We start from the raw sequence: 72,089 nt of genomic DNA, 5'->3' as shown, positions 1-72,089 counted from the left end.
TGTCTCGAACTGGGACGGGAATGGGATGAGGGGATCCCGTGGCTATTGTTTGCATCACGAGAGGTTGTGCAAGAATCTCTTGGATTTAGCCCAGCTCACCAAATCTGAGGCCCATTGGCACTGCTAAAAGACCAGTGGCTTAAGGAATCTGGGTCTCGCTCGATATTGGAGCACATCAGTAGTTTTCGATCTCGATTGCATCGAGTTAGAGAATTGGCAACATGTTGGCTAATAACATTGCCGAACATAGTTCAAGTACATGGAGTTCTCCTTGGACTTTAGTGAACAAACCTGACGGCAGCTACCGTTTTTGTACTGACTACCGCAAAATTAAACACAGTCACGAAGCCAGATAATTTCCCCTTGCCTTGCGTTGATGACTGCGTAGACAGAGTTGGATCTGCCAACTTTGTCAGCAAATTTGATTTGCTGAAAGGGTATTGGCAGGTTCCTCTGACCAGTCGTGCTAAGGAAATCTCAGCATTTGTAACACCAGACGCGTTCCTAAACTACAAGGTCATGGCGTTCGGAATGCGTAATGCCCCAGCTACATTCCAGCGGCTTGTCAATATAGTGTTGTCAGGACTAGTTGGATGCAAAGCTTACCTCGATGACGTCGTGATTTGTAGTCCTTCCTGGTCTGAGCATTTAATTCAAATTCGAAATCTCTTCCAGCGTTTGTCGAATGCCATTCTAACGATCAATTTGGCAAAGTGTGAGTTCGGCAAAGCTACCGTAACATATCTGGGTAAAGTAGTCGGAAGAGGGCAAGTGCGCCCCATAGAGGCAAAGATTAGTGTAATTACAAAGTTCCCGGTTCCGAAAGACTGTCGATTTTTAGGAATGGCCGGTTATTACCGGAACTTCTGCAGGAACTTTTCGTCCGTCGTTGCCCCGCTGACTGACCTGCTTAGTCCCAAACATGATTTTCAATGGTCTGAGTCATGTCAGCGGGCCTTCGAAAATGTGAAGGGCCTCCTGGTTAGTGCTCCCATACTGTCAGCTCCCGACTTTTCGAAATCATTCCGCCTTGCAGTTGACGCAAGTGATTCCGGAGCTGGAGCTGTCCTCCTCCAGGGCATTGATGGTGTAGAGCACCCAGTTTGTTATTTTTCTCGAAAATTTAACCCGCAGCAACGGCGATATTCCACTATTGAGAAAGAGGCGCTGGCCTTGATTCTGGCCATTCAGCATTTTGAAGTTTATTTAAGTCCTTTGTCTTTCCCCATAGTTGTTTACAGTGACCATGATCCTTTACGGTTTTTAAACCATATGCGCAACTCCATGAGTTTAATACTACAACCCTTTGAACTCGAGATTATTCGCGGCAAAGACAATTTGGTTGCTGATGCGCTCCCTCATGTTGCTGTCGAATTTGGCCCATCTTAAACTTAATTATAGGCTTCATCACCTATATTCTTTATATGGAACATAATTAATCTATATTTATGTATTTATCCTTACCTAGAATTTTTATATATTGAAATTTGCTGCTGTGTTCCCATCTCGGAGTGGTGAGATGGCTGCACAAAAGTAGCATATTTGAGTTAGCTATCGTCTGCTTTTTGGTTCAGTTCTAGTTAGAGCAAGCCCTTTGGCATAAACTGATTGCTCTTTATTTTTTTCAAATGTTTATTGCTTCCTATGGAGACTGGAGTCACCATTTTGGGGTGAGGGTGTTATGTTCCTCTGCCCCTTAAGTTGGCACAGTGACATTGATTGTGTTTTCCCCTGCTGGTGACTTGCCTTATTTATTTCTCTTTTCTATTCTTCCAGGCAGGTAGGTGTCACCTTTAAGCTACCTGTCTGGTTCACCTGAGCATGGTTTGCTCCTGCCTATAAATACACCCCAAGCCTGGCATGAAGAGGGCGAGCGGTTTAACTTTGGAGCAGGCTGCGTTGATTTATGTTGTGTTCTTCGTGCTTTTCAGTTCAATAAAACACCCCTAGACTTTGAGCAGAACTGTCTGTGTCCCCTTTATGTTGCGGTTGGTGTGCCCGGCCGTAACACACCTGCTATATGTTTTATGTCATAATATTATATGTTATATGTCAGTATGATTGGAATGATTGGAAACTGTCACACAAATTAGAGAAGATCTTGAAGAAAATATTTATTCAAAACACCCCAATCACACTTTCACACACGCATGTACTATACTAAATACTAGGCTACTACTACTGCTACAAACTACTTCTATATAAGTACTATACTATAACTACTAAGCCCTGCTACAAACTACAACTATATAACTACTATAAATAATACGCTAAAAGACTACAATTACACAACAGTACTACTTCCACTATTACTACACTACCACCTCCAACTACTACTTAAACTCTACAACTAAACAACAACAACTACTCCTACTACTATTAACTGCAACTGGTACTACTACTAAGTCCTTCTGTCATGACTGTGGGGTGTAACTCCTTTTTTGGCCATAAGGGTCCTCAGTGTTTTTGTTTTGTCCTTGTCACATGTTCAGTTTCCCTGTTGTTCATTATTGATATATGTGTATCACCTATGTCTTGTCTTGGCTGTCTATTTAAACCATGGTCTTTTGTTCACCCGTTGCTTAGTCTTTGAGTCGTTTTCCTAGTGATTGTGCGTTCTAGAGTCCTGTTTCACATAAGACATCTGAGTTCTTGTTTTTTTGTTGGACTGTGTAATGTTTTTTCTGTTTGAAGAAATGTTTTTGTTTGCCTTTTTGGATTGAACCTGTTTTCACTTTTTGGACTAGTTTTGCTTGTTTTTTGAAAAAGCACTTGGCCTAAGTTTTTTCCCCTATTTGATCTCATTTCCCTTTTCCCTTTTTGGATTGAGCTGCCTCCTCTTGTATTTCATTAAAATCTTTTTGAGATCTAACCTACTCCCCAGTGTCTGACTCTGCAACTGGATTCACCCTAGTCCTGGGTGGAGCATTCGCTGGTTGTTTGTCTTCTGCCCTGGCAACCCGGGTTCAAAGCCCACCTGGTCCAGCCTTGTGACACCTACTGACAATAACATTTATTGATGAATATAATTTAGATTATTCTTTCTAATGATATGCTGTTTTTTTGTGTGTTGCAGGTCAGAGATGGGTTATCTAAAAGTGCCTAAGTGTATGATATTCCTCAAAGCAGGGAAACACACAATGGTGTGTTGCAGGCAAAAACACATGTATTTCGTGGACGTCTGGTGGTATTCTGACACGCTTTGCACCTCATTCTACTGCCTTGTCATTCAGTGGTCATCACTGGTGTGGGGAAGTGACGGGCAGTGAGGCGGAGGGGATTGTCCAATGCAGGCCGTCCACCAGATGATGACCGCCGAGGAGTGTGGAATTCCTCTAACAGTTGGTGGATCATATTCACATGAAATTAGTGACAGGTGAGCACCTGTCCTGTGAGCCTGCGATGGCCTACATAACTGTTCAAAAATGGCCACATCCAAAGCTGTTTTGTTTGTCGAAGTTGTCTTTTGATTATATTCCATTATGCATACGGGATTTGACACTTTGTTTCCTGTGGCATGGTCTACTTTGCCTGTGATTTGCATTTCTGCTTTGTGCACTGTGGACAACACATGGACATCTTTCTTCATGCCACTTTGTTGCCAGCATAGTGCCGTTGTTATAAAAGGCCACCTCACCCATGCCCATTTGTTTTTTCAAATTGTGGCGTCACCTTTCTTTGTGGGCCTTACGGTGCCACAGGCCCCATTTTGGTTGTCCAGTAGGCACTGGAGGAGGGAAGGACTTGAATACCAGTTGTCCATGAAGACGGTATGACCTGTTTGTGTACATGGAGGGCCAACACATGGTCTCCCTAGCTCTGTGTTTAGTGGCTTCAGTTCCAGAGAGAGGGCTGCAAAAGGGTGAGGACAACTGCTCCAGACATCCCAACAACATCAAAAGGCAATATATGAGTGGAACTCCCTGTGTACACTAAGTCCTGGACATAGCCGGACATGACATCGCAAAGGACAAACAGTTTCACCCCAAATCTGTGCCACTTTGAGGGGATATACTGTTTAAAAGACAGTCGTCCTTTCCATTTTAAGATGGATTCATCAATGCAGAGGTGCTTGTGTAGGTAGAATATGTGGGAGAATGACTTTAAAATTGAATTCAGAATATTTCTAATTTTGTGAAGGGGGTCTGAGGAGGGGCTGGAGTCACTGAAGTGGAGTGTGTGGAGGAAGAGGAAGAAACAGTCCTGGGAAAAGACTATTGGGGAAAAAAGGGGTGGACAGCATGAGGTCTGCAGTCCAGTAGTCCCTCATATTATTTTTCTTCACAAGACCCATAATCATTACTGTGGTGAGGAAGGTGTAGATCTCAGCCACTGAGGTGTCCACCCATCTCCCAATCTTTCCCACACCCCCTGACTTCTCTCTCAGGATCTCTGCATATTTATTTGTTTCTTTAGCAATGACACCCACCGTGGATGTATTTAGAAACATTTTAAAACATTCTTCCCTAACCTGATGTGGATGGGTCCTCACTCCAGACTGGGAACCATCAAATGTCACTGGACTGGCTGTGAACTCTCTTGTCCTCCTCTCTGTCCTCTGACGCCACCTCAAAATTGTCAGGGTCATCCAAGGCAGTCAGATTCTCGGGTGATTCTTCCTCAGATGAAGCATCACTTTCCTCAGCTCTCAGAACATTTTCTGAGTCAGAGTCCTCCTGAAAGATCTGTCTGATCTGCTCATCTGTGAGGTGACCTCTGCTCTTTGATGTTTTAAGTTTTTCCATTTTTAAAAAAAATAAAGATGTTAATCACCCAAATGTCTGCTTATCAGTAAGACGACGTTCGCCCCGATGCTAGTGTCACTCGTTTGACTTTGACTTTTACTTTGACTTGTGACTCGTTTGACAGGATGATAGCTCATGCTGTTGTACAACAATTGTTATGGTAGCTATGGTTACAGTGCCATAGTAGTTATGAATGAATAATAAGGGAGAAGATAAATACTCAATGAAGATGGTTTACAAATGTATGTAACGAAAACAATAGCTTGGCTATGTAAAGAGCACTGGCTTGATTAATCACAACAATATACATACACAATATTATGAGTGCATTTATCGTGATGAAATCTGAGTCGTTTACACTTTTTGACCGTCATTTGCCTGTATTGCTTTGATGCACATCAAGTATGCCCAATAGTTGTGCAACATGACTGTCATGTATTTGGGAAGTGTGTTGTTTTTTTTTTGTTTTTTTTGGCCATGTGGTGTCCTCAGTCTTTGCTTTGTGCCTGTTTAGTTCATTATTGATGTATTGTTTTCACCTGTGTCTTGTTCTGTCTGTCTATTTAAGCCTCTTGTTTTCTTCAGTTCTTTGCTCAGTCTTGTTGTTACCTAGCATATGATTCCTGATCAAGCCTTGTAGTAAGCTTTGTGTGTTTTTTGGATTGTCTGCTGTTGCTGAACTTCTGTTTTTGCCTGTTTTTGGACTAAGATTCTGCCTGCTGTTTTCTCTGGATTTGATACTGGATATCTCTGCTTACTGGTTTTGACTTCTGCCTGGAACTGTTTACTGATTTTTGCCTGACTCCTTTGGATACCTCTGCCCTGATTCACCCATTAAAATAATCACTTTTACTGCATTACTTTTGTCTTGCTTTCTGCATTTGGGTCTTACACTTGGCACCAGGGTAAGGCACTGGGCTTTCAAGCCAGAGCTCCGGGAAAATGGGAGAAATATTGAGAAGGACCACAGAGAGAGGAGACCCCTCCTTGGCCAGACAGGTGTGCAATAGGTGCCGACCACGTGGGCAGTTACAATTGAAAGTAAATTGGGGCATGAACAAAGGGGATGGCGATGTAGACAGGAGGCTGACAGGGGGATGAAAGATGATAACACCAGGATGCATCGGTCCACAGGGCGGGAGGAGTCAGGATCACTGGTGTCTCAGGAGTAGCATGTGTGTCTCGACAGAGAGGGAGAGAGAGAGACACATTGTTAGATGTTCATTTCCACATAAAGGTTAAGGTAAATATACATCGTGTGCCGAGTGCAGGCAGAGACTCCAGCGAGACTAGCTAGTAGAGCATAGTTAAAAGGGAGAGCTAGAAGGTAATATGGACATGATGGCACTCTGGGACACAAGGCGGCCACCCACTCCACAGTCAACAAACCTGAGTGGACATGTTAGAGTGGGGGGGTGACGGCATCCAAACATCCCAGTTCACCAAACATTCCATGCCCGAGAACCCTCCAGATCTGCTCCTTTGCCTAGTAAAGAGCTATTAGCAAAAGGCTTGGCTAAACAGAAGTTTTCAGCCTTTACTTAAACATAGATGCAGTCTCTGAGTCTCGAACATTAATTGGGAGGCTATTCCATAACTGTGGGGCTCTGTAAGAGAAGGCTCTGCCCCCTGCTGTAGCCATCATAACTCAAGGTACCTACAAATAGTCTGCACCTTTTGATCTAAGTGGGCGTGGTGGATCATAAAAGACCAGGAGTTCGCGCAGGTACTGTGGCACAAGACCATTTAATGCTCTATATGTTAATAGTAAGATTTTATAATCAATACGAGATTTGACTGGGAGCCAGTGCAGTGTGGATAAGATAGGGGTGATGTGATCATATTTTTTGGTTCTAGTAAGAACTCTGGCTGCTGCATTCTGAACTAACTGTAGCCTATTTATACACCTATTAGAACATCCAGACAGTAAGGCATTACAGTAGTCTAACCTAGAGGTAATGAAAGCATGAACCAATTTTTCAGCATCTTGAAATGACAATGCATTTCTTATCCTGTTAATATTTCTAAGATGAAAGAAGGCTATCCTGGTAATATTATCTACATGAATAATATTATCTACATGAGGTCATACATCACAATGACAACAGCCTTGCGCAACAAACAGCAAGTATGCATTTCTTCGTTGCATCTGTAATGCTCTTGAGTGTACTACATAGCCTTCGCTATGTCCACCATGTTTTGTGTGATTTAGTTATTGACTCGACAGGCAAATGTAAAAAAAAAAAAAAAAAAAAAGTGTATAAGTATAAAGTATACATATGTATAAAGTACAAGTATAAAAGTGTACAGATGATGGCATATCGACTGTAATCTTGAATCGCCATTAACTTGAATTGTTGCGTCATGAGTTAGAATACGGTACAATGTTCATTGTTTATTATTCCAAATCACACCGGTTTTACAATACACTTCCAATAGAAAGTAATCAGCAGCACATCCATGTGACGCTATGCGCTGCATGGTTAAAACAGTCAAACTCGTTTATTCACCATCTCATGGTCCACATTTTCCAACTGAAGTCACACCCCTATAAACATCATACATCCTAATCTATAATTTAAAGTGGGAACACCACAACTCTACATCCCCCCCCTCTTATAGATGTACACAGGTGAATTAACAATGACACAAGCAAGAGCTACATTATATAACTTGAGTGGCACATATCACTGAATGCAACAGCATAAAAAGGGTACAGTACATAACTGGAAACTCCATAAGCAATCACTGCAGGACTAATGTTTTAAAGGCGCACGTTAGTTTTATCAGTTACTGGGATAAAATGATAAAATCTTGATAACGCAGGCTGACTCTTCCTGAGCGAGTCACCACAGTTTGTCTGCCTCCTGAATCAAGAGGTGACTTCAGGAGTGACAATGGGCAGTGTGAGTGGTAGGGTGTCACTGGGGACAGTTTCTGGATCAGGTGGTACTAAGGTGGGCATTTGTGGCAGGTCATCCTCAGAGCTGGTTGGTGGGGATTCATCAACTGGAAGGTGTTTTCGATGATGCCTGATGTACCTAGTTCCTTGGGATGTTATTATGTAGCTGTTAGAGTGAGGAGCTGGGCCCCCTACTCTTGCTAACCTATCAAGACCACTTGCGGTCTGCACCCTGACGGTTTGACCTGGTCTTAATGCAGGGAGGTGCCGGGCATTGTGGTCATGATATGCTTTCCCCCCTTCATTCTCTTTTTTGTGATAGTGGCTTTCACATTAGTGTGGACAGCAGAATTGAGCATGGCTTTGATTACTGGTAGAAACGTTCTGGTCCGTCTGGACAGAAGCCGCTGAGCAGGAGAGAGGAGTCCATCACAGACAATGTTACGAGCATGGAGGAGGGCCGCTTGGATGTCCGTGCCATTGCGGTATCATTTTTCCAGGAGGTGCTTAGCGGATCTTATAGCACGCTCAGCAACACCATTCGATTGCGGGAAATGGGGACTACTGCATATGTGTCTAAAGTCCCATGTGTGTGCAAAGTCTAAAAAGTCCTTACCAGTGAACTGGGTCCCATTGTCAGTCATGAGGGTGTGAGGAACACCATGTGTTGAGAAGTGTCGCTTCAGCTTTGCGAATACTGTGGTGCTTTTCATATCAGGCAGGTAGTCCAGCTCAAACCAACCTGAGTAAGAGTCCACAAGCACTAAATGCATTTTGGAATGCCATTCAAATATGTCAGCTGCAGTGAATGACCATGGTAAGTCAGGGATTTCATGGAGGTGCAGTGGTTCCTTTGTGTGGTGAGGTGTCAGACACCTCCCTCTCAATGTCTGTGTGCATGGAGGGCCAACACATGGTCTCCCTAGCTCTGTGTTTAGTGGCTTCAGTTCCAGAATGGCCCTAGTGCAGCTGGCTAACATAGAACTTTTGCAGTGCGGAGGGTATTATTAGCCTTTGTCCACGGAGCAGGAGTCCATCCTCAACAGTTGACTCTTCCCTCATTGAAAACGAATGGACGCAGAGCATGGGGCAATTCTCTTGAAGTGTTTGGCCAACCATTGCAGAATAACATCAGAGAGCTGTTGGCACACGGCATCCCTCTGCACAGCATTTCTCAGTTCATCTGTGTTATGTGAGGAGAGCACTTGGACAGTCATGACTTCCAAAAGGTCGTCAGTGAGTGGGGGCTCAGTCAGCGGTGGGTGTGCACATGATAAAACGTCAGCAACAAAAAGTTCCTGACCACGTTTGTAAATCACATCCAGGTTGTAGCAATGTAATTTTAACATCATACCCTGCAGGTGGGGCGATGCGGTGTATAGCAGTTTCCTCAAAATTGTTATTAAGGGCTGGTGGTCAGTTTCAGCTGTGTCTGGACGTCTGTAGATGAAATCATGGAACTTTTTGGTTGCAAAGACTAGTGCTAACATTTCTTTTTCAATTTGTGTGTACCTTGACTTGGTGGGCATGAGGGCATGGGATGCGAATGCCACAGGCCTCCCATGCTGAAGACACACCGCACCCAGACTATGCTGTGAGGCATCTGCTGATATGACCACTGGCTTCAATATGTCAAAAAACTGTAAGATTGGGGGGTTTGTTACTGCTTGTTTCAGTTCGTTGATTGCTGCATCGTGGGCTTCATGCCAAGTCCACTCCACATCTTGGTGTATCAGTTGTAGATGCCATATGGCACTCTGAGGAACCGATAGTGGCTATAGGGTGATATAAACGTTGTAAGTTTTGAGAAAGCATCATCAAAGGGGATCTGCCAAAAGCCAAATTTGGCATCTAGAATACTGAAAACTTTAGCCCCAGGCATGTTAGCAATGATTTGCTCGATAGATTTCAGGGAGTGCGGTGGTCTGAGAAGGGCCTTGTTCAGGTGCACTGGGTTGATGCAAATTCGCACAGTTCCATCTTTTGTCTTGGCTGCAACAATGGCGGACACCCATTCTATGGCTTCATTTACTGGTGTTATGACACCAAGTGCAGTCATTTGATCAAGCTCTGCCTTAACCTTTTCTTTGATGGCTATTGGAACCTTGCGAGGTGCACACACTGTAGGTGCGACAGTGTCATCTAGCCTCATGTGGTATATGACTGGCAATTTGCCTATAGTGTTGCTTTCAAAATGGTCCTTGTATTCTTGTAGCTCTGGTGCTTCTTGTTGTAGGGTATGGATGTCTGATCCGAATCATATGAGTCCCATGGGAACATTGTCTTGTAGTCCCAGCAGTGGTTTCACATCCCTACTGACCACATGAAACTTGAACTGCCCCCCCAGACAGTGTAATATTGCTTTGCCTTCTGTGTTGTGTGCTGTCTCACCCTCATAGGCCACAAGATTTACTCTTTCATCTGAATTCACAGGGATTGTATGGTCAACTGCATACAACATGCACTTGGATATCAAATTGCACTTGGCAACTGTGTCCACTTTTACCTTCAGTTGCCCGCTCCCATTTTTCAGTTTCAGCATTGTGAAAATTTCTCCCTTCTGAGTGGGTATATTTGTTGGGTTGCAATAAAAAATATCATCCAAAGTACTGTCCGGCTCTGTATTCAATTCATTCACTCTATCTGCTTGTGTTTTTCTGTATTGACTGAGGGCTTTGGCATTAGCTGTGGCCTGTGCTGGTGTGGATCTGCAGCACTTAACAAATTGTTTGCCACAATTATTGCATTTGTTGAATGCATAGCATTTGCTACGTTCAGGAGAGTGTTGTCCATTGCAGTTGCCATAGCGAGTTTTCTGAATAGCACACACATCTGCTTCTTTTTTTAACGCCTCGGAGCTCTTTTCTGACTATTCATGGAGCATACAAATGCTAAACGCCATTTCAAGGGTGAGATTCTTTTCACGGAGTAGCTGTTTGCGGACGTGATCACCTTGTATGCCACACATGATACGATCCCTAATCAGTTTGTCAGGAAGTGTACCAAAATCACTTCTTCGCCAGTATTTTCAAAGTGGAGATGTAAGCTTGCACCAACTCATCAGGCTTTTGACAAGCAGTGTTGAAAGCATGCCTGTCCATAATGATGTTTTTCACAGGCAAGCATGAGTCTGCAAACTTTTTCAGTCGTACCTCCGGATTTCCGTGACTTTCTCCATTTTCGTAGATGAATAATATGTATTATTTAACAAAATCATCACAGCCACTATCAGGATGTGTTTCTACAGAATGGAGAAGTAAACCATAACAATGCGTTTTTATAAAATGCCAGATGCTAAATGCTAAAATTTTCCTGACTAAAATGGACCATAATCGAAGAATTACCCTTAAATTTTATTTCATCTTATTTTATTTACAGAATTAATCAGATACTTTTTTTTATTTGAGGATTTCAGGGCCTTCTCCGAATACCTTGAAGGCCCTGACCATTCACCACGGGTGAGATCAGAATATAAGGAATCTAACTGCTTAAAAAAAGAAATTAATAAAAGTTTTCTTTATATCTACTAGTTCAATTAGGATGCATGCTTAGCTTGTGGGGCTGTGTTCCTACAGTTTGGTTGGCATGGCTCTGTGAGGTTCTACTCTTTTTCTGGCATTAACAACTTTACAGAGAAGCACACTCTTTTGGGTCTGGAAACAGCCATCATATGTGTCATGACACCTTTATCAAGGTGTGGAGATATGTGGGTAGAGACATATATGGGTACGTGACATATAGAAGTACATACTTTACTTTAACTGGTTTTTTTTTGGAGATGCAGAATTTTCTCCAATACTCACTAATGTTCCTCTGGAGAGTCTCTCTGTCCTTACAGGATTTCACTTAGAAGAGGGCTCTAATAATGTCACATTTAAAATTTCAATTTTATTTTGCTGTTCTACATGATAAAATTCTGAGCCAAAGTGGGGGAAGAAAAGCTTATCAGTGAATCTGTTATGTTAGTATACACACCAGTCATATTCACATTTTGAACTTCTTGTGAAGGGCAGTTATCCAGGAATAATCTGATGGACAATCAGATGTATTGCCTCCACTCATTTGTCATTTACACATCGGTGGACTGACCTGTGCCATTTACTCTCTTCATGAAAATAACAGATTTGGCTCCAGTTCATCAAAAAGTAAGAAATGGTCAGTATTTGCTCTGAAATCCCATGTGCTGTATGTGCTAAATTTTCTTAAGACTGTTTTTGGACATTAAGGAGACTCTCTTTTTCTGTCCCTGCATACTACACGTAAATAACTGTCCTCTTGTGACAATGCACATTAACACCATGATGGTGTTGAAATATGTATTTAAGGAAATATGTATATAAGGACTTTCAATTTAATTAGCAGTATTAAAAATGTAGTACAGTACCATGTTTCAAATTCACATGTCAGGATTGCACTAGAGGAAATTATTATTTCACTGAAACCCAAAGGATAGCATGTGCCTATTTGAGTACTGTACCAGGTTTCCAACAGAATGATAATTTCGTCATCTAGGCCTGCACTATTTGTCCCAAGGGATCAACCACTGAAAGTTCTATTAGAAATCACTTAATACACTCATAGCTATAAATATCAATGACAAAATATCCTGTAGTTATAAAGCTGTATTTCTTTGTGATTCCTACTCAAATAGTACCCACTGAAACATTCAGTTAGATGCTAGCTCTGTAGCCTACAGCAGAGGAAATCTCCCTCCATATCTGTTCAATCACGTAGGTACAACAACGATCCTAACATGGGGGCACCAAAAGATGTAGGTACAATAGCAATCCTGACACGGGGGCACCAAAAGATGTAGGTATGATAGGATTATCAAATCAGTCTGATATAAATCAGTCTCAAAGTTATTAACCATTAATTTTGGTGTTTAATAGTTTATAATTAAACTACTAAAATTAATAAAATAATCTAGTTGTAACACTGTGCTGCAGTCTTAGCGGGCGTTGCAGTACTAATGTATTGCATTACACTACTAAATCTATAACAGTCACAAACAACCAGGTTGATAAAGGCAATTGGGAGTACTTTGATGGCAGAGGTTGGCATTCAGTGAATATTCCAGAGACAGACAGGACAACAGTTTATTCCAAAGATACTATTCATTATCGTAATCAACACTACTTGGCAAACTAATATTGATATGGTACAATGAATAATCAGCAGCAAATAGGATGATCAAAGCACAAATGGTAATATGATGGTAATGAGGCTATGTACAAGCATTCAGTGTAAGATTTAATGAGTGTAAGAGTGGAGATGCGTGCGGGCGTGTGCGTGTGTGTGTGTGGGGGGGGGCGCATGTTTGTGGGCGTATGCCCATCTGCGCACTGAAAAGAGAAGGAGGAGCGAGGGAGAGAGGCTGTGTGCAGGCCCACAGGCAAGAGGGATGTGTGGTATGTGAGTATAGTGTGCAAGCGTCTGAGCAAGGCACCAACAAGAGTGGTGATGGGCAACAAGAAGTGCGTGTGAGAGAATGAAACAAAGGATCTCTGACTTAAGAGCTAGTCTCAACAAGGCCCTAAACCCAACAAACTCTGCCCAACCCTTAACTTGCACTGTAATCCCAAAGTTGAAGTGAGTGTAATCAGACAAAGGGAGTTAGAGAGAGGGAAAGAAAGCATGCCAGATCTATTCTTTAGAAGTCGCAAACAAAAGAAAATGACAAAACCAAACAAAAGAAAATGGCCAAAACCAGAATTGGGCGTGAAATACAGTGTGTACATTTAAATCACAAAAGAATTCAAATATCAACACTTACTTCATGTTAACTACATAGAATATTAAGACTAAAGTATGCCCAGATGCCAGCCCTACTTTGCATCACTCTTGCGCGGTGACCGAAGATGCTTCTTTGGTTGCCTGATGAGACGTACAATGTGCAGGTTCAGGGAGAGGTTCTTTGCCTTCACTTGAAGATCTTCGGGGCTCCATCGCTCGTCCAATGATCTTAGTTCTTGATTTAATTCACTGACATCTTTAAGAAATGAAAAGGGATCCAGTTGCCTTTTCTTCCATCAAGTACTGTGCGCATTACAGTATAATTAACCAGTTGAAGTTAAAGTCACAACTGCGAAAGAGACAGTACATTAAAACTTTGGCCGGAAGTTTGGTACAAACATCTCACTGCGTTGTTTCTTTGTTCTTTTCTTCTGCAGAGAGGCAGTGTCTCTTTAGGCTGGTAGGGTCCCTTCCAGAGAGGGAATCCACAGCCAGAGAGAACGGTGTCTCTTTATGCAGGTAGGAATACCCGCTAGAGACACCCGCTGCTGGAGAGAGTTAGAATTAGGATTTTCCTGTGGTTTTATGGCGAAATTGCGTCATCACTGCAGCTGGTATCTGGTTTCACTGCTGTATCCAATACCATTACAGTGAAAGCTGAGAGGATGGGTTCAGATTACCCATGAGGTCAAGCAGGGAATTATGGGTAGTATGGGCCACAGGCCTGGCAACCCCTATACACGATAGAACAATGTCATTTACTGTGTACAATCCAAGCACAAGTATCGGAACATATTGACTGAAAGCAAATTACAGTTGTGTGAGGTTTGTATTTGGTCACATACTGCTTAAAGGTAACAACTATTTGTAATGTCTACTCACTGGCATCACAGGACAGCTGACATCCTCCTCTGAGATACTCTGCCACACCTGAACTGCAGACTCGTTCAGACAGTTCTTGTTTGGGGCAAATATATGGTCAAAAAGATTTAAAATGGGAGGTTCCCAGAGGGGGGAAAATATTATACTTAATTATTCTTCAGTGATGAATTTTTAACGCACTAAAGTAAGACAGTATTTGGCACATTTAAAATGTGCTTTTTTGGAGTGACCTCATACTTAATTAACCTTTCAATTGATCTTATTATGTATATATCAGTAGTACAATACAGTTAAGGCATTTAAACTGTGTTAAATTGGTGTAACTAATTTCATATCGAAGTATAATGGAAATGGTTCATGGCTCCTGTCATCTTCAGTTCAGCTGTTTTACCATATAATTGGGTACACAAATGAATCAGATTCCACACATGAATCAACATTGTTTGCCACTTTTCTGCATTATTGTACAACTGAAACCCCCCAAAATCTATCACACAGAAACATATGAGGTCAATCAATGCAGGGAGTCAGAGAAAGCAGGCTTGACATAACAAATAAAGTGGAATGGCCCCCAGTGTTTGGAGAATAATTGATTTTCCCTTTTGTATTCTTGATTATAAATCTGCATCACAGTATTTCTTTATCAAGTAAAAAAAACAACAAAAAAAAACCCAACATGATGTAACACAAGAGAGCCAAGTTGAGAAACACAATTTAGCATAAGGGTCAGTTTACTGAGGGGAGTTTAAAGAAAGAGTTTTCCTCCTCTTTCATGTGACAGCTCTTTTTCACAGAACAGCAGCTTCAAATGCTGGTCGACCTTCTTTACATCCCTGAAATAGACTCACACAGCCCTCTGAACTCCACAGGCCCTGCATTATTAAACAGACAGAGGAGAAATATGACCTGACTCTGACACTGAGGTGTTTGGTGGCTCACTTCTGTGAAGCCTGTCTGTGTGTGCCTTGTTGTCTCTAATATTTTTATTTTCTGTCAGATTCTCTCTCACTCTTGAAGAACATAAACATACAAACACACTCTCAGAAAAAATACCACCAGACAGAATGAAAGAACAGCTGAGAGACATAGGATGAGTGTTTCTCGTCCTTTTATAGAGTGTCTGAATCATATCAAAAGAGAGGGGGAGAAAAAGAAGCCTTTATCTCTGGAAGTGGTTTGCTGAGACTAAAAGATAGGTTGCTTTTGTCACCCCGTGCTCTCTCTCTGATTCCTGGGGTTCCAAAACACTGCTAACACTTAACCAGACTCAGCATATCTGCTGGGGCTCGAACTAGTACTGATACCACCTCCAAAATGCACCTAGGAATACTGAGCACAACTTGGAGTAACACATCACACTTGTTTGCAAAGACATTCCTCACTGTCAAGTCCACAATTACTGTCATACTTGATAGGTACACACACGTACATAGCCTCTCTTACTGCAGGGAAGGTGAAAACCAAGGTAACAGAATTTCAGATATTTATGTCCATGATGGATGATCTTGAGGAGCTTCCCTCACAGTGAGGAAAAAAGGGAAAAAAAGAGATCAATGTAGTCTGACTGTTGAAATAAATGTTGGAACTTGAATACATGCACAGGTGTTAGGATCTTGCCAATCACATGAGGGCTGAAGTCACCGGAAGTCCTTTGTGTATAAACATGCCCTGTTTGACCATGTCCAAGACCAGACCAGGATCAGATACTTGTACAACAATAGAGCAGCAAATGAAAAGAGTTAATGAGATTCAGTTCAGGCATAGGTGTTTGGAAATGGTGCTATCTTTGGTAAACACAAAATTCTTGACATTCAGGACATAGATTACATTTCTGTCTTTTGATATTTGATATGCAATGTGGGAGTACACTAGCACTGATGGGTAGCTATGTGTGAGCAACATTCACTTCCTTCTCATTAGCCTTAAAGTTATTAACAAGGTTATTTTACGTAGTTCATGAAACAAAAAATAATCACACAAAACATTTACAGGACTAAATTTTTTATCTCTGTCATGAGATCTGCTTTGTTGCAACATGCAGCTCTTCTGTCACTCCATATGACAAGTCAATAATGTTATGGTGAGTCATGTGCCTGCAAACCTGCAAATAATGCAAATAAACAGCATCAGCACAGGAAGAAGACACATAAGAAGGTAAAGTCTAATAGCCAGTGTTAGAGAATTTCAATCAGGCACCACCTCCATACCACTGTTCTATTTGGAAGGGTCACAAGAGAAAAGCCCTTACTAATGGTCAGTACCAACTGCGAGCTTCTGGACTTTGCAAAATGTCATCTGGGCGGTAGGGGGGTTTGGGGAAGCGGGCTGCTAATTGTCTCTTCACAGGCACTGAAAGTTGACCTGAAGTGTTTCTTCTAAGAAAACAAAGCCATGGCCACTTAAAAACTCACAAAGAAATGGCTGCAATGAATAATTTGTTGAGTAAAATATGTTCAACCAGTCATGCAATGAATTTTTCTGTATTGGCACTGTTTATTTTACACAAGACTGAAAGAATTCTGGTTTTGCCTACATGGCATTTTCAGAACTCTTACCAACCTTTTGTTTCAATATTTCACAAAGTACTGGAGATTTTATTTTTAAAAAAGTTTAAGGTGAACATACCAAAGAGTAGAAGAAAGGCATTAACACGAAGTACCTATACTTTCAAAACCCTAGTCATGTACTGTAAACAAAAAGACATGGTGATGTTTTTCATATCTTATGATTTGCCTTAGCTATTGTCCCCATCAAAATCAAATTTGTAAGCAGACCATTTTAAAGCATTGCTTACAGAAATCTACAACAAATAGACACACAAAGCAAATGCACAATAAAAAAGAAAACAAGAGGATAGAACGGGACTGTGTGTCAACCTATTTATAACGTATGTGGGTACTTGTGTGTGTGCGACAGAGGGAGAGCAGGTGTGAATGTTGGAGTATATGCTGCATGTGTAAGGTTTTATTACTCATATTTTCTTCTCTTTTACATACAGAGGGGCTTAAATGGAAAGGGGTATCATTGCCTCTATTCACTGTGCTAATTTTTCAGGTCATTTCAAATCACCTACAAATATTCTATGATACGCCTGGGTTTAAACTTTTAAGAAATGCAACTGAATGGTGTGACAGAGACACACACTCCTGGTTACAAATGTGGTGAGGTGAAGTAAAAGGAAATAAGTGACAAAAGATTCTTAAATAGAAAAGTGGCTCTGGGGTGAACATTCATTTTGACTGTCATCAGTAAAAACATGGCCTCATGCTTGTGGGTGGTCCTAGGGACAGAAATCCATTCTAATGCCAATCTGTTTTGCTCTCTGTTCAGTCATAGACTAAATGTTTGCAGCTGTAATTCAGTGAAATATGACTTCAACAGTCAACAGAATACAAAGGTCAGCTTTGCTGATCATCCCCATGCCCCATGCACAAACAAAGCTGGCATATTTATGACAGTAACAAGAAGGAATGTCCGATCCGATCTCAAAGATCGGTATTGAGGCAATCAAGGCATTTTTAACTGATCGATATCGGCTTTATTGAGCACGACCCTAAGCCCGATCCTTTGTTTGACGTCAGCTGTCACACAGGTGTCATAAAAGAAGAGCATAATTTGTGGCAGGACGCAGCTAAAATGTATGCAGACTGGATATATTTTAAATTGGGAAAGGAAAGCAGTCCAGCAGTCACTAATGTTTGTAATGCGAGCATTTCGCGAGGCGGTAGGAGCTGCATTCATTAGGCTGCTACTGCTTTGATACGGCACCTAAAAAATAAACACTCGACGGAATACAGTGAGTTCACTCAGGTTAATACTGCTCCGAAGCAACACACATTGGAGGATATACATTTAAAAGGAAAGGGAAATCTCCTCGAGACAGTGACAAGGCTAAAAAGATTACTGAGAGGGTAACTGAATCTATCGCTTTGGATGACCAGCCCATCGCTGTGGTAGCAAGTACAGAGGTGCCTTCAAATTCGGCAAACTGAGGCTAACGTTCCAGGCGAATGGGTATTCTTTAAACTTTTAAATTTGAACCTTTTTTAGGTCAGCATAACTCAGATGACATTAACCCTCGAGGCTACTAACAACAACCAAGGTATCATTTCAAAATTGAAACTCCTAATGTTTTGGCTGTATGTGATGTATGCGAGTACAGAGCAATACAGTCGCTTGACTAATGCTAAGGATAGATAACGATAGCATACAAAAAGAGGCTTTCAGAAAAAGTGTCAACGAAACTGACAGTTAGACAAGTTAACCACTTGAATTATTGTAAGAAGACTAAATAAAATCAAACAGTTTCGCATATTTTCTGGTATAACTCCCATCAGGGCACACATCTCCCGTAGTCCAGCGTCCATGTTTATTCGCCGAGAACTACCTCCTTAGACCGTTTGTGTGTGTTCACAAACGTTCGCAGTGAACTCAAAGTAAACGAAAAACTGTTTAAAAATGTTCGCGAATGTTTGCCTTACCTTGCCCTTCTCTGCCAAAATTCAGGTTTTCGCTGTCTTTTTTGGAGCCACGTTACGCCCTACCCTCTGGACACTACATTTCAGACACTGCCCTACCGGAGCTTTGCAACAAGGTTTACTTTGTTGTTTTGTTATCTAGGAAAATGCAAGTATTGGATTGGGACTATTAAATATTAAATGACTCGGATCGGGATCGGGGGCAAAATACTTGATAGGGACATCACTAGTAGCAAGCATGTTTTTCAGTGCACAAAACACATATACACTTGGATGAAGTAAGAGACACATATTTGGGCACTGACTGAAATGAAAATCCTACATGTTGAGTCTTAGTGACTGCAGGTAGAGTCACACTTTAGTCATCTGTCTGAAGAACAGACACTTGTCGGGGCCAATAGATGTCTGTAAGCCACTGCAATTATTTTGGCCAGACGGTGCATGTCTGATTTTGAATACTAAACCACTTCTCCATCTGTTCCCCTCTGCCTCATCAACTTCCCATATTACATTTCTGGTAAGTTCATGAGGCAGAATCCTTTCTAAATGTGAATCTCTCTCTCTCAATATCTATACACCTCTTGTCCACAAAAGTTTAAATTCTCATCTGTCTTGTACACAGTAAATGGCACAGTTTGCTAGAGATGAGATCAGGACATTCTTTCTCCTACTCTCCAGTCCGCCTGTGCAGTCTTAGGGACTCCAGTATTTTCAGCTTTCATCATGACTCTTCATGCACATACACATTCCACATATTCAATCTCTCATATAAAAAGTAGAAACTCATTGTAAAACTCTTTTAATCTGCTACAGTGTTCTCTCTGTCCCAGACACTGTACCTAATACGACAAACGTCAAACAATTTCACCAGAGTTCTCCTCAAATCTGTGTTCATTCCTGGATATCATGTGTTTAACCTCTTTAACAATACACTTTTGAGGATCTGAACCTACCCCATTCTCTTTATTCTGAAACCTGTACAACAAATGGTATGCACAACCTTTGGCCTGGTTAGAGAAGCAGGCTTGTGAACAAAAGGTTGCGGGTTCGATCCCCAGGACCAACAGGAAAACATCCACAGCTGAAGTGCCCTTGGGCAAGGCACTTAATCCCCAACTACCCCCTGGGTGCAGGTTTGTTACCCACTGCTCCTGTGCCTAGGTGGTTGTGTGTGCTCACTACTGGTGTGTAAGGGTAGGTTAAATGCAGAGGTCAAATTCACTGCTCACTGTTTACAGTGTGTGTATGCAATCATGAGATTTAATTTTTAATCTTAATCTTTTAATCACATGCCATCCTTAATATGTGTCCTGGTTTTCTTTCAGCACTCTTCAGTAGTCTCAGAAACCCCTTCATTGGTTACCTCCACAGTAAATTCCATCACACTTCCATCTGGGGTCATCTCTGCTCTCTGCTATGGCTATCTCAATTATTTCCCTGTTCTCCATTCAGCTGTCTTGGTCTGCTGTTTGCCTTCTGTATGCCTCATTCAGAAGCTGAATCTCCTCTTGGTAACCACCACCTCCTCCAGATGCACAGCTCTCCTGGTAACCACTTCCTTCTCCTCCTGATGCAGTGCTTTCTTGATGCTGTCGTTGACTGTTCTGCCGATGTGCCTCCACTGTGTCAGGTATGTGGATATTGATGTTGTCAGTATCTGGGTTGCTGGTGGGGATGAGGAGAGAATAAGAGGCTGTCTCGCCCAAGTCACATGACACAAAACGGTTCTCCCGGCGTGAGTACCGTAGGGAGGGTGAGCGAGCATGTGCTGAAGACTGACTAATGTTAGAAACAATGGAGACACTGTCCATGGCCTCTTCATTGTCACAAATCTCCAACACCTCCAGGTGGATTTTCACGTTGGTATCAGACACTCCTCCTGGCTCCACCACCAGTCCACTAATTATGCCATCTCCAACACTACCACCACAACCATCACCTGACTGCGCCTCTTCAGGCTCATGACCTACAGATTTAGAGCGGTACACTTCTACTTTCTTGCCATTGGGAGACAACTTGAGGCCATCACTGCTAACCTCATAGGTAGAGAGGGAAAGTGTTTTGCCTGTGGGGGCATGGAGGGAGACAGTTCCTTGGAAGGCACAAAGAGGAATGGCAAGCCCTCCTGTGGATTTCTGTTTGGAAACAAAGACACACAGACAAATCAGGAATGCTATTTCACTTATTTATAAAGACAGGCTGATTTAGGTCATTCTTTAGGGGATTGTAAAATGTCCATCCAACTGCAGTGTAAACTGACCCATAGTGCTTTCTACAATCAAAAATTATCTCAAAGCAGCTTTACAGCGATCAGTTTCTAACTCCCAGTGGCAAGGAAAAACTCCCGAGGTGGATGAAACCTTGGGAGGAACCACGACTCAACAGGGGGAGTGCATCCTCCTCTGCTCAGCACATAGAATAGAAATTTACAGTGAAGAATCCAGGGTAAACAGATGGTATATACAATTATTTACAGTATACGATTTATTCATAGTGTAAAAGAATTAATAACAAGGCTCTAGGAGTTCTGCGTGGTATCAGATATAGATTAAGGTGATAACCAAGCAGTGTTCATATCAGTTTGTTTGTTTGATATTTAGACTCGGCTATAAAGGACAGGCTGTTCTTGGTTCGCAGTCAGGTTGAGTTGCGTCACAGGTGGGCCGCTGGCTCAGTACAGAGGCCTGCAGTAGGTCTGGGCAGGAGGGGCAGAAGTATATAGGCCTCATGCTGGGAGCAGATGCTTTGGACTGGAACCGTATAGACCTCAGAATGGGTACCCCAATGTTGGGGCAGAGAGGTGAAGATAAAAGAAGAAAGGGAACAAGATAGTTGAGTGAACTGAGGCAGGCAGTAGAGTTTTTGAGATGTATTTTGATTCTGATTAAAGTGCAGCACTAGTGCTCTGGCAATCTTAATTGATACAGCGTTGACCCAAAAAACAAAAGAGAGGAGGGAAGCAGTGGGCCATGTAGCCATTTGGGGTCTTTGAGACATCAAGAACTCTCCATTCCATCGTCAACAAACTTAAGTGATTGCATGGGAATAGAGGAGACATCGATATTTCAGTTCACCAAAACACTCTATGACCATAGTCCACCATCTCAACCCCTTGGGCTGAGACGATTAGCTATATACTAGGCTGAATAGGTAGGTCTATAGTCTAGACTTAAACTGAGGGAGTGTGTCACAATCCCGGACATTGGTTGGAAGACTGTTCCAAAGTTTATGAGGCATGTAGGAGAAGGACCTGCCACCAACTGTAGATTTCGCTATTCTCGGTAAGGAAAGAGGGTTTTGTGATCTAAGAGGGCGATGCAGGCTATCGCCCTCTTAGAGGTCAGTTATGTACAGGAGGGCCAGACTGATAAGAGCATTGCACATTAGCAGCAGAATTTTAAAATCAATATGAAACCTAACAGGTAACCAGTGTTGACAGGATAATATTAAACTAATATATTCACACTTCCTGGTTCTTGTAAGAACCCTAGCTGCAGCATTCTGAACCAATTAAAGCTTGTTTATATACATGGAAGGGGATCCAGCTAATGGTGCATTACAGTAATCTAATCTAGATGTTCATGAATGCGTGAACTAACTTCTCTGCATCATGCAAGGACAACATGCTCTTTATCTTGGCTATATTACGGAAATCAAAGAAGGATGTTCTTGCTTTGTTACTAATGTGTGTTAACAAATGTTAAGTCACTGCCCATCACAACCCCAAGATTTTTAACTTGGCATGAGCTGATACCCATTTGCCATGCTGCGAAGGCTCTACTACTGGAGCAGGAAAGATGTTAGCTGTACTAATTGCATCCAGAACAGCTAACAGTGACTTAGAGGCAGAGTTCTGAATATCATTAACCTCACATAATATCTGGACACTCGTTCAGTAATCTTCTCTGTCAGCCTAACTGTTAATTCACATTTCTCACATACAAAACTCTCCCTAGTGATGGAAGAAGAATAGCTAAATTATGTTGCACTTGATTCAAGTGGAATGAGTGCTGAAGTTCCTGGTTGCTTAGGGATAGCGGTGTTGGTGTTTTGAAGAGTTAAAAAAAATGCCAAAAAGAGCACCCAGTATAACTTTGGGGGATTGTGTACTTTATGAAGCTACGTAGTATTATGTAGTGTTGGTTAAATTTGGCAAATGCTACATTTTCCTGTGTAACCCCGCAGCAGCTACATGCAAAACAGCAACGGATGGCTAGGAAGTGACGTCACCAAACCCTTAGAGCTCAGTCTTGAGAGTGTTTATTCAATCCCATACTGAACCAGTGAACTAGGATGATCATATTTTGGTTTCCAAAAAGAGTACGGGGAAATTTAAGTGTTTGTCTCTTTTGGTTCCTGTCGTTGCACATGTAAGACTGATGCTTGACAATGCAATGTGAAACTGCATCTGTACTTAACTGCTTCAATACATAGCTGGATAGTCTTTAATAAGACAAATAACTGCTAGCATAATAACAGTGACAAGATCTTTCCATTCAAGTTTTGATGGCATTACGGCCTTCTTAAGGTCCCCGGCTGTTGCTGGTAATAGTAATGAATGAGATGCAGTTTAACCAATGTTTATGGCATAACCGTGTACATTGACCATCCATTGTGCGAGGGGCGGGACCTAAAGAAAAAGGTCAAAGCAATGCAAATGCACACACAATGAATGGCGACTGTGGAAAGCAAAAGCCTAATCCCAGATATTTTGCATTTTTTAGGTCCAAAAAAGAGGACATGCCCGGGAAAAGAGGACGTATGGTCACCCTTCTCATAGTTGGGTAAAAACTTGTGAATTTGTCATTTATCTGGTTTCATTTGCCTCCACTATCACTGAGTTCAATATCAGAATGAGCAGAAGTCATTTAACAAATAATTCATACTAAGCCAAGGCTGAGACTGTGAGCAAGATATATTGTGGCCATTAATCACAACTAAGAGCATTTTGAAGGCACTCAGTGAATCACACAGAGCCCTATTCTGTATGGGTTGTAATGATGTAAATGACCATGATCTTAGACGCTTAAGACTCCATTGACAACATTTTAGAAAGAAAGAGAGTAATAGACATGCAACTCCCTTAGGTCTGCAGCAAATTGTAAGGCATCTTCTCTCCCACTTATATCACAGTGGTACAAAGGACATGGTGAAGTAGGCCTTTGAGAAATACTCCTCCAAATGTGACTATTAGAGGTGTACAGAAATATCATCATCTGTATCTGTTCAACCAACAGAATTGTCTGTCTCTGTATCTGTATTCGGATATCAGACTGGAAGTGGGCGTGGTTTATACTAGAAGTCATGTTAAATCAGGCAAATGTTGTATTTTCTAACCTAATATTGGCAATGACAATGCAATTTTTGTGCCTTCAAAGCATCAGATTGATTTAATATTGCCATATAATTAATTATGAAATATGTTTCCACATCCTCATAATGTACTTTTCATCTCTCTTTCTCTATTTATTTTTATTTTTATTTTTAACTTATCTAAGTTATATGAACTATCTGAACCCCACCACTACCACCCCTTTCACTGGGTGGTATTGAACAATCAGAAACTGAACAAATGTTTTATAAATTGAAAGATTCTGTTCTGCATTGGTTATACAGTGCATACAGAAAGTTTTCAGACTCTTTCAAGTTTTCCACATTTTATTATGTTTCAGACTCATCTTAAAATGGATTCAGTTTTTTTCTCATCATTCTACACACAATACTCCACAATGAGAAAGCAAAAACGGGTTTGCGGAGTGTTTTGTTAATTTATTAAAAATTTAAGACTGAAATATCCCATTTACATAAGTATTCAGACCCTTTGTTATGACACTTGCAGTTGAGCTCTGCTGGATACTACTTATATCAATGGTCCTTGAGATGCTTCTACAACTTGACTGCAGTCCACCTGTGCCTAACTGAACTCATTGGACATAATCAGGAAAGGCACATGTCTGTCTATATATAAAGGTGTCACAGTTTATGGTGTATGTCAGAGTGAAAACCAAGCCATGAGGTTGAAAGAATTGTCTGCAGACCTGCGAGACAGGATTGTGTCAAGACACAGATCTGAGGAAGGATACAAGAAAATTTCTGCAGCATTGAAAGTGCCCAAGAGCACAGTAGCCTCCATCATTCTCAGCTGGAAGAGATCTGGAACCACCACCAGTCTTCCTAGATCTGGCCACCCAGACAAACTGAGTAATCTGAGACGAAGGGCCTTGGTCAGACAGATAACCAAGAACCTAATGGTCACTATAAATGAGATCCAGAGTTCCTTTTTGGAGATGGGAGAACCTTACAGAAGGACAACCATCAGTGCATCACTCCATCAATCAGGCCTTGATAGCCCGCTTGGAGTTGTTCAGGTGCTTTTTGGCGAACTCCCAGCAGGCTGTCGTGTGCCTTTTAGTGAGGAATGGCTTCCTCCTGTGTTCAGTTATGCACAGGTGGACTGCAGTCAAGTTGTAGAAGCATCTCAAGCACCATTGATAGAAGTAGGATCCAGCAGAGCTCAACTGCAAGTGTCATAACAAAGGGTCTGAATACTTATATAACTGGGATATTTCAGTCTTTTATTTTTAATAAATTAGCAAAACACTCCAAAAATCTGTTTTCACTTTGCCATTGTGGAGTATTGTGTGTAGAATGATGAGGGGAAAAAATGAATTAAAAAGAGGGAAAAAAAAGAATGAATCCATTTTAAGATGAGTCTGAGACATAACAAAATGTGGAAAACTTGAAAAGGTCTGAAACCTTTCTGTGTGCACTGTAGAAACTATTTACAGTAAAGATATTTAGAAAAATATCCTTCAGTTGAAGAGAATAATCTGAAATTCCAATGACGCTGCGTTCGCGATTCTTGATGTGTTAATGTCACTGCACTTTCAACTGAAGGATATTTTTCTAAATATATTTACTGTAAATAGTTTCTACAGTAAAGTTTTCAGACCCTTTTAAGTTGGGCAGCCGCGGTCTAAAGGTTAGCGAACCAAGCTCGTGACCAGAGGGTTGCTGGTTCAATTCCCAGGACCAAAATCCATGGCTGTGTGCCCTTGAGCAAGGCATTTAACCCCACTGCGTGTGTTCACTATGGGTGTGCTGGATGGGTTAAATGCAGAGGACTAATTCACTGCTCACAGTGTGTGTGTGCGATCACAGAGATTTACACTTCCAATGTAGATTTACATTACATTAGAAAAACATAAATTACAACAGTAATTTGCACTGACTCAGTGGGGGCTACTACAGAATATAGCGATCACTTTTCAATAATGTGTAGTAAATTAAATGACTTTCAACTGTTTTTATGGAGTAAATTAACACATACAGCTAAAAACTACAGGCTGTGGGGGCAGACCAACTGCCACACAAGGCTTTTGTCTCGTTAGCTCCCGCTCCTGACACGAAGGGGGCTACTACAGAATATAGCGATCACTTTTCAATAATGTGTAGTAAATAAAGTGACTAGTTAGTGAAATCAAAATCTTATGTTGCAAACAGAATGGGCATTCTTACCTTGTAGCCATCCACAATATAAAAATCGATCTGGCTGACGCACAAACATGCAATCATGTTTTTTTTTTTCGTATTCGGATTCTGATACATCTCTAGTGTCTATTGCAGGTCCAATTCCATGCCTGCACTCACTCCCAGTTCTGAGACCTTACTCAACAAGATGAAGCTTTCATTCAAGACAAGGATATGTTCTACTGAAGCTATGTACACTAAGGTGCAGATTAAGATAATTACATGATTTAGACTACAGATTAAGACAATTATATGATTCAGATTACAGATTAAAATAATTACATTATTCCGATTATGATAATTACATGTTCAAATTTGCAGAACGGAAACAAAAGATCATTGTGGCTCTCAGTCAGCCACTAATAACTGCTAAGAAATAGATGCCTCACTCCAAAGATAGACTTGGCTGTAGCAAACAGATATGCTCACTGGCTGGGTGTGAGATTTTTAATCAATTATATTCCAAAACCAGTGATGATGCATTAAAAATAATAGCTTTATAATGCCACCAGTGTTGAGATATGCATAATATATGCTCTGCAACAGAATAAACTCAAAGATAAACATTTCCAGTTTATTGGCTTCTGCAGCACAATCACAACAATTTTAGCATCCAGGTTTCTACACCAAGAAAGAAAACATCTAAGGCCCTATTTTACACTGTCTTTGACCAAAACAGATGGGCTTAATATGGAGCAGGAATGTGCTCTGGGCTGTTTCCAGCAAGTCTAAGCAGGAGTTTAAGAGCATCTGAGAGGACTTAGACGATACTGACATTCATATAACAGAGTTTAAGGAAGATGCTGTGTTGACTAGTACACTTTAAAATATTCACCTGTATAGGGGCCTAATGTACACTCACTCACTATCTAAGCCGCTTATTCTGATTAGGGTCGCGGGGGTGCTGGAGCCTATCCCTGCGCTCATAGGGCGAAAGGTGGGGAAACACCCTGGACAGGTCGCCAGTCCATCGCAGGGCAGACACACAATCATACCTAGGGGCAATTTAGTGTCTCCAATTCACCTATCCTGCATGTCTTTGGACTGTGGGAGGAAACCGGAGCTCCCAGAGGAAACCCATGCAGACACGGGGAGCACATGCAAACTCCACACAGAAAGGATCCTGGCCACCTGGCTGGGAATCGAATTCGAGACCTTCTTGCTGTGAGGCGACAGCGCTACCCACTGCGCCACCCGCCACCGTACCGCCCCCTAATGCACACTATTCATTTTCAACCAGGTGATATGAACACTGTGTTATAGAACTTATGAGTCTGATCAAACATCTGAACAGGCATAATTATTTTGCTTGGTGGCAGTGAATGCTGCCTGGAATGTAAAAAAGGAACAGTAATGACTTTATTTTTGGCAGACATGGATAGTTCAACCATGGCTTCACTCCATCTACTGTTCCCCATCTGTTTATTCAATAAATCTTCTACAAATAATGCCCGGTCAACATATAAATACTGGTTAAAAAAAATACAATGAAGGGTTAAACAATCCAGGCAACACATGACAAGGTTGTGTAAATTGTGTAAATGTGAATATAATTTTGGAAGATAGAGGGAGTTACCGTAAATCTAGATGGTTTAGTATTGCCTACAGTACCTGTCTTGGAGTTCTCTCTGATTTACTGCGGCACCACTCCCAGTCCGAAAGTTCAATTTTGCGACACTCCTCATGAGAAAGCCTTCTCTCTTGCCCATCAAATACAGAGGAGGTGTCCTCTCGGTCACAGGCTGGCACAAAGGATGAGACACTGCAGTAGCCATCTACATTGTCAGAGCCTGCAGGCTGGCCAACTGTTGTTGTCTCTTGTGAGACAACCTCCAAGAGAGGCTGGCCATGGAAGGAGCTATCCTCCATATCAGTGTTTCTGAACTCTTGCATAGTGAGGCCTCCAGTCGGATTTCTATCCAGTGCTGCAACTCTGCTCTCTGAGAAATCACAGTTGTACAAACTATTGTATGAAGGTTTCATGATGGAGGGCGATTTGGCATGAGAGATTTTGTAGATGCCATAACCATGCTGGAAGGAGAGGTTAAATTCAAATCTCCTTTTATTCCCTGTAAAAAAAGGTTAATGTAAATGTTCAGATGTGGTGATATCCATCACATCTGTTTTCATTTTCAAGGTTTACATGAGTGCCATTTAAACAATTTAAAAATCACACACAAAACTGGACATGGCTGTCTATCCTGTGACTATAAATAGAACTTGAAAAAAATATTACAGAGTGTGACTAATGCAATTAAGCTGACAATCACCGAAATAGACTCTGCCCTTTTGTAATTTACTTAAACTAGACTTTCAAGACTAGTCTTTGAAATCTGGGTTGGTGGTATTCTTACTGTTGATTAAGAAAATATGCTGATATTCCCATCAGATACTCACCAGAAGAAGGACCTGAGGCTGGCCCTTGGTGGCAGTTGATGAAGCAGCCACATGGAAGATGTATCCAGTGCTTTGACAGTACAAATACTGGTGTGACCAGAGCAGAAAGAAGGGTCAGGAAGAAACTCAGGGTCTCTAAAGATGAACTGTGCAGCCGAACAGCATGGCTCACAAGAATTTGGGTCTGCAAGTACAGAGATCAAATGATTACCATCAGAGCTATGGTCAAAGTAGGTCAAATGCTGCTGAACCATTTAAACTTCTGGTTTCTTATCACAATGCTAAAAACGCATTATAGTTCAAATAGAGCTGGAATTTAGGCACCTGTGACAGTCAATCACTGACTGTAGAAACTTGTGGCCTGCAATATGGATTTAACAGGTATACGTTAATATTCGGAATACTAGGCTATTTCAGTGGTTACAAATGCTCACCATCATCGGCATCCATAGAACAATGCGAGCCATCGCCAGAATCATCGAGAAACGTTTCTGTGCAAAGAACGTTGGAGAGTGTTGTACGTTTCGGGTATTCTTCAGTGAACGATCAGTGGCTGGAGGCGAGTGTGAATGTGTGTCTGTTTTGCTCTTTGATAATCCAGGATCAGAATCAAATTCCGAATAAGCCCCGAAACTTTTCTCCAAGCTATCTCTAGACTGAGACGGGATTTCACATAGAGTCGCCGACACGTCAGCGCTTAGCGTCCTGGCGATTTCAAAATAACTAGGGTAAAACATCTTATTTTCTGTTAAGCACAACAACTGGTAAGTGAGAGGGACCGAGAAAAACAAGAGGCCACAAAAACACACTGAGTAGATCGCGAAAAGAAGCAATACATAAAAACTATCACTCTCTGGGAGACAGCCCAAAGATGCAGGAACGAAGCGGCCCCAGCCGCACAAAGGTAATATGCTGACAATCAAACTAACCAACCACACCGCAGCCACTGCCCATAACACCATCAGAGGTCGACTGGTGGTCTGGTACACTCCAAAACGCTTTGTCACATAGAAAGTATATGCAACGATAAGGCACGCCTTCATGTTGCTTGACAGTCCTTGAAAAACATAGAGCAGTCCTGACAAAGTACATATAGTACGAGACTGTCCAGCGTCGTCGTTCCACCATTGCAAGAACATGAATAAAGACAGTGGTACGACGCTGATGAGGTCGTCTATAGACAGGGAAGCCACTATTACACATAACGAGGTTTTGCTCCTCATTCTAAACACAGACAGGAGTGAGTACAATCCCCCGGCGCAGGTGACTGTGGCAATGGCGAAAGACAGACAGAAAAGAGCCAAGTTGATTTGCCAGTTCGCTTTAACCGGGTCCAGAGTTTCAGAGCTCACTGTGAAGAGGATGGTTTTGTTTGGCAGGGGAGAGCTATGTGTCGCAGACATTTTAATCTACTCCAAGGTCCCTTCCCTCAATAAAACGAAACAGCCCTCAGTTTATTCCTATGACGCTCCATCCCCAATGCGCAGCGTGAGGTACAACTCTCCTGTTTCGTGCACAGAGTACAGCAGACGTGAAGCACATAAAAACAGATTCCTGCTGAGCAGCCGCATCGTCTCCCTGAAAATTATGGTTCTGTATAGATGCAAGCGAGAAACCAAGTCTCTTGTTTGGTCAGTATCCACCAGCGTGACAAAGCTAGTCCCGTGTCGGTCAGCTGCAACTTACGTTGGTGATTTTATAAATCTTGAGTAGCAGAGCTGGCACAGTGCGTGTGACTGTGTAAAGCGTCGTGCGCAGATAAGAGCATACAGTCGCCTCTCACAGTAGACTGCTATCGCATGAATGGGCCCGTTCCTCTTTCAAGTCCCTATGGAGGTCTCAAGCTATGTGTAGAAGGAGGAGGGGCGAGCATACCGCATCAGCGTGCTCTCATTTGCCCACTGCTGTGAAGGTGTCCCCAGGGAAAAGAGCAGAAGACGCAAGCGGCACATTTCCGCCGTGCAAATGAGGGCCACTAGTTCACAACGAAACAGGGTAGGTTTTCCTGAGTTGTGTCTAAAATGATAATCTTTACCATGTGAGTTTCTAAAACAAGTACTGTACCTCTCCCCAGTCCTACTGGTCGTAACGTTAATTGAAAATCAATTGTTTCGATAATTTAGTCACTCAGTGATGCACTAAACCATACTCGATTCGTGTACTGAGACGTGTTGGTAGCCTGCTTTCAATGCTCTTTTGTAAGTTGGTTGGACAGAAGTATCTGCTGAATGTCTACATTCTCATTGTTTTAGTGTAAATGTAAACGTGGGCCTCAATATCCACTACACATGGTAATTTGTGAGTTTCAAGGGACGTCCTGGCCGTTTGGCATACGGTCTTCTTCTGTCTCCTAACTCGATGTTTTTTCGTTCATCGGATTTGTAGACCCGTTCTTTGTTTTTCGCCCAAAACTTCATTTAGTGTAACAACGTAATAAACATTTAAAACTTCACTGATACATTGTGGCATTAGCTGTCATGGGCATGGTTTAGTCCATAATCAAATTCTTATATGATTTTTAAGAATTTCTAACAATTTTAACAGCTTGGATAAATGGACAAAAATATTTTCAGAACAAGCCTTTCTGAGCAAACTCATTCATTTTATTAATTCTGACAAGACATGAGACAAACCAGCACTGTTTTACCAATAAGATGGGATGTACACGGAATGTAAACGTGCAGCTTGCCAAGTTCTATTATAATTACAGAATTTCAAAATCTAAATAACATAAAGATAAATATGCTAAATATTTGTCCATCAGAATAACACAAGAAATATCGTGGTGATAATTTAGCCAGTTGAAGACGACTGTTAAAAAGGCCCATATGTTAAGAGTCAACCTCCCAAGCTTGCCCTATGGTGTATGTAAGGGAAATTCAGAGTCCCCAGTTATGAGAGTTGCTAATTTCTCAGAGACAACAAAGTTCAGATGTGATGAACCATTTACCTTTATTCCATGTACATGGGAGAAGCACACCTCAGACATGAAGCGCAGCTCTCTCTTGAGGTTAAGGAATACAAAGGTTTTATATGTTAGGACTGGGGTCTAAGGACATGTGTTGGGGCCCTAGGATGACCTTTGAGAAGGCACAGGATAACTGATGTTTGCTCCTTGAGGGGTGCAGACACCCAGTTCACTGCTCTCCGAGTGGTACAAACTAAACATTTTACTCAGACCCTGTCTTCTACATGATAATGCTCTCTGCTCTAACACACCGATACATTCTTGTAATTGCTCTAACATACAGATACGTTGTTGCAGCACAGATCCCTATCAGTTTAAAACTTCATCATGACGATAGACATGAGCCACTTTTTCTAAGAGTTACAGCTATAAGCAAAGCAATATTTTTCCCACAGGTGCCGAATGAAACAAATTCAGCACATATTTTAAGTGCAAACTTTGCATCGTTTAAGCCATCAAAATCAATTCATATTTAGCTGAAATGAAATTGTTTTCTTCATTTAAAGCAAAATGCAACATCTAATGAATGTAAGAAGGCTATTAATAAAAACGGAAAGCTTGTTTTTCCTTTAAAGTCTAATTTTGATCATAGTAAACACTCTGGCCTGGCATGGCACTGGAAAGACTTCTAAGGTGTTTAATGTTCATTATGTCCAGAACTAAACTAATGACACATGCAAATACAGTAATAATAATGCTGTGTGGGGTCAGTGTCAAAAGACACACTGAGATTCTCAGTGCTGTCAGTCATGGGCATGAAAACAGAAAGGCAAGACATGAACATGGAGGGCATTACCACTTTCATGGGGAATTGTTCCTACACCTTTTCACAAAAACATACAGACCTCATGTACAACTTGTTCACTACCTTTGGTTAACACTAACATTGAGAGCAGTGAAGGGTTGCATAGGTCAGCTTGGTTTTGAGGTTAATAATGCATGATTTATTATGCCAGCCCGAAAGGCAGTCCATTCTAATACCTGTCCAAAGCAGAGTGCTAATAGAGGAAACATTAAAACTCATAGAAGCCATACAGATGTGGTTGACAACCTGTCTTGTTCAGATGAAATGTGAGGATGTTCTAGATCAATTATGTGTAAGATAAGGATGTTCTAGATTAGTGGAGTGTAAGATGAGAATGTTCTAGGATCTAGATCAGTGAGGTGTGAGGTAAAGCTGAGAATGCGATCATTTGGGTCTAAAGTTAGGATGCTCTTAGATCAGTGTCTGAAGACTGAGCTCTGCTGTGACATACTAGGTTTACAGAGAACGTTTTTGATCCTTTTAAGAACTTTTGTACCATTTAGAACTATTTAATCTTTTTATTTTTCCAGTTATCTTACCAGCATCAAGAAATAAACTTTTTACTGTTCCCGTGTTAACAACAACAACAACAAAAACATCAAACACATTTATGCATGGTATTTGACTGTTAAAATGAGTCAAAGGGAAGTTTTTGAGATCTTTGCTCCCTCACAAAGTGGAATAAATAAGGAATTAGAATGAACTGACTTTGATGTATATTTTAAGTTTTTCTGTCAAAGTTCAGAGTGACAATTGCATATTTGCTGCTGAATTGAAAATAGCAAGGGTTAGGGTCCTTTCAATATGATCTCAGCAGTGTTTTTTTTTGTTTTGTTTGTTTTTTTCATATAGGCTTAAGTAATTGCAAACTGAATCGTTGTACATTTTGTGTGTGAGATAAAGTGTATCATTATTCATCCATGATCCATAGGCTTGACTAAATCTTGTTCTGGGTTACAGTTATTGCCTCAAGAAAGCCAATTTTATCAATGAATGAATCCAAGTCAGATAATCTGTAAGTGTACATTCTGCTCCTCGCAGTCTGTGTACATTGCCATGACTGTCAGCATAAATTAATTCAGCGCATACAGTATGTCTCATTTATGTTCTATGGATATTGCTCAAAATTCAAAATGGATTTAGAACCATTTTACAAATAATCAACAGTCCTGCATCATAAATTTAAGATAACTTGTTCCTTTTTGCTGATTTTCTCATCAATCACTGAACCACATCAGTCTGGATCCAGATTCAAGGGGCAGAGCAAAGCAATCTTAGTACCTGTCTCTAGCAAAGACCCTTGAAAGGAAGGGTCATTTGTGAGCTGTATTTTGTTATAATTTTCAAAAATGTTTCACAGGAAGGAAGATTGGTGCCTGATGAAATTGAAGACTATGAGCATTAGAGACATTCTATGAATTTCAAAATTCTTCTATAAAATATACACAACATTTTATTTGTTATTTTGGAACAATTCAAAGTCTTTCGCTGAATGGGGGTCAGTCCCAAGACTAATCGATAATAGTCGTATATATCCTACACTTTCTGTCAAACTGTCAATCAAAGTGATTTATGACCCCCTGTGAGGACACCCCTCCCCTCTCGCCCTCCCTGGCCGGCATGATTGACATGGTGGTGTGGAGACTGCGTGGGGAAAATGTGGTATCTGGATTTCACCAATATATTTATTCAGCAAGATGTTGTTTTTTTATGTTTGGCGGTTTATGGATATGTGATCACCGATTTAAGTCGGAACAGGTATACAATAAGTTTTGTTTGATGATGGAGCCATAACTGGTCGGAAATACCGATGTCTTGGCGAGCACCCCGGTGTCTGTAAAATATGATCGAAAATATAAGCAATGTGAAAAAGAACACGGTAAATTGGATATTGTTGGTTGGAAACTCCGCTATTTGAAAGACGATTTGTTCTCTTGTCCTGTGGGGGAGTCTCTAGCCCACTGCATCAGTCAGGACTGCCACATGGGATCCGGCATAGCGGTATTGTTTAAGAGAAAGTTTCACGGTGTTGAGGAGATCACAAACAGAGCAAGCGTCCAGGTCAATGCGCAGTGCTTGAAAGAGCTGGTCGTTTTATCTACTGCTTGTTTGCAAACGAAAAATACTTCCACAAATCTGCTTATGACAGTCTTAGACAGAGTCTTTATTACATGAAGCCCCACTGTTTACTAAATGGTGTCACCCACGTGTCAATGCCTAGGATTGGTTGGGGTTTGGACAGTTTAAAGTGGATAAAAAGTGTTTGGAATTCTAAAGGAAGTCTTCCAACAAATGGATATCCAAATCACTATATACTCATTGTAGCCTTCAGCGTACAGGATGTAGCCTAATCAAATTTTGCTAACAGAGGCATCTTGATTTACAATGTGGGCTATCCTTTCGAAGCTGCTGATTGCTGGAGCATGTGTCAGATGCCTCTGTGTTGTTAGACTACTGCGCAAGAAAAAAAAAAAAAGGTTTGATTGTAGGCGAGGGGTGTTGGAAATGGTCAATATGAGGGTTCCGCAATGTGTGGGGGAGTATCAGAACATGTGACACAAGCAGTTATGCTGAAAGCCTACAGCGCGACAAAAAGGAGCAACTGTTAATAGGTATTCACGCAGTCTAGATACCGCAAAACATGAGTCCATTAATGCTATCTGCGAGATTCAAGGACTATCTCAACATGGTTAAAGTCTCTAAATAGCTTATTTATTTGTTACCATGAAAGGAATAAAATTTTGAAAATTGCTATTGTTTCGATTAATTAAATGTGGTTATTATCCACAGTTTTACAAAAGCAACCTCATTTTTTTAATGTTGTAAAATGTCTACACAAATAAAGCTCAAGCCCAATTTTATACTCACACATTTACAACTGGGGAAAATCAAAAGTTTGATGGTGTTGAGGAGTTCAAAAACAGTGCATGTTTCCAGGCCAATGCACAATGGTTGAAAGATCTGGTCGTTATATCTACCACCTGATTGCAAATGAAAAATACTTCCACAAAGCCACTCATAACAGCCTGAGACAGAGCCTGTACGACATGAAAACACACTGTTTACTAAACAGAGTCACCCAGGTGTCTATGCCCAGGATCAGACGGGGTCTAGACCAACTGTTAGGGGCCGAGAATACCAGACACCCAACTAGCACTTACACCGGACGAATCAGCGCTCAGAGTCTAGGGACACAGAATGAGTAATCTAGTTAAGACTGGTCCCCTAACCTAATACCACCCTACGTGCTGCGTATAGCGTGGGAGTGTACGTGTACATGTGTGTATATTTAGCTAAGGAGATGCGTGGAGGGCTATATGGCCAAACCTTGGGGGGAGGCGGGTGGGGTCTCCACGAAGCGCTTCCAAGGCGCGGTGAGATCGGTGCGATGCTTGACGAGCACAAGCTGTCCCTGGGCAGTTCAGGTGTGGTGATGGAAACCCTACAAGTGAATGTGAAAACGTAAAGACTTCCTCCAAGGAAAAGAAACGTCCGGACGGGGGGAATATCTCCAGCCGTAACAAGACGCAGGGAACCCCAATATCCAGCCAGCCCGAGTTCGCGGCAAAACCATTTAAAGAGCTCTCGAGCTCTTCTCTTGCGAGAGCTCATCCAGTCCTTCTTAAAGAGACAGCAGCACCCAGGCAGGCGGTACCCTCCAGCAGCTCATGTGTATGTCAGTGCTTTCCCTACTCTATCACTACCATATCCTAACACAACTAAAGTAGCAAAAGGTGTCTGAACTTGTAGAGGTAGTCCTTAATCAAACGGATATTTGAATTGGTATATACACCCTTTGTAGTTTCAACATGCAGGACATAGCCTAATCAAATTTTGGTCTTAACAATGGTATCTGGATTTACAATGTAGCCTATCCTTGTTGAAGCTACTGATTGCCGGATCAGGTGTTAGATACCGGTATATTGTTAGTCTACTGCACGACAAAAAGGTATGATTGTAGGCGCCAGGCATAGGGAATGGCTAACGAACGGGTGGTGCAATGCCCCGGCTGAAAAGGAGGGTGACTGAGATTGCAGTGTTAGGTGGTCTGCTCCCTGTGTCACTGTACCTTTGCGCTGTTTCAGGGACCTTGCTGTCACTGTGGGGTGTCGGTCAGAACACAATCAAAGCATCCAATTTGGGTTTTTAATATTTATTAAAACGCACAGCACCACATGAGCACACTTGAATTTGCAAAAGGGGGGTTTGGTAAGGTATGGTCTGGTGTGGGTGTTTGTGGTTAAATCGTCACTGATGCACACTGCATAAACTTAATCTGTCCGGGTTTTGACCTCTTCTCTCCGGAGTGGGGATTGATCTGACGATCAGGGGAGATGCAAGTATTATATATGCTGACCCGTATCTTTAACCCTATTGGTTGTAAGGTCAGAGGGCAGCCTGGATGGACAGGTCACACGGCTAATCCTGATTTGGACGAGAAGTTTTATGGGTGCGGTCTTTGGTGTACGTGCAACTTGTTGATTTTAGGGGTGCATCGGGGGGAAGGGGAGCTCTGCCACCCTGATAGAAAAACACAGAACTTGCACAGTGCATTGGTTATCTAGCATGTTGTAATTGGTAGTGTGAAAATATTTAACTGACTGAAAGGACTTGTGTTTAAATAGGAAAAAATACTGAAAGGGTAAACTGACTGAATATAGATGGTGATGTTAAATGATTACTTTATGAAATGATGTAAGTGTATGAATCTACATGAGTCTGTGTTATACTTTCCTTAGATAACCATTTAGGCACTGTCTTCTGAGGCAGAGGTTCCCAACTGATGGCCCTTTTATACACCGTGGGTATCAGAGCATGTGACACAATTACTTGTATTGACGATCCACTGCGCGACAAAGAGGTGTAATTGTAGCTGACAGGTGTGTTGGGGGGCGGCACGGTGGCACAGTTGGTAGCGTTGTCACCTCACAGCGAGAAGGTCTTGGGTTTGCACGTAGGTGTCATGACAGAACTTTTGAATTCTGTTTACCACGTGACCCATAGCGACGATTCTTTTGGCCGTAAAACTTCTAAGACACTGGTGTGCTGCGCGTATCTCCGTCAAACAATATTTACATATGCAAGTTATGTTTCACTGTAGCATGATTTTATGATGAAAGTGAAAAAGAAGACTTTGTAGGTTTAAGAATCAAAAAGTCACTGGCTTTAAATGAGTGATATTTTATCGGCAATGACGTACTATATGAATGTGAATGCGGCTAATGTTTATGTGGAATATTTGTATTAGTGTATTCATTTTAATAAATTAAGCGTGATGGCTAGAGTGAGGGTGTTGGAGATTGTTATTTTGTAATAATTTTCATGAAGAAACCGCCAAACATAAAAAACAACATCTCCTTGAATAAATGTATTGGATAAATCCAGATACCACGTTTTGCCCTCGCAGATAGCATTAATATACTCATGTTCTGCTGTACCTAGACCGCGTGAATACCTGTACACAGTCCTTTTTGTCGCGCTGTAGGCTTTCAGCACAACTGCTTGTGTCACACGTTCTGATATCCCCGGACATTGCGCCACCCTCTCATTGGCCATTTCCAACACCCCTCGCCTACAATCAAACCTACATTTTTTTCCCTTGTGCAGTAGTCTAACAACACAAAGGATCTGTGGAAGTATTTTTCGTTTGCAAACAAGTCAGTAGTATATATCCTACACTTTCTGTCAAACTGTCAATCAAAATGATTGATGACCTCTGATGATTGATGACCCCTCCCTCCCTCCCTCGCTCCCTCCCTCCTTTTCCGCCCTGTCAGCGGCCCGTGTATGATTGACAGGCCGATGTGTGAAAAAAACTCTTCTATGGTTACGGGGGTGTTGTGTGACAGGGGTGGAATTGTGGTTGACAAGAGGGTAGTTAGGACGTGTGGGGGGTTACACCGTTGATTCATTATGTTGGCCAAGATAGTCTCCAATACTTGATGACTCATCCGTCCCCCCTACTGCCTTTCCCGTCCTGTCAGGGGTATGTAATGATTGACAGACAGATGTGTGAAAAAACTCTTCTATGGTTACGGGGGTGTTGTGTGACAGGGGTGGAATTGTGGTTGACAAGAGGGTAGTCAGGATACGTGTTGGTTGGCGTTGTTGAATATAAACGTGTTTGACCGGGGGTGATCGTTCCGTTCACATATTTGTGTACACGACAAAGTCTATCTCGTGATCTGATTAAACATGTTTCCATCTACAGCGACAAATAGTGTAAAGAGAGTCCCTCTCAGCACAATTACCGCTACTTATGCTAACGACGAAAACGCATTAGCACCAAGAAAGAAGAAGAGATCTGAGAGTTTAATTCATTTTCTTCAGAATGAGAAGGAAAAGTTGGAATACGAATGGCCGTTGTCTGACGGCCGTGTTGGCGGGTATGTGTTTGACAAAGTCGCACGTTCGGTGAAGCTGTACACTATCGAATCTGGGGGGACATTTACGGAGGACGCGACACACATATCATTCCCTGCGAAAGACTGGCGTTTGTTTAGAAACAAAGTGTGGAGAGACCTTGAAGTCCCTGGTCTGGATCGTATCTACAGCGCGGTGTGGAATAGCGTCACACCGAACCTAAGCTACTACATATTCGCTAATCGTCATGAAAAAGATCCTGATGATTACATTTATATGTGCTGTAGCGAATACACGATTATGAAAGGGGGTGAACATATAGATATTGAGCGGATCGTGCATGGCCTGAAAGTGATATTTCTTTGGAAGGACATGACCGCTCTACACGCGGTTTTCAAGAAGATAGACGGTTTGTTTAAATGGTGCGAGGCGTTGGACAGATACCAAGACATCAAAGTAAATCTTTTTCAGGCTTGGGGGTCCGACAGCGAGTGTGACTGTGGGATGGTCCATTCGGAATCACCACCCATTCTCTACAAGCATTAAAAAGGTCGGCACGCCCCAGACAGTCACCATCTCAAACACTTGACACGCGGACTAAACATGTCGCTGGTAAATGACACCGCAATACCTGAAGACAACAATTGGCTTGACACAGTTTGCGAGAATCTAGGGAAGACGTATCGGACTTACTTACCGACGGCCGAGACCACGGAAACACTATCTGCCTGGTCTTTTCCACAGGACATGGAGACTATGGCCGCACATCCACCCTCTGTCGAGGAGGTGGATGGATGTATTCCCCCGCAGGGATTTAAACTCATAAAGGCCGTTGTGGGGGCCATACTCGAACAGATCATACATGTCAAGCTGCGTGATGTTTGCCTGGGGTGTGAAGTGGATCATCCGAGCCAACTACGGCATTCATGCCTCTTTGAACCCGACCCCTACTTTTTTCAAACACACATCGAGGAAATAAAACGGCAACTTTTTAAACCGGAGTTGTCACCAGCCATCGAGCGTCTTCTGGACGCAAACGGGCTACGTTCAAATCCACAAAAAATTCGCGGATCCGTGGAGGCTATCGTCTACGAACTGGAAGAAGAACCGTACATATGTGAGAAACTGCGGGAAATCAGGGAAAAACCTGTCGTTCCACATTGTGAAAAAGCTGTTGTTGACGCGGTGGACTGTTGGCGGGGGAGAAGCGGGTGACTCGCTGCAACATGGGGGGTGTCTGTGGCAGGGTCTGGCAGAGTGTGTCACATGAAATTGTAAAATATCGTGTGAAAATTGAATTAAGAGCTTTGTTGTATAACATGATAGCTACCGAGGTTGACAATTTTAACGCTGTACAAACGGTTGACGTTCATCGTTTGAATAACTTGAAAACCCAAATGGCCTTAGTCAGGAATGCATCCGACCAGTGGCATGATCTGTTGCACATGCGTGCAAGCGCTACCAAACCATGTCACACGGTTGTAAAGGCTCTTTTAGATCGTATGGACTCGTGCCAAAGGGGTCTCGACACCGGCCTCATTATTTGTATTTGTACATACGTCATAGATGTTTGTGTAACGAAACTGGAAAAAAGTGAATCAGTAAATGTGTGTAAAGTAGTTCAAATATTAGTTGATTTTCTGCTTGAGAGAAACGTCGATGCATGCGTCACATTTTTACACCAGCTTGATACTTTGTGAGTTTGTATTCTTGTTGAATAGTAAATGTGTAAAGTAGTTGAATTATGAGTGTAATGATCTGTTTATAAGTGTATTAAATGTGTACAACACCAGGGGGCGTATTTCAGAAAGGGGTTTAGTGAAAACTCAGAGTTAGTTCACTCAGAGATCTAACTCTGAGTTTTCACTAAACCCACTTTCTGAAATACCCACCCCGCTTTCTGATTACCAGTCCCCTTGTATTCTTTATGAGTATGTATTCTGTTGAAAATAAAAGGTTTGAATCAAAACATTTCACATCATTATTTGGTCCGGTATTCGGTCACTAGGCATCATGACAGAACTATTAAAATCTGTTTACTATACACCCGCTAACGCCGGTTCTTTTGGTGGCAAAAGACGTCTAAAAGAAGCTGTGTTTAGTGACACCGGCGTACGTATCTCTGACAAACAAGTGTCTGATTGGTTAGCAGGAGAAGATGCATATACACTTCACAAACCTGTACGTATTAACTATAAGAGGAATAGAGTGATAGTGCACGGTGTTGACGTTCAGTTTCAAGCCGACTTAGTGGATATGACGGCGTACTCGAAGGAAAATGACGGCTTCAAATTTATGCTGACTTGTATAGATGTGTTCAGTAAATACGCATGGGCGCGTGTTTTAAAAAACAAGACGGGGTCGGAGGTAGCGAGGGAGTTCGAATCCATACTGAGGGAAGGCAGAGTCCCGCAAAAGTTGCAGACGGACCGAGGAAAAGAATTTTAACACACATTTTCAAGACGTAATGACCAAATACGGGATTCACCATTTCGCCACAGGCAGTGAGTTGAAAGCTAGCGTCGTTGAACGTTTTAACAGAACGATTAAGGGTAGAATGTGGAGATATCTCACGGCCGTCAACTCTAAGCGATATATAGAGGTTTTACAAGATTTAATCACCTCCTACAACAACAGTTATCATCGGAGCATTAAGATGAGACCTGTCGAGGTCACCAGAGAAAACGAAAATAACGTATTTAAGACTCTGTACGGTGTGAAAGATGCTGAGGACAAGAGCGTCGTATTTAAATACAAGACCGGAGATGTGGTGAGGGTTTCCAAAGTGAGAGGGCCCTTTACAAAGGGGTACGAGCAAAACTTCACACACGAATTTTTCACCGTAGCCGAGTGCATTCCACGGACGCCGCCCGTCTACAAACTGAAAGATTATGACGGCGATAATATAGAAGGATGTTTTTATGAAGAAGAGTTGCAAAAAATAAAGGTTGGTAAGGATAAATGTTTCAAAGTAGAGAGGATTTTAGAAAGAAAGAAGCGGGGACAAAAGAGCATAGTTCTGGTAAAATGGCTTGGATGGCCTTCTAAGTTCAACAGCTGGGTTCCTGAAGAAGATGTGGTTGACGTTTAGAATCGCTTTTAAAACGTGTTTTCCTACGCATCGTTTCATTTGCCGGCGACACAGACCATGGGTGATGATGGGTTTTACATATTGTTACCTTGCAATTCCTCTCGGTCGGTGTATCCTGACAACGAAATATCCAGGTACAGAACCAAACTAGCCAGGCCCGTAATACTAAAAGGCGATTGGGAGGTAGGTTTAATCGAATTCCAGTATCCAAGAACGTGGGATACTTTTAGCAAGAAAGATGGTACTTTTGTCCTCATTGATAAAACACATAAAGGGACAAGCGGATACAAGCTGCGCCTAGGGCATTACCCGAACATACCGGCTGTCGTGGAGGAGATTAATGCGCACCTAGTGAAGCACCATGTAAAGTGTAATTATGACGCCGTGCAAAACAAAATTTACATGCAGACAAGGCGTAACATAGCGCTAAAATTCTATGGAAAACTCGCGATCATTTTAGGGTTAAATACGTCAGGTGTTCTCGACTCGGCCGATGCCCCCGAGTCGCCGGAAAGACAGCTGGAAAAGGTTTACACGCCGCACCCCGCAGACATATACGGCGGCTTCTACACTCTTTTTGTCTACACCGACATCATCCAGCATCAAGTTGTGGGTGACTATTTCGTCCCGCTGTTGAGATGCGTACATATATCGGGGAATAGCAACGAGATAGTCACTATTAGATACGAGAAGGCACACTACGTACCTGTGTCTAAATCACACATCAACGACGTCGCTATAGAAGTAAAGACCGATCAAGACGAGAAAGTGGCTTTTAGGTACGGTAAAGTGGTTGCAAAGCTTCATTTCAGACCTGTGAAACGTGCGCTCAGATTTTAAAACGATGAAACCGTTTAACCCTTACGATCATGATCTACAGCGTTATGTCGTTTATTACCAAAATCAGGCCGGGGGCCTGTTGCCCGGCTATGCGGGTACCCCTACTATGTATGGTGCGGGAATTGGTGGTATTTTTCGAGGCCTTTTTCGATTGGCAGCGCCCCTACTTAAAAAAGGGTTCAGCATTGCTAAACCGCATCTTAAGACCGCCGCTAAAAACATTGTGAGTGAAGTGGTCGGTAATGTCTTGAACCGGGTAAACAACACAGCCGACCAGGATGGTTCCGGTCTGTTGGTGATGCCCCGCAAATCTGTGAAAAGACCACCCGGTAAGAGGTCGCACTCTCGTGCAAAGAAAAACAAAGGAACACGTAAGAAAGTGCCAGTGTCAAAAAGAAAGGCGAGAGGTAAACACCGCGGTCTCGTGTCGGTTGGTAGGACATTTAACACCATCTTTTAAGCATGTCACTAATACACGATATGTCGGAAGAGTGCATTAAGTCAGAACTGGATTTGTTCACCGTCCCCTTGACGCAGACGACGATAGAAAAAAATACATATGTAGAAGTGCCGCCGATTTCGGCCATATCCGACACCGCACCTTTGGAATTTTTCATCGCGGGAAATGGCGAAGACTATATCGATCTGAACAACACGCTACTGTACATACGACTCAAAATTACAAGACCCGACGGAACAGACATAGCTGACGGAGCACCCGTCGGTTTGATAAACTACCCCGGGGCTACCATTTTTTCTCAGGTCGACGTGTCCTTAGGCGATAGGTTGATCTCGCAGAGTTCAAACACATATCCGTATCGTAGTATCATAGAATGTTTGACCAACTATGATCGACACACCCTAGAATCAGTTTTCTCCGCCGGACTCTTTTACAAAGATACAGCGGGGCATATGGACGTGACAGACCCTGGTGGCGAAAATCATGGACTGACAAAAAGAGCCGCATTTACAAACGCCAGCAATGTGGTGGAGCTGTTGACACCGATCCATAGCGATATATTCTTTCAAGAAAAGCTGATGTTAAACGGTGTGGATATTAAAATACGATTGACCCGATCAAAGGACGAATTCTGTCTGATGCGCAATGACAACGTGGCCTACAAAATAAACGTTCATACGGCATCCTTATTTGTTAAAAAAGTGTCTGTCTCCCCAGCCATAAGATTGGGTCACGCTCAGGCACTACTTACCGCAACGGCGAAATATCCTATTGACAGAGTGCATGTAAAAAATTTCTCCATACCTGCTGGGACACGCGTTTCTAACCAAGAAAATTTATTTTTAGGAATGCTACCCAAATCTATCGTAATAGGTATGGTTGACAATGACGCGTTTACTGGTGCTTACGACAAGAACCCCTTTGCATTCAAACATGATTTAGAATTTTTAGCCGTCTACGTAGACGGACAGCAATTTCCTGCTAAACCGCTTCAACCCGAGTATCGGGCAGGGGCTGCCGTGCGTGAGTTTTACCAGTTAGCTCTAGCCTCCGGAAGACATCTGAAAAATCATGCATTAGCCATTGACAGAGAGGATTTTTTGAACGGGTACACACTCTACGCATTTAACCTCACACCCGACGAAGAATGCGGTCGACATCTATCTTTAATTAAGTCCGGAAATATAAGACTGGAAACACGTTTCAGGCAACCACTCCCGCACACTATCAATTTGATAGTTTACGCTATATTTGATAGCATCATTGAAGTGTCCAACCGTAGACAGATTTTGGTGGATTACTATTAACACCATGAATACTGTTCAACTCACGGCCGTGATGGATCACATTTCCGCACATACGCATTTTCTTGGTGTGCTAGCCAGTGATCAGTTACCAGATAGACCTGTACAAAAATTACCTTCATCTCTAATCATCAACACGCACAGTTCGGATCTCCCCGGTGAACACTGGTTAGCCATCTACATCAACGGGGATGGTGTGGGGTGCTTCTTTGACAGTTTCGGAAACAAACCCAACCACAAGCTGTTTCCTCCATCCATCTATGGGTTTTTAAGGTCTACGTGCACGAGGCTGCTATTCTCAAACAAGCAGGTTCAAGATGTGATGTCAACCACGTGTGGTGAACATTGTATATTTTTCCTTTATCACATGTCAAGAGGATTGGACTATGAAAGCGTGATGTCAAAATATTCTGATAATTTGATTGAAAATGATAACATGGTATCGCTATTTGTGAAACACTTACAACCTTGTGTGTGTATTTCTAATATGTTTAACTGTGTTCAACATGTACAAATGGGGAAAATGTTTATGAACAATCTGTAATGCGCTACGCTGAAGCAAAATAAAACAAGACGTGTAACAAGTTTCTGTTCAAGTCGCATTTATTAACAAAACGTTTAAATACACAACACAGCCAGTACAGAACGTATTTTCACAGTAAGTTTGAACATAAAAAAATAATAATAATAAAATCAAAATAATATTTCTATATATAATACAAAACAAAAACAACACATTTGCAACGGTGTACCATTAAAAGTCGAACCATGCGGTACTGTCCAAACGGGGTGATTTAAACACGGGGGTTTCAGGACTTTTTGAGGGTGTTGCGTGGCTATACGATCCAGTGTTTTTTTTAAATGAATTGATCTCCTCTTTAACACGCTGGTTAGGCACTGTGGAAAGGGGTATGTTTAGAGTAGCGATCGCTTTCAGAAATTCCCGCCATCCACGCGGTCTACGCTTGACACTCACAGTATGTGGCGCTGTGACACTTTTTACTAAATCAAATATGTGTGAGCCAGGAATCACGGTACCGTTTAAAATAAATTCGCCCGATTCACTCCACGCTGTGACGTCTTTCGAATTTAACATCTTATCTAAAATGTACTGAGCGTTCCTTCTGTTTCTCGATGGCACATTTTTCAACACTTCGTTCATCACGCGATCGCCCCCGGTCTCAACCACGGTAGAACGACTTTCTGTAGACACGGGCAGGTCCTCCTTGTCGAAAGGAGGTGCTGGTAAGGACAGTGTTAAAGTACGGGTCTCGTTCTCCGCCTGCTTCACCAAGGACAAATATCTTTGCAATAACGCTGTGTACAACTTGGCCTTCTCGTGCGGGTCCAAATCGTGTCTACTCAAAACATTCTGTATGGAAGCATCCAAATTGTTTTCTACATTCTGCCTTATAGATACGGGGGTATAGTCATTCTTTAATCTATCCAACTGACGTTGGGTGACTAAAAACATTTTCTCGGCATACTCCATCAACATCAGCTGTGTCTCGAAGCAATGAGACTACTGATAAACGGAACCGCTACGCTTAAGAGCGGAAGAAGAAAGCCACCCTTTTGATTAATAGCGCGTTTCTTCCTATGTACGCCGATCTTTTTGTCCGCGACCAATTTGATTTCCTTTTTCTTCTTTTCCAGCTTTTTATACTGTGCATGTGTAAGAGGTATAGTACCGCGAAGTAGGTTAAGAGCGACTTCACACAGGGTCAAAATTAACTCGTGTGATGCCGATTGCAAAATGATGCGTCTCTGTGCCGGTTTAGCTTTAAGTAAAAGTTTCAAAATCGGTAAGTTTCTACGAACCCTTACCGACATGCCGCCGCCTTCAATTCCTTTTCTGGACATACACAGCCGGATACTCTGAAAGCAAGTCTGTTCTGAGGCGAAATGCATCCGGGGTTTTCGCTTTATAATCAATCAGTAGGTAACCGTAAGGCTTTTCGGTAGCATTTTTAAAACATTCCATGAAAAATTTTGTGTTACCGGGGTACATCTGTCTAGCCAACACGTTGATCTGATTGTTGTCTCTCGGGTTCTTAAACAACATTAGATAATTTGTGTTCAGACTGATTGTTCTGCTAGATTTCCCCTGGAAAAACAAATTCTGAACCAGATAGATGGCGCTAAGGTTGCGGTGGTGCACGTATTGCGTAAACACCTTTTCTACCTGTCCGTTACTACTCGCATCCTTCATGACATCGTCAATGATTAACAAATTATTTTTGGTTACCGGTAAGAGATTGTCGTCTAGAGCGCTGGGTATTCCATCAACGAATGTGATGTCTCTTATCTTCATTAACTCGTCGTAAAGAGGTTGCCAACAGTCATAAATGTACACAATATTTTCAATTTTATTAGAAATCAGCTTGTCAGCATTCACAATCAACATTTTTACAAAATATGTTTTCCCAGAGTTCGAAGGTCCGCTTATCACACATGAGAAAGGATGTTGAAGTCTGAAATCAAAGTCCTTAACATCTCTTAATCCCCGGTTAGGGATGTCCATATACCCCTTAGTACCCATAAGGCAGTGTCGAGAAATCAGAGAGCAGCACACGTTTGTTGTACACAACTTTAAATTGTTTAACAACTGATTTGTTTTTCAACGTGAGTTGCTTTTTATTTCTCACAATATTGTCTGTTCGTGCGAGTATGTATTGGGTGTTGTCTCTATTCACTACATAATGGTCGACCAGACCAATCAGTGTGTCTAGCTTAATGACTTTTGAATTCTCAGCGTTCAGCGTGATACCTTTGGCCTTCATGCATGTTTTACCGTTAGCTGTTCGATACCCGTATGTCTTTGGACCGCCCGAGCAAAATTCTGTGATGTAATCCCCGCTTCCTATCTCATCCGTCAGATCTCCTAGATACGGCCCTAGTGGCGGTTCCCAGTCACCCTCCCTAGAAACAAAAATAACGCTGTCTGTGTTGCTGTACAACAACCTATCTCCCAACTTATCCATAAGAGCGTACAGTTCTAAACGCGCGTGTGCCGTTGTGAAAGCGCCGAGAAACACATTGATGTCGCGAGCTTGTTCACCTTTACCATCCTCATAACGCCACTGGATCATCGCCACATCCTCCGAGACAAACGAAAAGTGTGTAACATCATACTCCTCACCATAAATGTATCTGGCAAACTGTTCGGGGTCTGTCAACATTTCTGACACGGGTAAATTTTCCCTCATGGAAAAACGCCCCCACAAGCTGTTTAATAACAACTTATTGATGGCTCTCCGGGCTTGGTTCACACATATTTTTTCGGGGTCCAACCTAATATGTTCTTTCTCAAAATAATCGTCAATATAGGCTCTCTTGTCAGCCTCTGTCAAAGCATGCGCTGGATAACCGCTGGATAACCGCTAGACTCCTGTTTGTACTTTAGGAATGATTTCACATAATCACCAAACAAGGTGTCAGATCTCTGCGGGAAATGCCACACTTCATCTATCCTGACCACTACATACCCCTTTTCAATAGCCTTCATTAGTTCGATGGTAACCCAACACCCCGAAATAGACCTTTCCTCAACGCTGTGGGAGCAGGGTGCAGTCTGATTCTCCTGTTCGGCGCATGATCGACAAAGAGGGAACATTAATTTCCCATTACAACGACAGGGTAGGACAGGATGAAGCAACCCTCGCGGCGGATGCACAGTAGCTTTGACTAGGCCGTAGTAATGTTCGAGAGGTTCAAAGTCCTTGAAAATAATCTGAGGATGTCCTATGGGATAACTTTTCCTAGCCTGGCAGTATGGGTATAAACTGGTGAAATCCAGATACCTAATTTTCTCACCCTCCTTGGCTTTGTAGTGCAACTTGTAAGCATTTGTCCTACCGCCAAAAAGAGCGTCTCTAGGTCTCAGTCGAGACGGTGGGGTGTACGTAGTCATAAACGCTGCGACGTCAGAATTGTTTTGCTTAGCGAGCTTCCACTCACATTCCCACATCACTTCGACCCTCAACCCATACGCCCTTGTAAGAATTTCCAGCTTGTCATCGAATCGACTCCTTAACACACTATATGGTATCTTTGACAAGGGGTGCGAGTGGTTTGGGTTATAACCACATTCGTGCCCGTGATGCATGCAGCCGTTAAATTCAAGCGCTATCCTGCAACCGTCTTTTTCATAATAACCATCCACATAGTATTTCCCAAACACCCTCTCCCCGTGGGTCAGGGCGTGGTGCACATCGACATTTCTGGATGTTTTCACAAATTCTAACCATTCGATGGAAATGTTTGAATAGGCTTTGTGCTGGTTAATGTAGGCGTTGTTATGAGTCAGGGCTAGCGTGTCTTTGGGGAGAAAATGGGTCTTGTAGACTGCCATACAGCATGATGCCAGCGTGGTGTAATTAAATGGATCAAGACCCGTGCATTGAATAAACTCGTCGCGGTATTTAATACACGCCTCTCTCAACAGAACTACGTCATTTCTCCCATAAGCGTACAGTTCTTTCTTAAAGTCGAAAACACCACCAGAGACCTCGTTGTACCACGCGTCAAACTCTGCCTTGTCCTTATCCGACATGGTCTCATAACCATAGTAGCTTTTGTCGGGATAAGCACCGCAGTAGTTGTAGTTTTCCCGTTTGTTAAACCAGTGTGGGAAATGTCCTTTCTCGACATGGTTCAGATTTAAGGCCGCGGCCGTTTTAGCAAGACGCATCGGTATGAACGAATAGCTGTCTATGTAGCGTTGCTTGAAAGCCTCGTCGTACATAAAAATCAACCTACACCCCACCATGGTGATTTTCGGAGTGACACCTATTTTGGAAAAATATTCCAAGAGAATGAAATTGTCAAACCCTGAAGCGTTGTGCGCCAACCACGTGTAACCTTTATACACAGGGCGTCTAAACCTCTTCATGAGCTTTTCAACACAGTCATCCCCTTCAGCCGTAAACTCCCTAACCTTAAACGTAATGGCACACACAAAATTGGCTCTATGTTTACCATTCTCAAACCGGGTCTCAAAGTCAAAGAAAATGTATTTGTGCTGTGATTTTTTCAACGGGATGGGCTGAATGTAACAATTGTGCACTGTGTCTGGCGACAAATCTACACTGCAATGAACACAACGCCCTGTAACACATTTATGCACCGTTGTTTTTTTCACACTAACGTGATAACGACGGTGACACTTCTTACAATACTTTGTGACATCACAAGGCGCCGCTACCACACCTCCCTCAACCGTGGACACCGCCTGTTTGTGTCTATCGAAACAATACTTGGATTTACAGTACCTTGAACAATCACGGCAAAATGTAGACGTCCCACTCTTTTTGTAACATTCAGAGTCATTGCACACGTCACAACTGAATTTACAACGGTGATCTCTACGATTACTAAAACCCCCGTAGCAAAACTGACATGCATAAGGTTCTCCAAGGAACGCTTTGAGATTTTCAATCTTGTAGTAATGATTCTCATGAAGGTACAAAAACACGGTCTTGTTGTGCGGGGTCTCGCTTGTTTGGTACTTCTGCAACATCCTTGTACTGGATCTATAGAATACAACAGTCTTGACACCTAAGGCATGCTCAAACTTGGAAACATCTTTAAAACCTATTTTCTGTTGAATCGTGAAACCTATGCCTGTTTGTATGTCTGCGGCTAACTGCTCTAAGGTATTGGTGTGTACTTGCGGGTTCAGATAGTGTGCTAGACAGATGGCAAAACACAGGTTGTTTGAAACGTTAGAAGGACAAAACAAATTCATTTTGTTCTTACTAATCACTTCATCATGGGCCAGGTCGGACAATTTTCTATACGCGCCACCGTTCTTACTCCGTGTGATAGAGACCGTCAGCTCCAACTGATCGTCCACCATAATTCGCTCGTTACTCTGCAGCACTCTCTCAATAGCATCCAAGAAACGTTCAGTCCCATAGCCATTTTCTGGAGATAATATAGCATTTACATCCGATGTTAGGTTAGACCCTCTCAAACTAATATTGAAAATGCCATTTTCACCAGCCAAGCGTTGAGAAAACTCGACAACGTCACTTAGTGTGTTGTGTAGATCATGGATGTATGCAGCTATGTCAGTGTCGGGGGCATCTCTGAAATTAAACGTTCTGTGTAAAACCACACTATTAAATCGGGGTCTTGCCACTACCGTATAATCACCAACTACACCACCCTCTCTAACCAACCTTTCATTTAAACCATGAATAGCCAAATCACCATGGTCACCCGCACCGTTTTGCAGAGTGTGCAATGTGTTATTAAAACCCATGACGTCGTCAGACATGCAGTAAATGGATTCATCGTTCAAAAGCATGTTTCTGTTCGTGGCCGTGTCTTGTACACTATGCTCTGCCGCTAACAGAGTGTTAATGGTATGCAAAGTGTTGTTGAAGTCTGTAATAGTCCTGGTGTGTTGACTTCCCCCCTCCACGCTATCAAGTCTTCTACGCTTGTGTGGGTGCGACATCGTGATGGTGTCTAATCGGACGCGTGTTGTGTGCTACTTTTTCTGACACTAGGCAAATTGCTTAGACTTTTAATGATTACGTAAATGAATTTCACACGTGGAAATAGGCGGAAACACTCATATTAACACAATAAATGAGATTTGTGTGACAAACATCATCTACGGGCCATGTTTGAAAGACGCATTAACACTTCTGACAACGCACGCCAATCGACATGACACAAACTGAACACCTCCTGGATAACTTTGGTTTGACTGTTCAATATTTTAACCACATTATCGTATCCACGCTCCCGCTTCTCATGAGCGTCAACCAACTTATGCAGTGTATCTTTCACGTCGGCCACAATCTCCACTATCTGATTATTGATCTCACACAGTGACCCGAAAGCTTGTACATGATTGTTAAATTGTTCCGATAAACACCTTAATTCACCAACAAGCGTCCTACAATCATCCTCTATACAATGGGGACAATACCTCCCGCGGTCAATGTGTTCCGGGCAAAGTTCATCTGCTGAATCTCCCTCAGGGTCTCCACCGTTTTCAACCCGCAATGGATCTTCTGCAGTCGGACTCGACGTCTCAGCAGGTAGGCCTACACCGACGTTCACCCCCGAGGTCGATTCCAGAGCTGTAGTATCTGCGGACGGACTCCTTGTGTCAGCAGGTAGGTCTACACCGACGTTCACCCCCGAGGACGATTCCAGAGCTGTAGTGTCTGCGGACGGACTCCTTGTGTCAGCAGGTAGCCCTATACCGGTGTAGTCCTCCGAGGTCGATACCAGAGCTGTAGTATCTGCGGACGGACTGGTCGTGTGAGTAGGTAGCCCTATACCGGCGTAGTCCTCCGAGATGATTTCCAAGTTTGCTGGGTCCGCGTTATCGTAGTTTTCAATTTGGGTATCCGTCCAGTCTCCGATGTCGTCTAAACTCGTTATCCCAGGTTGAATGACTTCTTCTCCCCCTTCAGTCAAGTGTGGCCCGGCTAGCGCTGTATTCGCATCCGTGTAAAGGTCTGCCATTCGGTGAAATAATTCATTGTTAGTCGTAATAGGGATTTAAACGGAATCTTTTCATTCATTTTCGACATGTAGAAACGAGCGAATAAGAAGTGAAATAGTTATTCTTACCTATGACGGTATTATAACACGGTCGTTTTTCCGAAACACGGTTCGCATCACGGACCACTTCAGGCTCCTTATGCTTAGAACCCCCAGCGCAGACTTCACAACCTCGCTGCGGCGACTCGAACCCCGGCGGCGTGATCGGTATGGAATCGACCATATGCTGCAAACCTACTGAAAAAAAAAAAAATATCCCCTAATGTTAGTGAAACACTTTTCAGCGAAACGGTCATTCTTGAGAAATAAAATAGGACGGTTAAGAGAATCGTAGTCATAAAGACAATGTTCTTACCGAGGGGTTGGTCGGCCGTACTTTGAACCTGTGGTTCAGTCGTGAGAATTTTTCCCGACACTAATAAAAAATCATCGGTGTGATTTAAAAATAAATAAATAAATAAACATAAAGTTATATATTTTTCGTATTATAACTCATTTTCGGACACGCACCAAGTTGCGACAGACCTTGAATCTCGTTGACACTGTCGATAAACTCGTCTTCTGCGGGGCCTAAATCAGATAAATACCTATTAAACAGAACAATCAAAACAACATCACGCATGAATATATTGGTAACACAACACAAAACCTAAATAAACGTTTTCTATAAGGTCATAATCAACTCACTCAGAGCATAGGGATCCCACGCAACCGTCTCAAGAATCTTCTGGGCCATCGTCCGACTCGGAAAATAACAAGATGTGTGACGCTCACAGATTTCGGCCCTGCTTTTACACAGATTTTGGCGGGAGCCCGTCAGGGTTGGTCACGACGCCCCCAATGGATGTCGAGACCTCATACCGCGACCTAGGCTCGATGTCATGGTGAGCCGGAGCCGACCCCTCCTAAGGGAATCTTTGTATTTTATTTATTTTTGTCTCCACGTTTGACCCGCGATCTGTCATTCGGATCGATTAAGCTAACTTAATGGGTTCTGCATAATACAATCTCAAACATTGTAGCCATACAAAAGTTTTTCACACGTGTACCTGTCAATCATTACATACCCCTGAGGGCATAGAAAGGGAAAGGGAGGGATGGTCATCAAGTATTGGAGGCATGCTTACCCTCAGACTATCACTCTAGTAACCTAGGTACACTCTTTTTGGTGACCAGGGACGAATCCTCGTATAGACTATTTTTATTTATTTATTTATTTATTTATTTATTACCCTGTGTTTCACCGATGAAACTGTCATTCAGTACTATTAGGATATTTAAATGGGTTCTACATGACACATTGTCTCGCGCATGTACCCATACAAAAGAGTTTTTTCACACACGCGCCTGTCAACCATTATGTACCCCTGAGGGCAGAGAAACGAGGTAGGGAGAGAGGGAGGGTGGGATGGTTATCATGTATTGGTAGATTCCTTACCCTCAGACTATCGCTCTGGTAACCTAGGTACACTCTTTTTGGTGACCAGGGACAACTCATCGTATAGACTGTTTTTATTTATTTATTTATTATTTATTGCCCTGTGTTTCACCGATGAACTGTCATTCAACACTATTAGGATACTATTAGGATTGCCGGTAGCCATGCAAAGAGTTTTTTTCACACATCTGTCTGTCAATCATTACATACCCCTGACAGGACGGGAAAGGCAGTAGGGGGGACGGATGAGTCATCAAGTATTGGAGATTATCTTGGCCAACATAATGAATCAACGGTGTAACCCCCCACACGTCCTAACTACCCTCTTGTCAACCACAATTCCACCCCTGTCACACAACACCCCCGTAACCATAGAAGAGTTTTTTTCACACATCGGCCTGTCAATCATACACGGGCCGCTGACAGGTCGGAAAAGGAGGGAGGGAGCGAGGGAGCGAGGGAGCGAGGGAGGGAGGGAGGGGTCATCAATCATCAGAGGTCATCAATCATTTTGATTGACAGTTTGACAGAAAGTGTAGGATATATACTACTCAAGTCGTAGATAGAACGACCAGATCTTTCAAGCACTGCGCATTGACCTGGAAGCTTGCTCTGTTTTTGATCTCCTCAACACCGTGAAACTTTCTCTTTAACAGTACCGCTATGCCGGATCCTATGTGGCAGTCCTGACTGATGCAGTGGGCTAGACTCGCGCGCAGGACATGGGAACAAATCATCTTTCTAATAGCGGAGATTCCAACCAACAATATCCAATTTACCGTGTTCTTTTTCACATTGCTTATATTTTCGATCATATTTTACAGACACCGGGGTGCTCGCCAAGACATCGGTATTTCCGACCAGTTATGGCTCCATCATCAAACAAAACTTATTGTATACCTGTTCCGACTTAAATCGGTGATCACATATCCATAAACCGCCAAACATAAAAAAACAACATCTTGCTGAATAAATATATTGGTGAAATCCAGATACCACATTTTCCCCACGCAGTCTCCACACAACCATGTCTCACACACATGTCCTGTCAATCATGCCGGCCAGGGAGGGCGAGAGGGGAGGGGTGTCCTCACAGGGGGTCATAAATCACAGGGGTCATAAATCACTTTGATTGACAGTTTGAGAGAAAGTGTAGGATATATACTACTGATAATTTATCATTCATAGTGAATCTTTATTGTGCCAGTGGCACACATAGAGCTCATAACGAATATTTCTACATCCCTCAACAGTTTTGATTGGTGATTCCATGTGCATCCTTCTGGACAATTTCATCTACTGAGTTCATGGTGGTTCCATGCGCTGGTGCAAAAGCAACTTTTGTTAACTGAATAATAATACTCCTTTGGTTAAATATTTGTGTGTATTATTTGCTTTGCCTTTAATACAATACACTCCTGTAAGTTAGTTATAGTATGTAATTTGCAAACTGCTGTATATTGTCTGGTGAGTACTGTGAAATGAATGAGTATTCATAGCCTTTTTTTAAAAAAAGAAATGATATAATGCTACTGTCGGTACATATCGAACATTTAATGTTATCATTAGGTGCGTTTACATGGAGCCTAATATTCCGTTAATAATCGGATTCAAACTCAGTCGGAATGAAAATGCTTCATGTAAACACTTTGATCGGTATGAAATACCCCAATCCGATCGAGAATTCAATCGGATTGAAAGAGGTGGTGTAGACTTCTGATAATCCGTTCGGCAGGAAAATATTCACCATGTAAACGCTCAATCAGATTGTCCTCTGCACTTGGAATTTTTCGTGCATAAAATGTTCAATACGCGAAGTAATGACGAACTGACGTTTCGCTATGCATGACAGAGTTTAAAAAAAACATATCGGACAGTGCGAGAAATTTAACACGTTTGTGTTAAACATTCTCAAAGAATTAACAATAGCCGAGCGTCTAGATGGGCGCAAATCCCGCCACAACGAGCTGTTTAGGCAAATTTGGGAGAATATGCCATGCAGAGATGATGTGACTGTTATTATAATTATAAAGTTAGAATTGTCTTAAGTAATTAACTGATCAAATCACTGACCTGAAGTGAAGCTATCGCTTTTGACCACTCCAACACTATTTATTTCTGTGTATGCCCGGCTAAAAGATTTTTATATGGCCGTCGACTACATCGTATAGGTCGGCGCAAGGTAATTTCTTCGCATTTGCAATGAGTTGCAATTGTACGCTTGTGACATGTAAATACGCCCAAGCTATCTGATCGCTTTCATGTAAACAATACATCTGAAATCTGCAATCGGAATGATTTCAATCCGAATGATAAAAATGTGTGCATGGAACCATAGCTACTGATGTTCATTTGTTTTCAATTTGTATTTTATTAGAGGAAAGCTGTACAGGACTAAAAGACGACAGAGGATGTGAATGGCATTCTTTGTCTGTAATGCTCTAATTTATAATTCTTCTTTGACGAGCCCCTACCTGAAGTGTATATAGAGGTGTTTTACAGAGAGTATGCGGTGAATTGTACGTTATAGGGTCTGGCAAAGTATCAAACATTTTCTGGATCTCATTCTATAAGTGCATATACACAAAACACAAAATACTCCCCCTCCCCACACACACACACATGGATTTTGTTCAGTTTGTATAAGTGTGATTCTATGTGATCCATATTGCCTGCATGTGTAACAGATTCACTAAGATGTTTTGTCTTTACTCCTCTCAAGAGATTTCCTGTCTCTTAAAGCCCTAAAACAGGACCAGGGGTGTGACCTGTGTTGGTACTCAATCAGAAGTATGGTGCAAAGTTTCCAAAAGCTTAGCACCATTAATAACCCAAAAGAGAGTGGCTTAAAGTGCTATGATTGTGAAGGTTATCACACAGATGTTGTGGTCAGCAATGGAAGGAATCTCAGCATATGACTCCTTACCCACGCGACATCAGAACAGCAGTGATAGTTTTCAGTGCCTGCTGTCTTGTCACACTGTTTAAATTACAACAATTAGATGATGTTCATCTGCAGTGGAACAAAGGAGAAAAAAATCTGACTGTAGATGTATGAGTTAACTGAACATTTCTTGTAACTGAAGATCACTAATGTCATTATCACGGCTTGCAAATCACCACAGAAATGATATGCTGAGTGTTCAGATGCTTTGAGAGACCATATTTGGTGAAAAGAGAATCTGAACAAACAAGATCATGATGTGTTTATTCAGGTAACATGTCCAAGGACAACCTGTGTGTGTGTGTGCGTGTGTGTGTGTGTGTGTGTGTGTGTGTGTGTGTGTGTGTATGTGCGCGCGTTTGTTTGTTTGTTCATGTGTGTCTTTTGGAGCCCTGTCTGTACAAGTGCAAATGACAGATATGTCTTGCACAAGGTCATTACATGGCTGAGTGGTGGGAACAAGGTTGTTTATTTTCCTTGATTAACAAGATGTTGTCATTTTAACAGTTCAACTATTGTTATTCTTTATTCTTCTGTGAAACAATATATATTCTGGAAGATTTTGAAGGTGGATTTCTTTAAAGTTAATTATTCAAGACTTATTCATAGCAAATTTTAATAGTTAACTATTGTTTTATTATTTTTCAATGTTTTTTTCACAAAGCACTCCTATTTTATCATGGATTTAGAATGCCAGTGTAATGCAGATGAAGTCCTCCGCTGTATTTTGCTTATAGTTGCGTACAATGAGTAACTTAGAATGCCATATCATTGAACCACAAAGCTGTTCTGCTCTTCTGTTTTTGGTTTTGCATTACTAAAGTCTTTAGTAATGCTACATCAATGCAAATGTATCTACAGTTAAAATAACAGAAATAACAATTAAAGAAATCTCCCATTGTCACAAATGGGCTAGGAGACTGGATGCATGTGCTTATTAGAAGTATTAATTTGAAGCAAAACTTGAGTCAAGGAAGCAGAGATCATTATATTGGCAAACAAATCACAGAAGCTTATGCAGATTTGTACTCAAATATGAGGCAAAGTTCCAAATACCAAGCTATATAGGACTTTCAGAGACTAGAGAAAACAGGCTAAACAAGCAAAGTTCCATACACAGGAATGCTAACATGACACAGTCGTAATAGCTCAGAAACTCAGGAGAATGAGAGACTTTGCAAGGAGCACAGGGAAAGTCAGGAGTGTATATACACATATGATTAACAAACAGAGGAGCCAGAAACAAGTAAACACGATACTTAGGTAATGTGTCCATTGATTGGATGAGCCAGAGGCAGAATATGACAAGGGCAATGACAGTCATGCAAATTATTACTATATAGTCTTTAAACTTACAGCAGACATTCATCTAGCTGAGTTGCTATGTTGTGTTTCCCTTTCCTGGTGCCTTATTTCTGAATAATTAAAAGGGTTACCAAGGTTCCTCAGTACATGGATGTTTTACCCACGATCACTGTGTGCTGTTTGCCTAATAGTCAGTCCCTTGTATCATTGCCTTGAGTTAGCTGTTCTGTCTTGTGGGTGTTGTTATACTACTGGGTTACATGCTTCGATTGAATTAGATCCAAATATTACTATTCCCCACTGGCTGCAGTTTCTCTTTATGCAAAATCTGTTTTATGGGATGGCATGGCACTCATTCATATTGTCTGCCACCAGCATGCAAGCAAAACCAACACGTCTATGTCACTATTTTTTCCTGTCAGACTTACACTATCCTTTTGCAGAAGTTTGCCTTGATCAGTCACATTTTGCAATCCTAACACAAGGGCACCAAAAGATGTAGGTGCAATAGGATTAATAAATCAGTCTCATAAAAATCAGTCTCTTATAATTTTTTTAACCATTAATTTGGGTGTTCAATGTTTTATAATTAAACAACTAAGATTATGGAATAAGCTAGCTGTAACACTGTGCTACAGTCTTAGAGAGTATTGCAGTACTAATGTATTACAATTACACTACTAAATCCATAACACTCATGAACAACCAGGTTGATGAAGGTAATTGGGAGTACTTTGATGGCAGAGGTTGGCATTCAGTGAATACTGCGGCAGAAACAGATAGGACAACAGTTTATTTCAAAGATACTATTTATTAACATAATCAATAATCAGCAGCAAACAGAATGATCAAAGTGTAAATGATAATATAATAGTGATGAGTCTATGTACAAGTATTCAGTGTAGGACTGAATGAGTGTTAGAGCAGAGATGTGTGTGCGTGTGTGTGTGAGAGAGAGAGAGAGAGAGAGAGAGAGTGAGAGAGTGTGTATGTGGGCGTGTGCCCAGCTGCGCACTGAAGACAGAGGGAGGAGTGAGGGAGAGAGGCTGTGCGCAGGTGCACAGACAAGAGGTATGTGTGGTATGAGGATGTAGTGCGCAAGCGTGTGTGCTAGGCACCAACGAGAGTGGGGATGGGCAACAAGAAGCGCATGTGTGTGAGAGAACAAAGAATCTCTAACTTGAGAGCTAGTCTCAAGCAAGTAGGCCCCAAACTGAACAACTCTACCCAACCCTTAAGTCACACTGCAGTCCCAATGTCGGAGGTGTGCAATCAGAAAAAGGGAGTTAGAGAGAGAGAGAACGCATGCCAGATCTATCCTTCATAAGTTGTAACCAAAAGAAAATAACATACGGCTAAAAACCTCATTGTACATGAAATACAGTGTGTACATTTAAATAATAAAAGAATTCAAATAACAACACTTCACATTAACTGCATATAATCTTAAGACTAAAGTGTGCCCAGATGCCAGCCTTAGTTTGAATAGCTCATTGCGTGGCGACCTGATGATGCGTCTTTGATGGCCTGATGAGCAGTGCGATTCGCAGGTCCAGGGAGAAGTTCTTTTCCTTGTGGCTCCGTTGCTCGTCCGATAATCTTGAAGGGTTCTTGATTTAGTTGGTCAATGTTTAAGGAAATAAAAAGGGATCCGATTGCCTTTTCTTCCGTCGAATATTGTGTGCGTTACACTGTAATTAGCTTGTTGCAGTTAAAGTCACAACAGCACAAGAGAGAGTACATTAAAACTTTGTACAAATGTCTCACTTCGTTGTTTCACTCGCCCGAGAGATCCAATGCCAAGGAGCAACGGAGTCTCTGTATGCAGGCAGGGACACCAGCTAGAGACACCCGCTGCTAGCGAGCTGCTGCTAGAGCGATCCGCTGCTAGGGAGTTGGAGAATTGAAGAGAGCTGGAGAGATAAAGAGTTTGGAATTTTCCGCGGTTTTATGGCGAAAATTGCATCATCACTGTGTCTGGTATCTGGCTCCATTGCTGTATCCAATACCGTTACCGTGAAAGCTGAGAAGATGGGTTCAGATTACCCATGTGGTCAAGCAGGGAATTATGGGTAGTATGGTCTACGTGCCTGGCAACCCCTACAGGATGTTTGTTGTACTGTTAGGACTCTAGTAATTTGCTGCTTACTATGACGTCTTTAAGCTTCACTCAGTGTGCTAAATGTAAATATAAGTCATCAGTGTAAGTCTGGTAGTGACTAGATAGGCTGGTAGTTAAGGACGTGTGTACTCTTGATTATTAATAATAATAATAATAATAATGATAATAATAATAATAATAATAAGTTTATTTAGAGCCCAATATCACTATTTATAGTCTCAAAGGGCTTTACATTTCTATAACAAAGTCAAATCAAAATTATATTATGCATAAGTTCGAGAAAATAGATAAGGTTTAGTCTCGTTTTAAAGAGAGAGAGTTTGCCTCTCTAACTTCCATTCCAGAGGAAGGGAGAGCCGTAGGAAAAGGCTCTGTTTCCAGCGGACTTCTCTTTGACTCTTGAAATGACAAATAGTCCAGAATCTTGAGAGTGCAGGGTGCGAGATGGGTTATAAGGTGTAATTAAGTCAGACAGGTAGGAAGGCGCAAGCCCATGTAAAATTTTATATGTTAATAAGAGGAACTTAAAATCTGCCCTTGCACGAATTGGGAGCCAATGAAGGGAAGCCAGGAGAGGGGGAATGTGATCAAACTTCTTCGTTCTGGTCAGAATTCTAGCAGCAACTTTCTGGACCAGCTGAAGACTATTGGTACTAGAGGCAGGCAGGCCAGAATAAAGAACATTGCAGTAATCGAGGCGAGACGTGACGAATGTGTGAACAATGGTTTCTGCATCAGCCATACTTGGAAAGGGCCTAATTTTAGCAATGTTACGGAGGTGATAAAAGGCAGTTTTGGTTGTGTTCTTGATATGAGTGACCAGCGAGAGACTAGAGTCAAAAATCACACCAAGGTTTTTAGCTGAAGAGTTTTGAGAGATGATGCAGTTGTCAAAATTTAGGGTAAGATCACTAAAAAGATGCTTATGCGTAGGGGGACCAATGACCAGCATTTCAGTCTTGCCTGTGTTAAGCATCAGGAAATTTGAAGACATCCAGCCCTTAATAGCACAAAGACATGCCTCAAGGTCAGCCAATTCAGAGTGGTCACTGTGCTGGATAGGTAAGAAAATCTGAGTATCGTCAGCATAACAATGGAGGTTAATGTTGTAACTACAAATAATGTCACCCAAAGGGAGCATGTAAATAGAGAATAGAGGAGGGCCAAGGACTGATCCCTGAGGAACACCATAGTTAAGCTTACAGTATTCAGAGGTCACATTATTATGGTAGACACACTGCTTTCTCTTAGAGAGATAAGATTTAAACCAAGAGAGCACCAGACCACTAATGCCAATTTGGTTTTCCAGGCGCTTTAACAATATAGTGTGATTGACTGTGTCAAATGCTGCACTCAGATCAAGCAGAATAAGAGTAGAAGTAGCACCAGCATCCATGGCTAATAAAAGATCATTAGTTACTCTAGTAAGCGCAATTTCAGTAGAGTGAAAACACCTGAAGCCTTACTGAAATATTTTAAACAGACTGTTAGAGGACATATGGGCTATCAGCGGAACAGCTACAATTTTTTCAATTATTTTTGAAAGAAATGGGAGATTAGAAATCGGCCAATAATTATTTAAGGTTTCAGGGTCAAGGTTCGGTTTTTTAAGTAAAGGCCTGATCACGGCTGTTTTAAAAGCGGAGGGTAAAACACCAGACTTAAGTGACATATTTGGAGTGTTTAAGATTGTTGGGCCGAGAACCGAGAAAAGCTCTATGTAAAGTTTAGCAGGTAGGGGATCAAGGAGGCAAGAAGCTGGTGTAGCAGAGTGCACCAATTTGGACAGCGCGTTTAGAGAGATGAGTTAAATTGAGTTAAAGGGTGCACATCCTGACTAATCTTAGGCGCAGTAATGGAGAGCGTGCAGGCAGTCTGATTTGATAAATTAATATGAATATTACGACGAATTAAGTCTATTTTTGCTATAAAAATTCAACAAAATCATTTGCAGTAAAAGGGCTTGATTGAGGGGAGTGATTCTGGGTAAGTTTAGATACTGTATCAAAAAGGAACTTGGGGTTATTTTTGTTAACATTAATTATTTTCGAGTAATACGCGGATTTGGCTGTGTAGAGAGCGCGTTTATAATCTTTCAGGCTGTCGTGTCATGCAAGGCGGAAAACCTCTAGTTTGGTTACCCGCCAGTTTCGTTCCCATTTCCTACACACCTGCTTCAGCGCGCGGGTTTGATTATTAAACCAAGGTGTTAAGTGTTTACGCTTATTTTTTATAGTTAATGGTGCTACCATATCTAGTACATTATGAAGGGTAGAATTTATGCTGTCCGTCAAATCGTTCGAAGATCTTTGCTGATCATTGAAAGAGTTGAGAGCGGTAGGTAGTAGATCAACGAGCGCAGCAGTGATGGAAACACTTTTAAATATTAAATTAGCTCAGGAAGGTTTCTGTACCTTCTTTAGTCATCCCAATTTGATTGTATTCATGGCTTCAACCTGACAGCTTTTTTTCTCTTAAAGTTGCTCAAGACAATAAATGTAAAAAGTTAAAGCGATAACAATCTGATCAGAGTGAATTTAGTTACGATAAGGTGCTGCAATGCCAATTTGTCGTCATCTGTGAACGGAGCTTAACTTTCAAAGCTGCTCTCAGTAAATTACTGTAGATTTACAATCGAGCATGTCACAGCACAGTCTCCACCTATACTTGTATTTGTATATTTTCAATCCATTGGTTTAGACTCTTAAACCAGATCTTATTCAGATCTGTGCAGAAAATTAACCTACCTTTGAGTGGTAGTAATGCATTTACATGTAACTAAATTTTAATTGTGAGTGACAGACTTTTTATTAATTTGATAGTTGGGCTGCATGTGTTACAAAGATGGATATGGCTGTCACAGTTTTTATAAAAGACAGTGGGAAGTGTCAGGGATGTCAGTGTGTAAATTCTTTTTCAGAAAGGCACTAAACAATAGCTCTGGCTCCAATCTGTCATTTATGAAAGATGTTAAGGATGAATTTGATGAAAGAGAGGGAGAGGGATAGATTGAGTAGAGAATGTGTGGATCAGAGGAGATTTCTTTTATGAATCCATAACAGAATACTGAACTAAATAGAAGAGCTATCTTGTCCCATTTGGCCTCACAGGCTGTCATAACCAGCCTACATAAAAGCATAAAAGAAATCCCATGTTACACTGTGAACCATTACATTGTTCTAGATCACAAAAATAAATAAATAAATATATAAATAAAAGATAGAGAGATATAGGTGCAAGCAACAATTGTCCAGGTATCTGAGCACTTGAAAGGGTTACAGTTTAAGACCATGTACTGGAAGAAAAGAACCACTTTTACAGTTTATTGTCAGTTCTGCATTAATAGGAATTTTGGCATTGCACCACCATTTCGACATTTAGGTACTGAGAGCTTGTAAACTTAATGTGATGCCTACAAGTCACAGATACAAAAGGCAGAGCCCACCTCAAAGTCAGTGGAAAAATGGTGAATGAATTATGTACATCCTAGTAAAATCCTTTGTTGTAGCACTATTTAGCTAAGTTTCATTTCTGACATTATTTGTACAAAACACAGGATTCACTCATAATTGGTCAGACCATTTGAATTGGGCAACACCAATTGTTTAGTTTTTAGTAATTCTTACACATTTTACATTTTAGAATTCCTAAGTGGTAGTCAGAGATTCTTATTTGTAGTTTGGGCTGTGCTAATGTGTGTTAAGTGATTCTCAACTCCAGTCCTGGGGGCCCACTGTCCTGCACATCTTTGTTTTACCTGACACAACTGATTCTACTGATCAATTAATCATCAAGCCTTTGATTAGCTCAATTAACTGTGACAATGAAGAGTTACAACAAAGATTGGGAGGACAGTGGGCCCCAGGACTGGAGTTGAGAATCACTGTGTTGAGTTATCCAAACAGATACTGCAAGACTCTTTTTTTTATTTTAAAAGGATGGGAAACAGACACAGTCTCAATTATGTGAAATTTTGGTCATGTTTGTGCAGTTAGCAGATGGGCTTCTGCACCAGTTTGTTTGCTGCCTGGACTCAGCTCTGATTACTACAGGTATGTGTTTGCAAAGACTAAAGGCCACATTTCCAAAATGGGGTGGGGAGGGGTGCTGGCCTCTCAGCAATGTTTTGGTTTTGTGAATTTGAATTGACTACCAATTAAATAAACCTTTACACTCTGTTTATGAGATCTGACATCCTTTGCAGTTGCCTGTGTGCTCCTAGCAATGGAAGTATTCGCACCAGTCAAATTTCAGAATGCAGGGTGATTCACACCTAAAAGCAAATACACAAAAATCAGTCTCTGACTTTCAATTTAGCTTAATTCAACTTAATTGAATAATTTATAATTTGTCATGTCCCATGTGATGGTTTCAATTGGTTATATGTAAATGATACAAGAAGTGATCTCAGTTTTAACCAACTGCAATATTCAATGTAATGGAATGTTGTTAAGACATATAGAGAAAGAGAGAGAGAGTATTCACATATCCTTTGATATATGCAAAGCTACGAAGAGTCCTCAAAGGACAACACTGTGAAATGCATGTCTTCAGAAATATAATCATACTAGTAATGTTTTCAAAAGGTTTCCCATTCATACACTTTTGAATAAAAATATAACATAACCCGCCATCAAAATGTTCCATCAAATGAGTCATCTTGAAAAATGTATATGTTCAAGGACATCCTGAATTTCTCAGTTTAAATGTGTCCATATGTCCACAGATGTGCCATTGCATACTGCCTGTGTATGGGATAAATAAATGAACTAAGTACTGTGAGAATACAGATAGTCATCGTCAGGATTATGCAAACTCCCACATCTTTCTCATTCATCCATCTGGACAATGCAGTGCTTCAAAGCAACCTGGGAGATATGCAATGCAGCATATGGCCTTGTAGAGGGCTTCACAATATGGCAGTGTGAAATAAAGAGCCAATATGTCGAGCTCCTTGTGATGTGTGCACATTTAAGAAAGATCGAGAAAGAGGATGAGAGAGATATCTCATCACTGTGTTAAGAGTGCAGTTTGAAAGAGGATGAGAGAGATATCTCATCACTGTGTTAAGAGTGCAGTTTGAAAGAGGATGAGAGAGATATCTCATCACTGTGTTAAGAGTGCAGTTTGAAAGAGGATGAGAGAGATATCTCATCACTGTGTTAAGAGTGCAGTTTGAAAGAGGATGAGAGAGATATCTCATCACTGTGTTAAGAGTGCAGTTTGAGCAGTCCATAGCGCACAGCTTTACCCTGCTCACAGCATCCTGCTACCGTCCACTCAAAAAGATCTCCAGCAGATCTGTTCCAAATTCACATAACTCTAATCCACCTGAGATTAGAGCATTGAAATGGTACTGAAATAAAAGGTGTGCAGGCCCCCTCAATAGAAAACTCCATGAAATTGAAAGGCTAGTCAGAATTTGGCCTTAACTTTGATCGTGTCATCTAGACTATAGCACTGAATGGGTGTGAGACCTCAGCATAATGAGTTGTGCTTGACAGGAAACACATGCTGGACGGCAGCTTTGGATGCAGAATTTTTTTATGTTTAATATCCAAAAGGTACAATGGTGTTAACCAAATATGGATGTAGGGTAGAATCAAGTAATTTATTACTGGCATTACATATTTAAAAATAAAATTAAATATCTGGAAGAATAGCACTGTCTGGAGGAGGGTTATTGAGTATATTCTTTCTATAGTATACACACAACTTTACACCCCAACTTTATTTTATAGGTTTCACTTTGCAGACCTCCTGGACTACCCCCCCCCCCCACCTTTCTGACATAGTGTAGACAGAGTTTATGTGTGTGTGTGTGTATGATTCTGTGTCCGTCTATGTGTGTCTGGGGGTGTCTGTGTGTGTGTTAAACAGTATGTACATGGCTGGCTGGATGTGTTAAGCAGCATATTTACACACTGATGAGTATAGTAATTTGATATTGTACACATAGACATAGTCAGTAACACAGACAGACTGAGAAGGAATCTGGAAATAATATATTAGTTATATTTACACCTTTGGGACCTTTGTAGTTTCATCATACAATATCCATAATAACTGAAACATAAAATGCACACAAATAAAAGCATGTATGTACAGGGGGCACATTTTGAAACATTGCAAGAGAACACAGAGACAGTTCTTCAGGAGATTAATTTGATTTGCACACACAATTAGGTGTTTGGCCTGTAGAAATTTCACAGTTAGTACAGACAAAAGACTAAATAATCTATGATATCCAATCCATGACCAGTCAGATGGAGACAAGCTCCACACTTTGAGACATGATTCTTCTAAAGGCTTCCTCCTATTTCAGCAAAAGAGAGTTATTCTTTATTGCTGTTACCTTTGTCTGGAAGCCAGGAATCCAGTGAAACTACTTTGTGATAGCGCCTGCAGTTAAAAGCTCACAACAAATTGAAAAACTGAATAGTAAAAAAAAAATAGACCAGCCCAGACCTCACACTCTTTAACAGTGTATAAGAACTTCTACATTTGCTTTTTAGTGTCACGTTATTCCAAGTTGTTCTTCCAAGTTATCAGCACATGTGAGCAACTTAATGCAAGTGTGAGGAAAATAACGACTTATTGCAACTGAAAGATTTGATCACTTGCCATATATTGCATGGTTTAGAGGCCAAATCTTGATAAAATACAATGTGAATAGATTATGGATTGTTATTACAGATCAGCACTTGAAAGCAAGAGGGTATCACCCTGTCAGGTGCAGAAGGTGAGGAATTGCGTTGTGCGTTGCTTGTTTTGCTCAGCTTTCAAATGTATTCTCTCTGAAATTTAAATGTACATTTAAATAAATTTAACTCAGTAGGTAAGCCCACATATCAGTATTGTATAGCCACATACAAAACAAGGAGGTCACGGGTTCAGGTCACAAAAAAAAGAGGGCAGTACCCTCATCACAGCTTTGATATACTGCCTGGCCAAAAAAAAGTTGCCATTTGGATTTGGAGCCTCTGGAGGCACTGTTATGATCTGGGGTTGCTTCAATTTCTCAGTGACGTTTTGTGGCAATAAAATGAAGTTTGCTTAATACCTGAATGCACTGAATGACCAGGTTATCCCATCATTGGATTTTTTTCTTCCCTGATGGCACAGGCATATTCCAGGACGACAATGCCAAGATTCATCAGGTTCAAATTGTGGTTCAGGGATCATGAGGAATCATTTTCACACATGAATGGGCCACCACAGAGTCCTGATCTTAACCCCAATGAAGGTCTTTGGGATGTGCTGGAGAAGACTTTATGGAATGGTTTTACTCTTGTCGTCAACAAGATCGTGGCCAAAAATTAATGAATCTCTGGATGGAAATAAATGTTTTGACATTGTATAAGGTTGTTGAAACAATGCCATGGTGAATGCACGCTGTAATCAAAGCTAAAGGTGGTCCAATGAAATATTAGAGTGTGCAACTTCTTTTTTGGCCAGGCAGTGTATACTGCTGCACTTAACAGTTAAGGGGGTTACAGTAATGCAGGACAGTTCTTAGAATATCTTGACTCATAGATGTTTACTCAGAACTCAAATCTGAGGTGTTAGTAATGAATGTAGGAATTGATTTGATTGTGAAAGATTAGAGTGTGCTACACAGGGGAAAGAGAAGGAAACTTTGCCTTGCCTTGACAATGGCCTTCCCTCAGGAAATAAATTATATCCATATTTAGGGGCCAAGCAGTGAAGCTGCAGGCACCTATTGTAATTGTTAGCGTTCTTCACTATTATTATTGTAATACGTTCTCCTCTGGGAGTCTATGGCAGCTCCATGAACCATATGGTAAAAAGTTCTGAAATCTGGCACATTGACAGTGGATAGTCCAAGGTACTTACTCACCAAATTTGGGGTCAATTCATGGTTCCCTGCAGCGCCACCAACCGGCCAAAATTCAAGGTACATTTTTGATCCTATCACCACCAAATTTGGCATGTATCATCTAGAGAGGGATCTGAGCAAAAGTTCTATAAAGAATTTTGCTAGGTTAACTCATATGGCCACTGTTGTACAATGAACTTTCATGTTGTGGCCTCTTAAACAGGAAGTGAGCTTCTCTCAGCAATGCTTGCATGAATTGATGCAAAACTTGGAACACACCATTGCCAGGGGACTAGTAAGTACCAACAAAGTTTCATGAAATTTGGTCACAAATTTGGGGGCACTATATCAGAAAATGTAAAAATGTAGTAAAATACCAATTACATCAGAGAAAAGCAGATATTTAATGAAAAATTCTTGTGAGTTATCACAGTAAAGGACTCTAGTTGAGAAATTATGGACCCTCTGTGTTGTCCATTTTGTTCTATAGCCATCTTGGTATTATCCTTTTTTTCCCCTGGTTTTCTATGGCAGGCCATGGGAGTGCTATGTGGTTTTCCTTGGTTTCTGCTAAAGCTCTAAGAGTGGGGGTCATCCTGCCCACACTGTGATGGACTTGTGTCTTGTTCCAGGGTGGTTCTGATTGCTTGTCAACATGGTGGCCTAGGAGTTGCTTGGTTGTTTTTGTTCGGATTTTTATTATTTTTATAATATTTATTATAATAATAATAATAATAATAATAATAACAATTATAATTAGGGGTCAAGCAGCAAAGCTGCTGGAACCCTATTGTAACTGTTAGTAAGTTCCACTATTATTATTATTAAGGGTCCAAGCAGCGAAGCTGCTGGAACCCTATTGTAATTGTTAGTAAGTTCCACTATTATTATTATTATTATTAGGGGTCCAAGCAGCGAAGCTGCTGGAACCCTATTGTTATTGGTAGAATTTTTCACTATTATTAGGGGCCAAGCAGCGAAGCTGCTGGAACCCTATTGTTATTGGTAGAATTTTTCACTATTATTATTATTATTATTATTATTATTATTATTATTATTATTATTATTATTATTAGGGGCCAAGCAGTGAAGCTGCTGGAACCCTATTGTTATTGGTAGAATTTTTCACTATTATTAGGGGCCAAGCAGCGAAGCTGCTGGAACCCTATTGTTATTGGTAGAATTTTTCACTATTATTATTATTATTATTATTATTATTATTATTAGGGGCCAAGCAGTGAAGCTGCTGGAACCCTATTGTTATTGGTAGAATTTTTCACTATTATTATTGTTTCCGCCATGGGAGTCTATGGCAGCCCCTAGAACCCCTTGGTAGAAAGTTGTGAAATTTGGCACATTGATAGGGGACAGTCCAAGGTATCCAGGCACCAAATTTGGGGTCTCTCCACACACCCTTGTAGCGCCACCAACAGGCCAAAAATCAAGATACTTTTTTACACATATTTACACATAACTTTTGAATCACTTGACCTAGACTCATGATCTTTTTTCCCCCTGAATCCTTGGATCATGGCGAGTCGAGTGGACCCATCAGTGTCAATCCCGCCCCCTGGATTGTCCGCTATTTTGAATTTTTCCAAAAACCTACTTTTGCGAACGAGTTCTAGACCGTCGATCCAATCGCCACCAAATTTCATACGCACCATCTACAGACCATCATGACCAAAAGTTGTGTAAAGAATTTCGCTAGGCCAAAGGGTGCGGCCGCTGTCGTCCAATGAAATTTGATGGAGTGGCATCTAAAACAGGAAGTGAGCATATCTCAACAACGCTTGGATGGATTGATCCCAAACTTGGTGCAATTCATTGCCATGAAGAATACTGGGGCCCCACCGAGTTTCATGACATTTGGCCTCATGGTGGCGCTATAGCACACAAACATAAAAAATTGTATTCGAATCCCCATAACTCCTAGACAAAAGCAGATATTTGAGCCAAACTTCTTGTGCATCATCACAGCATCAAGCCCTACCAGGAATACTATGACCCCTAGCCGTCAGCCATTTCCTTTGTCGGCCATCTTGGAATAAGTCATTTTCTATGGCAGACCATAGAAACCCTTCATAGATCATGATGAAATTTAGCACCCTCATAGAGGGCAGTAAAAGGTACCCAGCCACCAAATTTGGTGTCATTCCATCGATGGCTCTAGCGCCACCAACTGGTCAAACTCCGCAGTATATTTTTGCTTATAACCTTTGACCCTTGTGACCTAGAGTGGTGACCTTTGTGTCATCCTATTTCCTGGGTCATGCTGAAGAGAATGGATCCATTTCTTGAAAATCTGCCACATTGGATTGTCCGCCATTTTGAATTTTTCCAAAAACCTACTTTTGCAAACTAGTCCTAGACCGTTGATCCAATCACCACCAAATTTGGTACGCACCATCTACAGACCATCCTGACCAAAAGTTGTATAAAGAATTTTGCTAGGCCAAAGGGTACGTCCGCTGTCGTCCAATGAATTTTGATGGCGAAGGCTCCAAACAGGAAGTGAGCATATCTCAGCAATGCTTGCATGGATTGATCCCAAACTCGGTGCAATTCATTGCCATGAAGAATACTGGGGCCCCACCGAGTTTCATGACATTTGGCCTCATGGTGGCGCTATAGCACACAAACATAAAACATTGTATTCGAATCCCCATAACTCCTAGACAAAAGCAGATATTTGAGCCAAACTACTTGTGCATCATCACAGTAAATGGAATACTCCAGGCCCTGGCTGAGCTCCAGGCCCCAGGGAAGCTTCCCCCAGTGAGACTCGGTCCCTGGAGCTAAGCTCAAGGCCCCAGGGATGCCAGCGCTCTTACCCGACTTCCAGGCAACCTAATGGGGAGAGCTTCCGGACTGGGCCTGGGTCCTCTGCCTGCTGGCGCTCAGCTGCTTGGCCCCGGCATTGCTGCTTGCAGCTATATTTATTATTGTTATACTTCGTCACATGCGAGTCTATGGCAGCCCCTAGAACCGTATGGTAAAAAGTTGTGAAATTTGGCACATTGATAGGGGACAGTCCAAGCTATCCAGGCACCCAATCTGGAGTCTCTCCACCCACCCCTGTAGCGCCACCAACAGGCCAAAAGTCAAGGTATTTTTTTACACATATTTGCTCATAACTTTTGAACCGCTTGACCTAGAGTTGTGATCTTTTTTTCCCTGAATCCTTTGGTCATGGCGAGTCCAACGCACCCACTGGTGTCAATTTCTGCCTAACGAGATTTTCCGCCATTTTGAATTTTTCCAAAAACCTACTTTTGCGAACTAGTCCTAGACTGTTGATCCGACCACCACCAAATTTGGTACACATCATCTACAGACCATCCTGATCAAAAGTTGTATAAAGAATTTTGCTAGGCCAAAGGGTGCGGCCGCTGTCGTCCAATGAATTTCGATGGCGAAGGCTCCAAACAGGAAGTGAGCATATCTCAGCAATGCTTGAATGGATTGATCCCAAACTTGGTACACTTTATTGACCCGATAAATACTGGTTCCCAACCAAGTTTTATGACATTTGGCCTCATGGTGGCGCTGTAGCACACAAACATAAAAAATTGTATTCAAATGCCCATAACTCCAAGACAAAAGTAGATATTTCAGCCAAACTTCTTGTGCATCATCACAGCATCAAGCCCTACCAGGAATACTATGACCCCTAGCCGTCAGCCATTTCCTTTGTCGGCCATCTTGGAATAAGTCATTTTCTATGGCAGACCATAGAAACCCTTCATAGATCATGATGAAATTTAGCACCCTCATAGAGGGCAGTAAAAGGTACCCAGCCACCAAATTTGGTGTCATTCCATCGATGGCTCTAGCGCCACCAACTGGTCAAACTCCGCAGTATATTTTTGCTTATAACCTTTGACCCTTGTGACCTAGAGTGGTGACCTTTGTGTCATCCTATTTCCTGGGTCATGCTGAAGAGAATGGATCCATTTCTGGATCATCTGCCACATCGGATTGTCCGCCATTTTGAATTTTTCCAAAAACCTACTTTTGCGAACTAGTCCTAGGCCGTTGATCCAATCACCACCAAATTTGGTACACGCCATCTACAGACCATTCTGATCAAAAGTTGTATAAAGAATTTTGCTAGGCCAAAGGGTGTGGTCGCTGTCATACAATGAATTTCGATGGCGAAGGCTCCAAACAGGAAGTGAGCATATCTCAGCAATTCTTGGATGGATTGATCCCAAACTTGATGCACTTCATTGACATGATACGTACTGGGGCCCCACCAAGTTTCATGACATTTGGCCTCTTGGTGGCGCTATAGCACACAACCATGAAAAATTGCATTCAAATACCCATAACTCCAAGACAAAAGCAGATATTTGAGCCAAACTTCTTGTGCATCATCACAGTATCAATCCCTACCAGGAATACTA

General features: G+C 41.7%; 1 protein-coding gene and 1 pseudogene across 1 annotated transcript; one reads left to right on the top strand and one right to left on the bottom strand.

Moving 5' to 3' along the window:
* Positions 1-20,191: 20,191 nt before the first annotated feature.
* On the bottom strand, positions 20,192-30,622 carry LOC115804729 (probable G-protein coupled receptor 149). The gene is given in 6 exon segments (XM_030765235.1): positions 20,192-20,265; positions 20,323-20,878; positions 27,885-28,342; positions 28,671-28,854; positions 29,105-30,098; positions 30,546-30,622. Coding segments are annotated over 6 exon segments (2,343 nt in total).
* Positions 30,623-34,351: 3,729 nt separating this feature from the next.
* Positions 34,352-34,768, top strand: LOC115806035 (ADP-ribose glycohydrolase OARD1 pseudogene; annotated as a pseudogene).
* Positions 34,769-72,089: the final 37,321 nt, after the last annotated feature.

The sequence above is a fragment of the Chanos chanos genome, chromosome 2, assembly GCF_902362185.1.
Source record: "Chanos chanos chromosome 2, fChaCha1.1, whole genome shotgun sequence".
Classification (NCBI taxonomy): domain Eukaryota; kingdom Metazoa; phylum Chordata; class Actinopteri; order Gonorynchiformes; family Chanidae; genus Chanos; species Chanos chanos.
Note: the sequence above shows the minus strand (reverse complement) of the source record. Positions and strands in the feature narration are given on the sequence as shown.